General features: G+C 45.7%; 1 protein-coding gene and 1 pseudogene across 1 annotated transcript; both read right to left on the bottom strand.

The window, feature by feature from the left end:
- Positions 1–4,890: 4,890 nt before the first annotated feature.
- Positions 4,891–55,594, bottom strand: LOC144097852 (disintegrin and metalloproteinase domain-containing protein 10-like). Its single transcript, XM_077630465.1, has 14 exons — positions 55,510–55,594; positions 53,153–53,309; positions 48,868–48,986; positions 46,967–47,157; positions 45,793–46,017; positions 34,724–34,876; positions 33,391–33,583; positions 29,501–29,682; positions 28,503–28,680; positions 21,234–21,393; positions 18,195–18,293; positions 16,231–16,421; positions 6,055–6,260; positions 4,891–5,055 (listed from the first exon to the last, which is right to left on the bottom strand). The coding sequence occupies exons 1-14, from the start codon at positions 55,592–55,594 to the stop codon at positions 4,891–4,893; spliced, it is 2,304 nt and encodes a 767-aa protein (XP_077486591.1).
- Positions 55,595–65,018: 9,424 nt separating this feature from the next.
- Positions 65,019–66,453, bottom strand: LOC144097853 (uncharacterized; annotated as a pseudogene).
- Between the last annotated feature and the right edge of the window lie 5,636 nt (positions 66,454–72,089).

Here is a 72,089-nt window from a genome sequence, read left to right on the forward strand (position 1 = left end):
CTACCGTGATGCAGCTATCGCTACAAAAACGACACAGAAACAAACTGCCGAATAACCCATCGGACCACACAAGCCGCACTATCAAAAAATTGAGATTGATAAATGTTAACGCTCTCAGTGCTCTAAAAAGAAAAACAGAAGACTTAGAAAGCCTTCTAGTCGACTACGATACTGATATTGTGGCCATCTCGAAAACATGGCTATCACCCACTAAATTCCACCACGAGATTGTCCCGCCAAACTGCACCAATCATTCGGAAAGACCGGCCCTCCTGAGGTGGAGGCGTGATCTTACTGATGAAAAATTGGCGGTGGTTTAGCTCTTGTTAAACCTGGAGTGACGCGATAGCTACAGCTGGCTGAGTGGACCTTGGCCACGTGACCAACCGCGGGAAAAACCACGTGATCAGCCACGGCGCCATGCCGCCGGGAGCTGCTCCGCATCATGTGACAGCGTGGCGGCGCAGCCGCAGGGTGGCGGGCCGCCATGCTGAAGGCTCGAAATGCTACCGTAACGTAGCGATCGCTACAAAATTCGCGGTGGTTTAGCTTTGGTTAAACCTGGAGTGCCCCGATAGCTACAGCAGGCTGAGTGGAACTTGGTCAGGTGACCAAGCACGTGATGAACCACGTGACCAGCCACGGCGCCACGCAGCCGGCAGCTGCTCCGCACCACGTGACCAACCACGTGACAGCGTGGTGGCACAGCCACAGTGTGGTGGCGGCGCCACGCTGAAGGCTCGAAATGCTACCGTAATGTAGCTATCGCTACATAATTCTGTTCACTTTGTCCTCCTTCCTGAGGTGGAAAACGCTGAAGCAGTTTCCTGCAAACTATTGTGCCACGGGACATCGGTTAAAACCGGTTGCGTTTATCGAAGCCCTTCCTCTGACAGTGCATGTCTTTCAGCAATTCATGAATATGTGAAGCGTCATGTCCATCAATCCAGGATTATTCTTGCGGGAGACATTAACCTTGCCGACATAGACTGGCCCTCAGCGCACCACACATCAGAAGCTTCAGAAGCGCTAATAGGCATAATACTAAATTTTAAACCTCATCAACTTGTCACTAGTCCTACTCACATTCAAGGTTTAAGAAAAAAATATCCTCGACCTCATATTTCTTAGTGGCCATTTCTCTATAACTGAAGCAATAATGAAAATTATTGAAGGGATAGCTGACCACAGTATAAATATGAGCACAGTCCAGCTCGATCATTGCATTACTAGACTATCTACAGTAAAAAGTTTTTTCAACTTTTATAGGGCAGTTGACGCCAGCATACTAGCTCATTGGTCGCATGAATTCAGTTCCTTCTTGGAAAAAACTAAAGAATCTAAGGACGTAAATACTTTATGGATACATTTTAAGAGCATCGTCCTGCATTGTGTAACAAAATTTTCCAATAATAAAGAAAAACAGCAGCTTAAGAATCCATGGAGAACACTTGAACCCATTCATGCTAAACGGCGGGTAAACGGGCTTCGTAAGGTTAGCAAGAAAAACCGAAAATTATCCACAACCTTGAAGTTAAAGTCTGCGATAATGCAGTATAGTCAAAGACTAAAGGATTCGAGACAACACTACTGCACTCTCACTTTACGTAGCTTCCTGAAGAATAGCCCACAAAGATTCTGGAAACATCTGGGCAGTACCCAGCCAAGGAAACCAAACTAACCAAAGAGGAGAAAAATGCAATGGCTAATCAATACAACAATTTCTTCCAGTCAGTCTTCACGAAAGACAACGGTTCACTTCCCCCTCTCCCGCCACCCCGTGCCTCGGTGCTTGATCCCTTAACAATAACTGATGCCCGAATCCACAACCTTGTCCTCAACATTGGCCCTAAAAAATCAAACGAACCTGACGACATTCCAAATTAATTCCCAAAAAGATACGCCGAGTGGTGCAGTAGATATCTAGGACAGATTTTTCGCAAGTCACAATAAACTGCTAATCTGCCACATGACTGGAAAAGGCTAAAATGTTACCGATCCACAAGACAGGAGACAAAAATAATGTTGCTAATTTCAGACCTATATCGCTCACCAACACTTCATGCAAAATATTAGAGCATATCATTTTAAAATGCATACTCTTTTTAGATCGTGAGAATATACTCTCGCCCCACCAGCATGGTTTTCGATCGGGCTTGTCAACCAATACTCAACAGAAGTTGTTCATCAACTTGCTTTCAGTATTAATAATCATTCTCCAATTGAGATGATTTTACTTAAAGTATCTAAAGTTTTTGATTGCGGGAGTCACACCAAGCTCATTTCAAAACTGGAACAAGCTTTTAGGAATTGATAAGTTTCCGCTTGGATAATAGATTTTATAACAGACCGCTCCCAGTTTGTTTTGCTCAAACATACGCCATCTGATATCGCACCCGACATATCTGGTGTACCAAAAGGCTCAACAGCAGCTCAAGAATCCATGGTTCACACGTGAAATCATTCATGCTAAACGGCGCGTAAAATGGCTTGGTAGGGCTAGCAAGAATAATCCAAAATTATCCACAACTTTGAAGTTAAAGTATGCGATAATGCAGTACAGTCAAAGACTAAAGGATTCGATGCAACACTACTACACTGTCACTTTATCTAGCTTCCTGAAGAATCGCGCATAGTTCTAAAAAAAAACGAAAAAACAAAACACTTAGAAAGCCTTTTAACCAATAATATAGGGTGCAAATTTAAACATTTCGCTGATGATTGTGTGATATATAAATAAATTAACAGCCATAACGACCATCATGTTCTTTCTGATTCCCTTAACACGCTAGGCGAGTGGTGCTCCAAGTGTGAAATGTTTATTAACGTAAATGAATCAGTGTCAATGACGATAACAAGAAAAAACAGCCATCTCACTTCACCTATACTTAATAAAATACCTCTTTCGAAGATCGATCAACATAATTACTTAGACATAACGTTTACATCAAACCTCAAATGGAAAACAATCAACTACTGCACTGCGAAAGCTATTTTATCTGAAAAGACGCCTGAAATTCGCTCCAATGAATATTAAGCCTCTGGCATACAAAACATTTGTGAGACCAATTTTAGAATACGCTAACACAGTTTGTTTCCTTGCACAGCAACTAACACAGCTAAGCATGAAGGCCTACAAAGAAAAGCAGTAAGGTTCATACACAGCAAACATCGTCGTACTGACTCACCCTCACGTCTCTTAGCCTGTTCAGGCCTTAATACACTATCGACGAGAGCAAAACAAGGTCGGTTTAAGTTCATTTTTGAAATTCTGCATCGTCAGTATAAAATGGATACCACGCAGAAAACACGGCATCAACACGAGCATACGCTGAGTATTGTTTTTCTAACGACACATTCAGGCACTCAATTTTTCCTCGCGTAATGACAGAATGAAATGAACTTAGCTCATCATTAACAACGCGAAATTCATTATTCAGGTTCGTTTCCCAGTTACAGCTCATCACAAAAGATTATTAAGGTCTTCTAATGTTCACGATTCTCTTTTAAGTAGCACTCTCATTAAGTAGAATTGAAATGTAGTTGCTTGTTTAAAATTTCTTGTTTTGCTTATGTCTATGAAATGCACCACTGCTGTTCATTATATTCTACGTTCTTTTCTATTGTATTTTTGTATTACATTATAGCTTGTATTTTGATGAATTGAGTCGTTTGTCCGTTATTTGTGTCTGCCACACGTATACTTGTGCGCGAACAATAAATCATTGTTCATGCCCATCTGCTAGCCTCTCGGCTGAGAGCGGCAGTAGTGTAAAATAATAAATAAAATAAATAAAATTCAGCATTACCAAGTATCTACCTGAACTTGCTAAGAAATAAAATGGAATTCATGTAACATTGTTGCCTTGTTTTTGAACTAGTAAAACTCCGCGACAACTGAAACCGGCTTACGTGAGCACCGCGGGCACTAGCACAGACTTAGCGCTTGAAACTATATTTGCGAGCTAAATAACATCAGTGAGGAGAAGTGCATCAATCAGCAATCTATTATTTATTCATGCCCCACAGATATACAAAGAGTGCTTTACCGAAAGATATCAGAACATCTCAATGTCACAATGCTTTCACATTCTTACCGTAGCTGAGTATATCTGACCATAATTCTAAAATCAGACAGATTCCTGCCTCACGATTCTCTCCAGCATGCTATTATAGAGGCGTGGTCGATTGCGCGAAGTTTTTCAAGATGCACAAATTCTGTCACTTGCGATGGAAGCATATAAAACAGTCGGCCTATAAAATACCTGAATCTTCGTCCTTTCATCGTTACAAATACGTCCACTTAAATAAGAATGACACGCTGAATAATGTTTTCATGATTATAGCAAAAAATACGTTTATTTCGTGCGCTGCATTTTTCTTGTTAGTTTATTCATATTAGCTATTCTTTTATCACGTCATATGTACGCATCTCAAGAAAACGCTCAATTGCTGGCTGCGAATCGGAAAATTTGGTTGGAAGAAACATCTTTGAGTCCTACTCGCTGCTGATAAATTGTGTTTCTGTGTAAATGACCAGTGCTGATATACAACCCAGATGGGAACAGTGCGTGATGGAAAAAGAAATGAACTACCTGGCTCGCTATAAGAGTTCGTCAAAACATATCGGGTGACGCAAGTCCGTGCCACGAGGCAAGCGACGGGCGTGAAACTTAGCGCCGCTGAGTCCACATGGCGGTCACAAGAGCGTAGGTGTCGGAGCACAAAAGTATGGGAAGGCACTGAAGGCATATTTACTTCAGATACCCTTCCCCTACCATTCGCTAAGCTCCCTGACCCTCTCCTGCGCATGGCCCCACGCAACGGCTCACTAAAAAAACCGAACTGGATTTCCATCTGTGAAAACACGGTTGCGGTGCACATTGAAGGTCAGATGCGGAGCCACCGCTTGGGCGACGGGACGGAGGCGGCGATCCTGCGCGGCGGCCGCATGTGCGGGTTGGTGCTGGGCGTGTGGACGGCGCATAGGCGGATGACGAGCGCCGTCACACCGCTCCACGCTGCCACCGCCGCTAGGGTCACGTACCAGTAGTGCTGCACAGAGCGCATGCGTTGTCAGGCACCGGGGATTGTCCGTCTCATTATCCCTTGTACGCACTCTGGCAAATGCATAACTCTTATTGTCCCTACCACTCTGCAAGAGCGTGCCTATAGGTGCTTTTATATCACTACTTTTCACTGAACCCACACTTAACACTTGTGAACAAGGAGAATTATGCGCGATAAGGTATACACATAAGCTGAGAGAAATAGGAGGCGGGAATGCCGACCTGATGAAAACACTTGGATGGGCTGCTGTAATGAACAGAAAGAAGAAATAAAAAAAAAGAGAAAACTAAAGAGAAATGTACCGCGGGTATACCATATCTGCGAGAGGCCTCTACGACTATTCGCGTCATTCTAGCGTAAAGTCCATGAAGAATAGATTCGATCCGCCTTACCTTTCATTACGCCGCAGGTGTTCTCGCCTTTGTGCATTCCATAAACAGTATTAACGTAATCCTTACTTAAATAAAATCTTTTCACAACGACCAGTTACCTCGCATCTGCCATTGATAATACACGCAAAGTTGATGTGCCATCTTGTCGCACTAACATGAACTATTACTTATTTATAACAAGAACCACGACTGAACGAAACAGTTTCCTGCCTCCACAGACTAAATTTGCGACAGCACTAACTTTAAGATTGCCTCTCAAAGTGCCTTATAGGTTCATTCTTATCTGTGCTGCAAATATTCTAATGATTTCATCATGTTCGCCCTCAAAGCGCCTGTTACTCCGTTTTTTTTTAAATCTGTACTCCAAATAATGTAATAACTTCATCCTTTCTGTTGTGCCTACAGGCCTTGAAAAAGTGTACAAAAATAAATACATAAACTTACTTTAGAAACCCTGATGGCAGTTCGTTTAGATATCATGACAGAGTGTTTTAAACAACTGTTATAACCACTATGCTCGAGCAATGGTGCTGTGCATGGACAGGCTCCCAGTGCCGCCTGAGGACCTGAGGACTATCTAAGCCATGCGTACCACGAGCGCGTTGCGTAGACCTTTTCCGCCGAACACCATCCAGTGCAAGCGCGTCAGTGGTCCCTCGGCATCAATAAGGCGGCAGCGCTGGAAGACATCGCAGTAGCCGCGCAGGTCATCGCATGGGGCCCCGGGTTCCATCTTCTTGTTGCAGAAGTCTTTCATGCGCTCGTAGTGGCAGGCCTCCATGCACTGGCTGTCCGGAGCTGCGCACCAAGGAAGGCGGACGCTATCGCCTAAACGGTATGATGCCATTATCGCACATAAGCACCAGAAACTGCTAGTATTACCTCAGTTGTCTGAATGGCACAGTGGAGGAGCCTTCCGTATTTTCTTCAAGGTGCTCAGGTAGTTTTTTGACGGTTAGGTACGCCCAGTCGAGCGTGCTCTTCACTACATGTTTAGTTCTTCCTTGTACTGATAGGACAACGATAGCTGACCTCAAAATAGTTCAGAGGTTCTGCTACGGCACATATTTATCATATTTGCTGTCTATATTCCAAGAAATGTAAAAGTTCAATACGCCATATTTTTGTCTTTTGCACACTACCCACATGTGCAGCCTGCCCACTCGAAGTGATTTCGCCTCTTTTAAAGAGCAACGTCGACCGTTAGACGTAGGCGACGAACGTAGGAAGGAACATTCTTTTTAGTTTCCACTCTCTTTCTCTTATCTGATGTAACTCACCAACATTAAAGGCATGTCTGCTGCTTACAAAATTGTCGCACTATACTAAGGCCCCTTATATCGTAGGCTGGCAGATTAAAGTTCGTTATATCTGGGGTGGCACCTTAAGGGTTTTTATATCCGTGCTCAACGCACAGAAGCTCATTATAACCAGGACGGCATCTAAGTTTGTTATATTCAAAGTAAGCGCATCAAAATTCGTTATATCCAAGGTATCATACGTAGGTTCGTTATGTCGGGCAGCGTGTGACGGCGGGCGTCATTTTCGCTTGCATTGAGCCTTCTAATGCTACCCAATTCATAATCTGATAATGTTGCTCATGAACAAAAGCAACGTTGCTAGTAGTGCGCAGGCCAACACTGCAGCTTCAGAAAGGCTTAGCGGCATCAAGCGATTCCCAACTAAGAATGCGGCGGTGTAATTAGAACTTTTCCGAGACGTCTATGGGGGCGAGTTGCGTAGTGCACGCAAAAAGATATACGGCATTTTATTTCGTTTCGGTAAGAATATGGTACCCGCCATACAGTAGTGGTGCGGAAGAGGCTCTTTTTCTTTTTGTTTTATGTCTCGCACTTTAATCTGTTAGTATATGGATTGTATTAAATTGCAGTTAAGTGGTACTTGAGGTGGCACGCGGGTGGTCGTCACTGAGGAATCATGCTCTAGAAGCCTTCCGCGCATTAACGCCGTGCTTGCAGGAAACACGAGATCATACACCAATGCCAGCAGCGAGGAAAAAATACTGCGTCAATACGCCGCCAAGAGGTATTGAGTGACCGTTTTCGCACTCAAGGCAGCGCCTGCTGCTAAGCAAAGTGCCTGCCGCACCTTCTGCACCTCCAGGTTCATTGATGGTAGGCTGGAAGAACCCAGGCTTCGATCCGCGGCTTCCGGCGTTCCGGCCAAAAGGCGTTGACGGGTGGTTCGCTCATTTCGAGGGTGCGCTGTAGCTGAACGGCATCAGTATCCAGGCGTTCAAACACGCAGATATCACACTCTTCCGCCAGACCTGCTGCGCCGACTCGCCTGCTCTGCCTCAGGCATCCGGCCATACGATGTGCTGCGCGCGGCTGTTCTGGCGGACGTCGGTGCCTGCTACTGTCCGCTGGCGCTCTACGATGCGGCAGGCCCACTTTCGCCTTCACCAGCGTCCGCCCCGCACCGGGTCCGCTCTTATCCACTCAGGCTCTGTCGGCGCCGAATACAGCCCCATCGTCCCCTGTCCCCTTCCTGCCACTGCAGCTCAGCGCATCCGACCAGGCCGTCCCCTTCAACGACACAACCAGTGGGCTCGCAATGTTCTGCGAGACATCTGCGGAAACACCTCTCCAGCCCACGGCCTTGGCCCCGCCTCTACCGTCGGGAAGTAGCTTGCACCAGCTTCCACTCGACGTCCCGCACGGCTGTTCCGTCACGGCCGTCCCTATTCTAGCCACACCATATTGGCCTCAACTCAGCTCGGGGATAGGTGCTGCTCTACCACATCAACCATGTACTCTGATCTCTGCGCCTCCGGATGTAGCCGAGTCTTCGCCACGTGCCGTCTCACTGGACAGGCATTGCGCCTACCCCTCGGCTGGGCCACACGCCTCCCCAAGACTCCTTCCTCGCGCCATGTGTGCGCTATTCACCTCCAGCGGCCACCTCGCGCGCGGCCAACTATCTCCAGGCTCTTCTTGGCGCCAACACCATAACGACGCCCCCGCCGCCCTTTCCTCCTAGGCAGTTGCGCGACACTCAGTTGGCAAGCTTTCGTTCACCATCGCCAAGGCTACGTTCACGAGACGCACATAACCCACCCCTCATGCCTGGCAGCGCCTCTTCAAAGCAACCCACCCGCCAACGCTTACTGCCCACCCAGGCTTCAGACCAACCTGCTCTGTCGTGGGTCCATGAACGCAGGTGCCGTTTTTTCGTTACGGTCGTTTCAAACGCCCAGCACCGACGCGTTCGCCACGCTTCTGGGCGCATGCGCTCTGCCGCCTCTTTTACGGCCAGCTTCCATGACAATGTGCTCCGCCCAATATTTTCCTGGCGCTCTTGTTCTGATGCATCTACTTTCCGGCCGTGGTCATAGAACATTCATCGAGCACCATCAGGCCGTTCATCGGCACTCGCTGGACTCTGCGTCCTTCACCTGGAGGCACCACTCTGCCACCTGCCACTCCACGTGCCCTCTCCACTTAAAGCTCGCCCGCCACCTCACAGCCACAGCAGTCAACCAGAGGCTAGCCTTTGGCTCCCTGAAGCTTTCCACGGACTTTTCGACACTTTGACCATGGTCTTGCGACGGGGCCCTTCGGCTTCTTTTTCCGTCTCATCTTATCTACTACCGTGTAGGACAAGGGCGGGGGAGAAAACAGGGACCCTGTAGCGACCCGTACAGCCAGCGCCAGCCAAGTGCCAAAGATGAGGAAGTGTCATCAGCACGCGCTGGGCAGAACGTACTGGGGCCTTGGCCTGGGCCGGAGAGAGCAAGAAACAACTTTATTGCCATAGAATGTCGAGAGATAAGGCAGGCAGACTTGGTGTTGCCCACAACTGGGGGCGACTTCCTGAGCCCACGGCGCGAGTGCCAGTTGAGTGGACTCGTCTGGTCTTTACAGGAGTTGCCAGTGCCTCGAATCATTGCAGAGTTAGTTTGTTCGTTCATCAAGGCTGCCGGCACGCCCCTGTATCGCTTTGTTTGCGACGCAAGACGCGATCAGATTTATGTCGATTTATCGCACCCTGGAAGAGCTGATTCTACGTTGTTCCGGAATGTTCGAGAAACCTTGCACACGTTATCTCGAAAGTTCCCTATCAGCTTTAAATTGAGGACAGCCGACAGCGGCAGGCATTCTTGCCCGCCCGACAGCGCCGAGCGCGCTTGTTGCTACGCCGCCGCCGAGTGATAAAATCCCTCTTAGGTGCAAGTCAGCCCAAATAAAGAGTATTGCTAAGACATCATTTTCGCAGCCTTTCTGCTCTCCAGACTGCAGTCACCACTTCGTGACATCTGGCGGAGGTGCGGGGATGCCTTCCATGTACCGGACACCCCCTTCAAGTCGTAACGCCAGCATTCTGCGCTTAGCACCGGAGGTCGAGCCAGCACGTCACCGAGCCAGCCGACGTCTCCAGGGAGAGCAGCCTGAGTTCGGAAACCTGCCGGACCACACTAGACAGCAAAAAGACGCTGCTACGAGCCCGCTACCTCCCCAAATATGTCGACTCCAATCATACTGCAGCAGCCGTGGGTGCCGCCAAATTTCAATGGATCCCTAGGCGAAGACTCCGAAGAATGGTTTGACCAATTTGAGCCTGCGGCATCATTCAACAGTTGGGATGATGCGGCGAAAATTCGGCAAGTTATTTTTTGCACTGGAGGGCTCAGCACGCACGTCTTATGTAAACCACGACTCTTCCCTCGCTACATCCATGGGTGCTATTCAAGAGAGAACTTTTGAAGACGTTCGCCAGTGTCGTGAGGAAAGAGTCGAATGGCTCCTCGAGTCCAGGATCCAGCTTCCGAAAGAGCGCGTACGCGGTTACGTGAAAGAAATGAAGCGCCTCTTTCGCATTCCGATATGACTGAGGAAAATAAACTTCAGTTTTTAATGCGCGGCGTAAAAGAACAACTCTGACAGATTCGTCCGCCAACCGCCAAAAACAGTTGAGGAATTCATGGAAGAATCCATCGAGAAGACCCTCGACGTCCGGGCTCGGCAGCACAACCGACCTTCCTTTTTCTGTGCAATCCGTCCGGACACGACGACCACCACAAGCGACAACTTGCGGGATGTTATCCGAAAAATCGTCCGCGAGGAGCTACGTCGATTACTGTCATCCTCCCCACAGCCTGAAGCAGCGACTCTCATGGATGTGGTACGGGAAGAAGTGCAACAGGCACTTGGCACCTCGACGGCCACAAAACCCCCAAGCCATGACCTACGCCGCTGCAGTACGCACTCCTCAGACCTAACGACACCACCTATGTTCCAGACACCCGCCTCCCTACCCCCGCCCGCCCAGCCTACGAACGACGCTCAAGCCCCAGGAAATGCGACGCCTGGAGGATTTCCGACAACCGACCGTTGTGCTTCCATTTTGGTGAGGCCGGCCACATTCTACGTCACTGCCCGTACCGACATATCGGTAATCGTGGATTTGCTGTTGACGCACCACGACCACGCTTCGGCCAACGTCTGCATGAAATCGACGAGTAACTGCGGCGAGGGGAGTACTCGCCGAACCACCTTTGGCGCTCACCGTCGCCGTCAGCCTCGCACTTTGCGTCGCTACACCGCAGCTACGCTGCCGCGTTACGAGGAAGGTCTCCCGGCCTACGCAGGGGAAACTAAAGACAGCAACCTCTGGAGGTGACGCTGCTCACGAGCGAAACACCGAAGGTCCTCCAATGACCATGCCGCACGAAGACGCCACTGCCGACACGCGGACGCCGCATACAATGACAACCTCGACCACGACGCGAACCACCTTGAAAATGACGCCGCTACAGAGAAAAGCTTCGACGAAACGCTCTAACCACGATTCTCATACCCGACGAAGCCGTGACGCGCCACCCAGGACGACGTACAACGCAAAAGCCAGGATGACCGACTTAGAAGTGGTTATCGACGGCCGGGAAGTTACTGCTCTATTCGACAGAAGATCCGATTGCTCGGTGATGAATGGAACATTCGCTGCCCAGCTGAAGAAAGTCACGTCCGCTTGTGACGGGCACCAAATTTGCACCGCAGGTGCCCAACTCATTACGCCATCAGGATGATGCACAGCGCGAGTGACTGTCAAAGGACATAACTAAATCTTTCGACCTTCGTTATGCTAGGGCAATGTTCCCGCGAAGTAATCTTGGGCATGGATTTCCTTATTGAGCATCAGGCGACCATCGACCTGCGATCCAATCTGATCACACTTTCGACGGACTAGGCCATCCCTTCGATGAGAACTCTGGAAAATCCCGTTGCCTGAATGTCCCGGAGGAAGGAGTGAGCGTCCCACCCCGTTCAGGCGTTACCTTGGCCACAGGCGCCAACAAAGCCCAGGGAAAGATGCAGTTGCTTCTAGACAGAAGAATCAGCATCGCAAGAGCCATCGCACATTTCCGCAGTGGCCAGGCTTAAGCACAGCTGACTAACTTCAGCAAAAAATGTCGGCACGTTAACAGAGGACCCACGACTGATTTCTTCGGCGAAATATCTGACGTGCGAGATTCCTTTGCCCTCTCCGACCCATCAAGAGAAGATTCGCCTCACCAAGAGAACTCTCCCACTTTCGACATCAACTCAGCCTTGCCACGGAACAGACAAGACTAGATCCACAATCTGCTCCTAGGCTACAGCGAGTGTTTTTCGTCATCGCCGAAGGCCCGACGAACGCCAGTAGCTAAGCATCGCATTATAACCGACCAGCACTCCCGACCCGTCCGTCAAAGCCTGATTCTAGGTAGTTCCAGAATGTTCTACTAACTTTGCACGCTTTATTTTGACAGTTCGCTATTAGCTTTAAATTGAGCCCAGCCGACAGCAGCGGGTATTCTGTTCGACGACCGCCGAGCACGCTTGTCGCTATGCTACCACCGAGGGATTCAATCGATTGTGGGCGCAAGTCTGCCCAAATAAAATGTGTTGTTTAGACACCGTTTTCGTGGCCTTTCTGCTCTCCGGACTGCAGTAGCCACTTCGTGACACCTGTAATGTTGGTGGGGGCGTGTTTCCCGTGCAACACCAGATATGCGCCAGAGAGACGATTTCTCCCTCGTTACAATTTTGTCAAGCGGGATCGTATACCCCCGCCGCGGTGGCTCAGTGGTTAGGGCGCTCGACTACTGATCCGGAGTTCCCGGGTTCGAACGCGACCGCGGCGGCTGCGTTTTTATGGAGGAAAACCGCTAAGGCGCCCGTGTGCTGTGCGATGTCAGTGCACGTTAAAGATCCCCAGGTGGTCGAAATTATTCCGGAGCCCTCCACTACGGCACCTATTCTTCCTTTCTTCTTTCACTCCCTCCTTTATCCCTTCCCTTACGGCGCGGTTCAGGTGTCCAACGATATATGACATATACTGCGCCATTTCCTTTCCCCAGAAACCAATTATTATTATTATTATTATTATTATTATTATTATTATTATTATTATTATTATTATTATTATTATTATTATTATTATTATTATTATTATTATTATTATTATTATTATTATTATTATTATTATTATTATTATTATTATTATTATTATTATTATTATTATTATTATTATCGTATTCTCCATCTGTGATAGTCTAGAATTGCTTAGGATCTACTGTGTTTGCAACATGAGGCGGAAATTGGCGTCTCGTCTCTCTGTGGACGATAATGATTTCAGCAAAGGTCTAGACAGCCTCAACAATGGCGTCTGAATCCGTATGGCTGGCCGCTCAGTTGGTTCGGCCTCGGGCTACTCGGTCGTTCCGTTCCTTCTCGGAGTTTCCCGCACGGGCGGGTACCCAGACTAGGTTGATCTTGTGGTCAAGAGTTCAACCACGAAGAATACGTGGAACGGGGTGGCCGATAAACCGGCCGAGTAATTTTGAATCGCTCTTTTGGAGTCCCTTAGGACTGTGCGCATACGCGAGTCAGTGGTGGCCAGCGCGATGGCGGTTTCTTACGTCGGACGCAGCCGCCGCCGAATAAATGTGGCGGTGGTCGCCTCCTAGGCATCCTCCACAACATCATACCACTCCTGATGCAGTGCTGGAGGAATTAGGTGATGCGCCACTCCACTGCGATGGGAGATGCTGCCATCGGCGGCGCTTGTGTGACACAGGTTGCTCTTCCCAAGCGACCAATCATTAATAATGATTATAACTGCCCCCTTGCCACTGGCGCCAGTTAGCTCACAATCCGGTGGGTAGGTTGTGATGACGCCTCAATATCATGTGACTTAGGCGTCACACGTGGTTGGTTTGTTACGTAGGAGATTTTTAACTCACAACGCCGAAGACGACGCCGGATTTTCTGCAGAACGGGAGCCTTAACCCTATCGCTTTAATGGGGCGCATCATAGCAAAGCTCCCTAATAATAAATGATTCAGCCCGGATGGAATATTTACCGTATATTCATCTATACTTCAGGAAAAAACAGCCTAGTACAAGCTACTTTTATTGATGATGTCAGGAAATGAAAACTCACCCCTTCCTGGGTCAGTGCAATTTATTTCAGATTGCTAAGAAAACATGCACTGATTCGACTCCCGTTGTAGCTGACTTCAGGCCGCTCACTCTTCTTTCTACAGACTGTCATATTTTGGCTAAAGCATGAATTGGGATCGCCCTCAGCGGTGCCGTGTGAGAACACCAAAGATGTGGTTTCAGAGGCCGCTCCTATACACCAACTTGCATCTCATGAGAACAGTCTGCTAGGCGGCAGGGTTCGAGCGCCATCTTTTCGCAAACCTTGAGATCGATGTGCAGAAAGTGTTCGATCAAGCAGACTGACGCTTCCGCATTTTTCTTCTCCACAAGTCCAACTTTGGTAATCACATCACGAACTATCTAAAGGTTTGCTACATGATAAAAGTTCTTCAATCATTCTCATCGGAGCACCAAGCACCCCATTTCAAGCAAACAGATCGGTAGGACAAGGGGGTTGGATGTCGGCTGTACAACTTGCCTTGTACCCGACACCCATATTTCTGAGGACACTTGTCCATACAGCAAATCAAGGGTTAGAACAGGGCGGCAAAGAATTGCGTGCCCTCGCATACGCGGGTGACGAAGCATTCACATGGACGACACAGCCATCAGAAAATAAGGTTACGGCTTGCAAGCCGCTTCTGTCACCTTTGCGGAGCTGAGTTAAACTAGAATAGTCTTAAGGCATCTGACTAGAAGGCTGTAACGAAAAGCCCTGTCAACTCTTAGCAATGGACTGGAGCGAGAGTATTCGAAGGTACGTGGGTATTGATTGCTGCTTGGGAGCTGCGATCAGCAACCGATAGTCTACAAAAAAACTAGCTGCCGCTAAACTATAGCTATGAGTCTAATTAGGCTCATTTCATGACTTAAGACTAGATGGCGCCAACTTAATGGTATAGTGGGAAAATAACAACTTGGTTTTCTGTTTTACCATCGCCGCTGGCGATGAGATTCACAATGGCTGAAGAAGTCATGAACCCCACCTAAACGTCCAGCTTAAGAAGCACACAACAAAATGTTTACTTTCATGCTTCCACTTTCTACACAGACAAGGTGACCACTACCCACAGGGAATTCACGGGATTGCTTCACATAGGACGGACGGTTTTTGATAATGCGTTCTATGGCAGAGCGTATGGCCCAGAATAAGCTCTTTTGAAGCGTTGTACGTTGAACTTAAGCTTAATATCAAACGATTCATATGCTTTAGACACCAGGAATATTTGCTTTCGGGCAGCTAATATTAATTTTCGTACGGTGCATCTGGGGCCGATGGCTGACCGCAACTCAGCCAATGTGTGAGCCAAAGAATTTTACAAAGTACTTGCAGAGGCGGCCACGCTGTTGCAACGGTTTTCGCCTTTGAACTAAATTCTTCGAGTTGATCCCAGGCATCCCTACTCAGACCTGTCGGGACAGGCTTTTCAGCCACTAATATATTGATAACTTTTCACAGGGGCAGGCAACACCGAGGTCACGAGGTGGGTCAGAGAGCTTCCTGTGGCAACGGGCCCTAAGGATTTCATTTTGCTCTTGCACAGAGGTGTTGTGCTTTAACTTCGTGAGTACGAAAATTGATGTTGTCTAGTATAGTGCGTAAGGAGGGAAGCAACCTTTCCAGTCTCTCCTTATAGAATACCTCCGAAAGGCGCCCTTTTTAAAAATTCAACCAGAAAAAACCATACGAACAAGCTGGAAAAAGAGGTGTGTCTATGTCAGAGGAAAACGATAGTAATTGTCAAAGAGTCTTAGCCTGCTCATTTCATGACCCGGGACTAGATGGCACCAACGTAATGTCATAGCAGAAAAATAACAAGTTGGTTTTGTGTCTTACCATCGCCACCGGCGATGAGGTTCACTATGGATGAATAAGTTATGAACCGAACCGAAACGTCCTGCTTACGAAGCAAGCTGCGAATTTTTACTTCCATTCTTGATATTAGCGCTACGTAACCGGCCGTTGTGGTCGGGAAGGTACTGACACTTGTCTCTCTTAGTCACATGGCCTTCCTTCAAACGGCTTGCAGTCGTCTCCTTCACATCTGCTTCTCACTCTCCTGTCTATCGGTGATATGCGATACCAATAAACAAAAATACTACATGAGATTCGAGTTCCATTTGGCACGCCAATAAAGCTTTAACATTTTGCTCTCAATATTAGAAAAATGTTGCATATTCCTGCAGAAGATTTTTCTCGTTCTAACTGCACTACACAAGTTCAGCGATTCCTGCGCTTTATTCACAACTTCGTTGTTGACTGCACAGGGGAAAGAGAGAGAAGCCAGAGTAGGGCCGAGAGAGGCTGCTTTCCGTACCGTCTTCCTTGCAGGCGATCAGGCACATCTCGTCTGGCGTGCGGTACGGCCCAGTGAGGTGGCACTCGACCAGATCGTACAAGCGGCATACGGAGCGCACACACTCGCCGGCCTCGCACGCCTGGGTGCCACGGTTGCACAGCAAGCCGTCCCGTTTCACGGACGATGCTGGGCACTCGCCGACTCTGCCGCTGACGCCGGCGATGGAGCCATTAAGTCAAGGGCACCAAATAAATCACACAAAAAATGCCCAATGTTCCTCTTTCGCATGGCAGTGAATGAAATATCGGGCCATGTGCAACGACCACAGCACTTTTAGCCACTCGTGAAACCCGAGCACTCCCTCGGTTCTAAGCCGGAGGTGAGCCGTGGATTCGTCAGTATATCGTGCTAAGTACATACGTTCAAAGTATGTTCGAAATTAGTTTTCCAATAATCTAGAAAGATTCTAAAGGCAAAAAAAAACTGCGCTGCGAAGGGACCAGCGTTTACCTGTCTTCATTATCACAGCACTCTTTTTCCTTCGGAATCGTACCACCTGTTCTTAACTATTGCTTTTTGGTCTGGGGCACTACGTCTTTTACCAACATTAATCGTTTGCACCTTCTTCAAAAAAAAGCTGTTCGTAGCATTGTGAATGCTCCGCGACTAGAGCATAGTGGCCCGATATTTCAGGCACTCGGCATCACCCCCCTTCCCCAGTTGTATGAAACGTTGCTCTTAAGACGGTATGAAACAAGTGTTGTTAAAAACAATTGCTTTATGTTACAGCTGTCTGGACTGAAATACAAAGAGTCTAAATACTCTACTCGAATAGTTTTGAATTGGTTTGTACCTAAGACCCGCACAAATTACGGGTATCAAATGTTGAACTTCACTCTCCCACATTTATTAAATAAGAAATCCTTATAAATATATAGCTAAATAATGCCAAAAACTGTTATATGTCCTGTATGTTTGTACATTTTTTTTGTTGAAAGTGCCCTCGTATTGTTTCTTTCGTTTGTTTTATTAACGTGAACAAGTATATCACTGCCAAGCTTCTGTAGGGTGCGCCGGCCTCGTCAAGCCTTGCCACTGGCTTTTTGCCGGTGCACCCAACATCGCCATGATGTTAAATAAATATATTCTGATTCTGATATGTCCCTTTTGCATCAACATATTCAGACACATGCATTAACTTAGCGTTCTTCCCACACTAATGTTACAGCTCTGTTCAGCATGCAGTTATTCACCGCACTACTTTCGAGATGACATACCACCTAGCCCGAAGCCAATTAAGCTTTCCTAAAAAGCGGAGGTGACCTCCATAACCTTTAGGACGGCCTGCAGTCCAGATGCGAAGGAGCATCTCACCGCATACTTCACGTCTATGCTTGCGTCATAGCAAACTGACTTACCTACGGAAAAGTTATAGCAGTATATTCTATAATAGACTTCTCGGCTGCCGGAATTTGACGGGAAGACAAGTACTGAGCGTTTCGAAAACACTGTTGGCTCTTGATCAGTTGAAATCAAGTAATTAGGTTGCCAAGAGTGCAGTCCCGACCGCTGAAAGGCAGCGCAGTGCTCACACCCCACAGAGCACTTTTTTTTCCAACGTTAAACTATACTTATGCTTCGCAGTTTATACAGTCTTCACCACTAAACGCTTACAGGGGAACAGCTGCCCAAGATCGCAGCTGGAGCCCGTGGCAGGCGAACGAATTATAGAATAAGGTGTGCCGGTAGACATCAGCGGTGACATTACAGGCGAAACGCCCCACCCAGTCGCTCTGTAGAACTTGCAGAAATTGATCTTTCGCTTTCGGTTTCCATCTGGATTTCTTGTGTTCTTGCGTGCTTTTTCTCAACTAAGACAAGGCGGTGTGCTCAGTTACTTGTGCTATTACTCTTATATCGCGCCGTTAGATTCGCAAAACGTGGGCGAAAATCTCATATACATTTCACTGTAGCAAGGATACTCGCAGTAGGCTTCAAACCGGCAGTCGTCGTCCGGCCGGCAGACACGCGAGGTGTTGTGGAACTGACAGGTCTCGCTGCAGCAGGCGCTGTTTGAAGGGCTGCAGAACAACGGAAACAGATCGAGAAGGTAAAACATCAACGGAAATAAGAGAATGCAAGATAATGCAAGAGAATAAGAGAATGCTGGTGCTGTATCTCATAAAACGCCGAAAATATTGTTGTTCTGCTGGTTGGAGCATCATTTTTACCAAAAGCAAACAATCAACGGCGTTTGCATCTCAGCCTTCCAGTGGAGCGATTAAAGCACTGATAAAAACTAAATGGTACCGTCGGATAAGGATAAAGGTTCCATAAGCTAACACCCATTCATAGGGTTAGAAACGCCGTATGTGCTCTGCTGCAAGGCTTAGAAATAAATCCCTGCGGTTTCGTTAGTTTTTGGCAAAGACGGTAACCTTTGCCCAGGTAATAAATGAATGAATCAATCAATCAATCAATCAGTATTTTAATTCACTTTGCGAGTACAAATTGGGTTTGACGAAAAAAGCAGTGAACTATACACTCCTTGACTGGCCTCACCAGTCTTACATGTCAGTAGCAGACACAAAGCTGAGACCCAATGAAGAAATAAGTAAAAATATATTACAACTTAGAAACAACAAAATTGAGGAAACAGAAATATTTAACTCAATCAACTGCACTCATTAACGCCAAAATTAAGGCTATAAGAAAATTGACCCAACATAAGTTTACATTTAGTTAGAATTTAAGGGATGGACTAAGGCTGTCACATTGTAGTGAGGTAGCCATCTTTGCATCATTTCTTTTTATTGAAGAAAAGAATATCCTTCGATATGCAATATATCCAGAATTCTGTACTATAAGGAAAGGTTGCGCCGACTTGAACGCCCGATGTGAATATACATTACATGAATTCGCAACATTCAGGACACCTACTTTAGAGCCAACTCCGTAATCAAGATTTCATAATTTTTCGTGACTTTTGCCGGCTATGTCGCTTAAAATATTTGTTTCATGTTCCTCTTTTGTATGTCATCTTGCCATTGCCTAATCCGAAATCTTGGAAGTGCCCCAAAACCAAATGGTCAAACACTAACCCAATGCTTGCGCATGAGTGTGCCACCTCGTATATTATGTTAGGCACGTATGAAATGGTGAAATAGCAGATATTAAGCATGGACTTTACAAGTACATGCATGAGCTTCACCAGTATCTTGATTACGTGTGAGGCCAAGAAGAAGTATCTGAAACTCGGGCATAAGAAATTGAAAACAACAGTTCTTAAAAGGGAGTAAAAAACCATTAAAATTCCCACCAGTAGACAAGTATACTGAGATAACTAATGTACGAAACGAGAACACAGCGCTGGTAGCCAAGCGAAATTCGGAAAGGTGACACATCAGTAGCGACACTAAAATTGTAATCCGTTCACGGCATCTGATAGCGTGTTCCGCCATTCAGAACTTATAATAAGATAAGGCGCTCTGTTCGCATTAGGACGAAATGTTCAATCAAACATTTCCTGCTCAAGTTTTCGAACTGAGCAAAACAGGTGGTTCTTTCCATGCTCAGTTTCACCCTCGCTGGGTGAATTTGCGGACAATTGCTACAAGGCTGCGGGTAAGCGAGCTTCGCATGGAATGCACTCAGCGTCACTCTTTTCATTGCTCACGATGTCTTCCTTTGTAGCACAGCATGGGTTTCTAGAGCTTTAATGGGTAGGTCAACAAAAGCCTACCCTTCGAAGGAGAAGCAGTCGTGCAAATCTCTGCGAAAGTTCGGACTCTTAACGTGGCACCTGTGATTCGCCAAGAACGGCAAAGTATTTCCCGTCGTGAAGATAAGGGGGGAAGGGGAAAATGTGCGAAAAGAAAAACGGTGCCAAATCCGAAAATAGTGATAAAAAAAACAGGAGATTTTTTTTGTGATGCAGAGTTTCCTTTTAGCGCTGGAGAAAACAATTGTACGCTAAAAGGCTTCCAGAAGTGAAATTTGCCTGACTTGTCCTAGATTAGTTTCCTTCACTGCATCTTCAAAGAGCAACCAACAGACCACGATTAATGTCGTGGCATGAGACAGTATTATAGCGTGATGATTTAGAAGCAATGGCAGTGTGCTCATAGGTACTAAAACATTAAAATGAAGCAAAATCCCTGCATGCTGTTCCACTAATTAAGTATATATGTTATACCGTTGCTTCGTGGCTTCTCGCATTATATGTGGCATCGCTGGTTAAGGCTTCACTCAACCTTTAGCATTAGAAGTCGGTTCTGCAAAACTTCTATTAGTATTCATTGTTTTCCTCTACATGGTATAATATTATGTAGGGTAAGATTTAGTTTCAATACTGATTTCTTGACCACCAGAACACCTCCAACTCTTGCAGACGACGTCCGTCCAGCAGTACACCAGTGCTCAGGTAAGATTTTGTCCCAGGCACCAAAATCGCTTGTGCCACGATCGCCACTGAACTTTGCCACCGGTGTGAATTTTTCCTTCATCCTCCTTTAAGTTATAGACCACACACTTTCTTTCAACTCAAACGATGCATGCGGCGCGCATACTATTGCGTGTGTGTTATGGCTGAATATATTCATTCAGCAATCGCCATAGCAAGTTGTGCCGGAATGGCATGCGAAACAGTGACTACAATTACAGCGTGAATGCATTTTCCTTAACATCGCACAAAGAATGGTGTATTATGTCTAGATGATCTTTTTTGTGCAATAATTTCACCTAGACTGCATTTATAACTTACGCTCTTCCCTAAGCGGCCCTTTACAGTTCACGCTAGTAAAGAGGTTCATGATGTCCACTATATCCAGACGAGTTTATAATGACATTGCATCCTGCCGCAGTGCAAAGCGCTTCAGGCATGAAAGTATTGCATAAAAGGGAGGTCGCAGACGCACACATGGGTCTGCGAGATCTGACATGCAATTCGTCTAATGCATTTATGCGCTCAAATATCATCAGTTCTTGGCCTCGTGCTGGTGCCGTGTTCGCTGCGGACGCACCTGCACTTGGCGTCACGCCGCAGAGTGCACCCTTTGCGGTTGAGCAGGCCGTGTTCACGCGGGTAGCAGCAGAGCTCGCGGCAGTCGCTCCAGTCGTACCCGCAGTCGCACTCTTCGTCCTCCTCCCGGATCGAGTTGCCGCAGAAGGGGCCGCGCGTCTCTGCAGTGTGTGCGCGCAGCTCATTCGTCAACTGACGCCCTATACAACCCTCTAGAGTATAAAAACATCTGTGTTTGGTGCAGAACCTTAGCAGTCGTTCTTTAGCAAGAAGAGCTTTCAGCTGCCATTTTCCGAAAGCTCGATCAGGCGACAGAATCCGCGGCGAATCTGAACAGAAGGCTGAAATGGAGTCCGAACGTGAAGCCTGTCCCATAGAACAACATGACAGCCAACAGGTGCCTGAAACTTTCTCCAACGCTGCGACATTTTCCATCGAGTACCATCCAATAGAAAAATATTTGCATGCTACGGGCAAGATTAAGATCAGAACTAGCGCAAGAGCAGCATTGCAGCGTTAAACCTTAAAGCCCGTTTCACATGCTGCGACTAGAACGAAAATAGTCGGCCTAGTCGATGACGCTGCAGTGCGATTTTCTTCAGTGCTTTCACATTCAACGCGTGTCCAACGAATTCGATCGGTGTGGACAGGCAAGGTTGCTCGATGTTTCCATAGGCAATCCATGATGGAACGCGACAGAAGCGCTACACGAAATGTGTTTATGGTGTTAAAACCAGCACATTTTTACATTCGAGGCAACATTTCGTATGTTTTGAATAGAATAAACAGTTTTTCTTCCACCGCGGCAACAGCGCCCACGTGACCCCACGTCGCGCGCCTTCTCGGCGCTCCCCAAATGTCAGTCGCAGAGCGAGCACACCGACGCTGCGACTGAATACCAGCCGCACGGAACTCGATCGCAAGCCATCTGAGGCTATAGAGCGACGGCCACCTCCAGTAGCAGACCGGCATAATTCGCAGCATCGCAGGCGAAAATCGCATGCATGTGAAATGGGCCTAAGGGCCTAAACCATCGCTCGAGCCTCACGAGGTACGTGTTTTAGACGCAGGCCTTTAAAGCTACTTGTTTGCAATAGTCTCCGTGTTTCATCCATTCTTCGGGTGCTTCAAATTCTCGGCGCAACAAACGCGGCCGCAAGGTCTATGCATTGAATATATAATAGTCAACAAATATACAAGTTCGCGTTTTTCACCAAAGACACCTTAAGTCAGCCGCGCAAAAATGCGCGAAGTCATCCAAATAGCTGGAACGCGTCTGTCAGGTCGATGAAAAGACTCAGTGCAATGTCCTATCAGAGAGGAAAGGCGAAACGTTCACAAGCATGCAAAGCTGAAATGGCCGAAAGCGGAGGCATGCACTTAAAGAACAAAAAAGCACAAATGAAAGCAATGCGCGTTTTCCCCGCTCAGTGAAGTGAATGATCGCGGAGGCTCCTCAAACTGAGAAAGCAGCCTAACAAACTCTGCACACTACCTAGCCCGAGGGTAAGACACGGGCACGTTCCAGAGCCAGTGTCACCTATCTGCGCCTCCAATGAGTTAGCACCATATCTGAACCGCCCTATGATGCGGCGGCAAACCTTCCGTGCAATGCGCTTCAGGGGCACACTTACCACTGCGGAATAAATAGACAATTATTCAAAGAATCACTACGCAAAATACGAATAAAAGAAGGTACGCAACTGCTCACTGGTCTTAAAAAGTACTGAACAGCGGAATGTTTTGAGAAGTGCGCCACGCCAGCTCATGCGCTATTGTGAAACTTTGAATATAAGCCGAATGTTATCTCCTGCTATGTAACGGCGGATTATATATTCGGGCTTCCTAAATGATGCAGGTGTAAGCTCTACGGCTTTGTAATCTTGATACCTTACAAGCGCGAGTTTCTTGGAAAAGCTGTTGGGTCACAGCAATAGTTTACACGATTATCTAGTTATACGAATATTGTAGTGGTACGATTATATTTACAGTGTCAACAAGGACTCCATCTGGTAAAATGAAAATGAAAGTGCCTACAGCGTTGAGACTATGTGCGACAGCTCTACGGGGACCACTTGTGCGAGGGAAGTGAAGTGTGCTGAGATGGCGGCAACAAGCGGTGGTGGCATAATTGCGTTGCTCGTATTTGCAAAAATTTTTCACAACACTATAAAAAGATTATGGGGAATCATTACCTTTAAAGACCTTCAAAGGGCCAATGAGGGCAACTCCATGCTCTATTTATTCTGATGTGGCTCATCTCAAACGTTCGACGTCCATGCCGAAAAGGCATCGTGAACATCGTTTGGAAGCGAATGGCAATAAACCTTGCCTAAGAGTTGTTAGGGCAAAAAAGTGAAGAGTTTTTTCACACACTTCAATCGCACCCAAAGATTCTGGACAAGCGCATTTTTTCAACGCGAAGCTGTTTATGAACGCAGTTTTTTTGCATATCGAAAGATAGCTCCTCAACAACCAATTTATTCACAGATGTCTCCTCGGGACGCTTTCAGTTTTCTACGATTTGTCAAAAATGCAGCCAATATGTTGTCTATGACAGGCTTAGCTATTCGATGCGAATGCAGTACAAGCTTAAAGCGAAAAATTTCGCTGCGCCTCGTAGGACCAAACATTTCAAGTTAATATATAAACAACACTGTCTTGCAATAATCCTGAGGCCTCACAATTATTGTCAGAAATGCACCCCAATGGTTTTTTAAGGCACCCTTTAACTGCTCGGTACGAGTCGAGGGCAAACTTTAAAAGCAAGATTTCCCTACGCATCGAAAGTTTTTCAACATCCCTATATATATGTTCATAAGAGCAGATTACAATATTCCACAGTTGGCTCACGACTACATGTATTGGACAAATAAGCCCAACTTGTTTCTCGCCAATATGGCTGCCGGTGGCGACCCTTACATTTCGTTTCCTCACGTTTTCTAATCAATTTTCTTGCTTGGCCAAATTAGTTAATTTCTAATAAGGTACATACTTTCGCGAAGAAGACACGGCTTTCTTCTCCTTTTCACCCTCTTGACTGCTGCTTTCGGTAGGTTAGTTGTTTTACATTTGCTTTTTTCGAGACTGCATTTGCTATATGCTTTAACGTCATCTACTTTTATTGTCCGCCCTTTGAATCTTCAATCCTTCTTTCTTGTTGTGCTGAGGAGTTTGTATCAGTTTAGACGTGAAGATATCTGCCGGCACACTTGGCGGTGGAATGCTGACATGAACTACGTACATGACTGCATATTTGGATCTTAGTGGTTTCCCTCACCTATATAAATGTAATGTGCGCCCTGTACAAGTCCATTGTGTTTGTTTTTGTGCCCTGTTTTCGCGAAGGCACGCACCTTATTAGACATAAATTTTCTAGATAAACAAAGCTGAATTCCAGGGAAAGTAGAGTCTTTATAATGAGAGCGGGCTAATCCGTTTATGTGGGTAACACTTGATATACCATCATTGTCTCTTTATAGATGCGCTCCTAAAGTGATGGGTCAACAAAAACTAGACTGAAATGTGTTTCTCGGCGATCCGTTTGACTGTCCTGGCGCTATACCCACGGTTGACTCATCTACGATTTGTTGCAACGTGGTAAATACGTCAGGAAACCATTTGGCAAATCTGAGCATGCAGAGTGGAAAGGGAGGGCTGCATATTACAGGTACAGCAAGTATTTCAGACCGAAATATGAGCCGCTCATGCTACTGATATCAATAACATATATGGCTACCGAGAGAAGCCAACGTCACGTATAAGACCGACAGTAAGCTGCTACCTCCTGCTTTTCGTAAGTGCTGCGGCAATCATTTCCACGGTTCAAGGGAAAGAAAGGAAGCTTCGCGCTTTCGCAGCTGGTCGGTTTCAGCGCACGGCTCAGCGAGGAAAACTGTCGTCATTTTGTGCTGAATACGGCAAGCCACCAAAGAGCAAGTTGGCGTGTAGATGCCTGCAACTAGGACGTACGTGGAGGCGTCTAGCATCAACAAAAAGCGGTAGGAGAGGGAGCACTGAAAGTAGCGCCTTACGCCGGCCCTAAAGGGGGTTTTAACCGGTTCACGTCACGCGAAAGAAAAAAAAAATTGCGACCGTCAGCCCATAGCACGCGAACATGTCCGCAGATTTGACCTGCGGATTTCTGAGTCTGCAAATGATGGTATGCAAATTGAGACGTACCGTAGCTGAGGAAGAAAGAAAATTTCGACCTCCTGTGCGCGCCCTTGTAAGAGGCAAAACGTTGTCTTGATAAATCGCGGAAATTCCTGGTACCGGTTTATGTGATCGAAGTGCCTGAGGCAATGCGCGAGCTACCTCCGGCCTATAGCTGTCGACGGGAATGCATATACCCCCGATGCTGACATAACTGCACCAAACTTGTTAAGAGGCTGGTCTTGGAATTCTTCGGTAACACGCTTGTTTTATCAGTGATGTAAAAAAAAAATCCGCCAATTTGGTTAGTTGTAATGCGAACATGTTTCTCCTCGTCTTGATAAAAGGCCAGGACTTCTCTTCAAACACCATTTGCACTGGCAGCAACAGCCACTCGATTAATAGCTATATTTCCAAAATTAGCTACAATTTTGACATTCTTATTTGAAATGAAGAGACCTATTTTGAGGGTGTTCACACTTTTCTTCGACCATTGCACAAAAATTGGCTGGAGGCACTTAGATATCTATCTCCTAACTGCGGGAAGGCGAAAGCCGTTCGCGCTCATTGCACTGATTTGAATTTGCCGCGCTTGAATTCATTTCAGGACAGAGGAGAAGAGCAGCTGACGCGAGCATGACTGGCGAAGCGGTGACGTCACGCTGTGCATGCGCATCGCGTGGGCAGTTGTTGCTTGGCGGCGGATCATACTGCTTCGTCTGATGTGACGTCATCGTCCACGTTTCGTCGTTTTTGAGCAATTTTTACCGAAATTATTGATCTTCCGGTGATCTTCAGGCAACGCGACATTAAGATCACGTGACGTCACAAGGTTACGTGACCTAAGTGGCGATGTAACGGACGGATGTTCACCGTGAGTATGAGCCAAAAAAGGTTATCGTCTTAAAATAAAACGCGCCCATTCTTCATCACAGTATCTGTAGCTGATGTTTTACTGAGGTCCTCCACTATATTCAAATGGTTTTGGGGATGCAGCTGGCATTGCTCTTTTCGGGACTCACGAAGGTCAGAAAGTTGCTGGAAATGGAGTTTCTCTATGCTTTTTAACCCGCCGCGGTGGTTCAGTGATTACGGCGCTCGCCTATTGAGTCGGAGAAACAGGGTTCGTACCCGAGCGGGGCGGCGGCGTTCGGATGGAGGCGAAATGCAGAGATCGCCTGTGGGCTCTGCGATGCCAGCACTTTAAAGGTCCCAAGGTGATTGAAATTGTTCCGAAGCCTTCCACTGCGGCACTTGTTTCTTTCACTCCCACCTTCCAAGCATTCCTGACGGAATAGTAGAGCTGTCCACCGAACAGCGAGACAGTTACTGCGCCATTTCAGTTTGTCAAAATTCATTACTTGTGTTCTTTAAGGAGATACTGAGGACAAAAGTTGGTCTGCGGAGATTGGCTACAGCTTTCGGATCACCAAGAGACCACTCCTTCCCGAAACAGAATTTTTGTTAGAGTGCAAAGAATACAAAACGAAATGCGGGCATGGCATCAGTGGCCAATTGCGGTGACAAAAGCCTGCGTTGACACCGGCTCTTGTGCTTGAATACCAGACGCAACGATGCACTGCCACTCAATTCGAAGCGGTGAACACACGCCCTTCATCCGTAAGGGCGTCCAGTGTTTGAATGGACTGGTGGCAACAAATATAAACCCAATTTTCTCAGCATCAGATGCCTTTTTCCCTGTCGGACGAACATCAGTACTGGATAGGGAACCAAATAAATTTTTAGTACCAACATTCCATAAAGTTTTCTCAAGTGAATTTTTTTCCAACGCGCAAATGTTTACGAACACAATGTTTTTGAATATCGTCTCTATCTTACTGGTCTTTCCTTTAAGGAAGAAACGTTGAGGCTAACGAAAGGGATCGCACTTAAATTGAGGACAACGCAGCGAGGTATTGAAAGGAAGATGACAGGTGCAATGTTAAGGGACAAGAGGAGAGCAGATGGGGTCCGGGAGCAAACGGGAGTTACTGACAACCTACTCGAAACCAATAGGAAGAAATGAACATGACTAAGCTATGTAATGCGAAGGCCAGGTCAGCAATGATCAGTAAGAGTAGCGAACTGAATTCCAAGAGATGGCAATCGTAGCAGCAAGCGGCAGAAAGTAAGACAGGTGGAGGAAATTGAGATGTTCGCGTGGATAGAATGTCAGCAGCTGGTACATCGACATCATCATCATAATCAGCCTTACTGCACCCACTGCAGGGCAAAGGCCTCTCCCGTGTCTCTCCAATTAACCCTGTCCTTTGCCAGCTGCATCCACCCTTTGCCTACAAACTTCTTAATCTCATCCGCCCACCTAACCTTCTGCTGCCCCCTGCTACGCTTACTTTCCCTTGGAATCCACTCCGTTACCATTAAGGACCAGCGGCTATCTTGCCTTCTCATTACATGCCCTGCCCAAGCCCATTTCTTCCCTTTGATTTCGACTAGGATGTCATTAACTCGCGTTTGTTCCCTCGCCCACTGTGCCCACTTCCGGTCTCTTAACGACACGCCTATCAGTTTTCTTTCCAGGACAGGCTAAATTGGTTAGATATGGGAGAGGCCTTTGTACTGTAGTGTCCGTAGTCGGGCTGATGATGAATATTGCATCCCAACACTGAATATGCACGCAAATCAGCCCTCTGCACACTTGTGGTTTTCTTCTATCTATGGCAAAGCCCTGCCCGGTGGTTTCTTATGCAAGTCGTAACTACCCGCTGCGATCGCAGGGCAGACTTTAAAGTAAGATATTGATATGCATCGGAGCACTAGACCATTGTCGTCAAGAACTACATAACAGTTAACTAAAATATCCTGTACCTGCCTCAAGATAGTTTCAGAAACGCACTCCGTTGGTTTTCTATGGCAATATTCTGAAAGTTACACTAGAATGTTAGATCATTCCGATCAATATTCTCGTAAGAATATCTTAGAATATTCAACAGCTGCCTCCCAATTAAAATTGATATCAAAGAAAGTTGTAACAATCGGATGGCGGTTGTCCTTAGTGTAACTTTTAAGATATAAATTCGGCTGCTGTTATGAGCTACTTTATGGAAAACTAAGCTTGTGGCGTCCGCTGGGACCTCGAGAAGGGCGCGCTCACCCTGCAGGCAGTTGGCGCGGCTTCCCTGGTTGCTGAACATCTGCGTCAGAACGCCCGAGATGGATCGAATGCTGCACACGGAGAAGCGCCGGTTGTTGGGCATCGTGCCGTGCGAGGCACTGGCGAACATCAAGAAGTTGCCCACGCCGCCGTCTGGCACGCACTCCGGGGGGTCGTGCTGGGACAGAGGTAGAAGAAATACCTTTAAGACGACAAAAACATGGCACGCATGGTAACAGCGCCAACAGTTAAATAGCTTATATAGCCTGAGGGACACGCAGAAAATGTGCAAGCATTTACTTGCGGCTTATGAAAAATATCTGGCCTGGTTTTAACCGGGAGAGCAAATATACAGTAAAAAAGTTTCCCGATCGGACAAATTTTAGATTCAAAACACAACACTTCTTGTAGCTAATTCGTCGTCACAAATCACCGCAATTGTTTTGTTAAAGAGAAAATTTGTACATCGTCATCCAATTACCATTCTCTTTAGAAATTCATCTTCAGGCTTATTTTGGCTCTGTTGTTGATTTTGAGCATGCAAAGAGCGCCCTCACTGCTTAAAAATGTGGGATTTTTAGATAAATCTTTTTTTTTCGCTCCATTTATTTCCAAGTTACCAGATGAACACAACTGCGACTTCGTGTTCACCGCTTGTAGGTGTAGTTGCGGTGGAGTGTGGACTCTGGTATCCTCATGTAAAATACTTTCTTATATCATCGCAATTCCTTCGCTCGAATTCGGGGTCGTGGAGGCGACAGCAGTTATTGCTCCGATCATCTCTTCTAGGTTACAAGACTGTTTTCGTTGTGAGTAGCCTGTTTGTCATTCGATAGTGCCAATATCTCGATACAGACCAGCAGCAATTCGTCTTTAGCGTCAGTTTAGGGGCTGTTTTCAAGACATAAAGCGCCAAAGCAAACTACAAGAGATACAGGCTAGGATAAGACCACACCAAGCAACAAGAATGACCGCAGGGTGTCGCTGCGGCTGCGCACCTGCGACCCAAAGTTATGTCCAAGCTCGTGGGCGAAGGTGATCTCGGAGACCATCAGGGGCAAGCGGCTGTTCTTGTTAATGAAGGTAACGAGTCCCGTATTGAGACTGACGCTTCCCGTGTAATCGGCCATGTGCAGGCCCACGTCGGCCTGGTACTTCTCGCAGATGCCTCCTGTGTTTCCTGAGAGAGAAAGCGGCGAAATTATGCTCGCTGCTCGAGGGCGCTGTGCCACCTGCAAAACGTTGGCACCAGTGGTAATATTTCCATTGCTGCACCGGTATTGTCGACCGTCCCGTCCTGAAGGGACAGTTTAGTTAAAGGAACATGTGGGTGCTATGGAGGACTGCTCCTGGGGTTCGCGTAAGTAAAACCGCGCTTGTTCTGAAATTCAAAATAACGTCACGGCTGTTCTTCGATGGTGCGAGCCTCTTGTTAGCAACGCTGTCTCCTTTGTCGGTGGTGTCAAAATTATAAACGAAAGAAGAGGGCAATGCTGTCTGGCGTTTGAAAACATCCGGCGCAACCGCAGAGCAGTCTGCGGGGTGAATCGCACTTTGGGGGAAGTTTGGTAATTGCGAAATTTGGGAGTCTTTTGGAGGAAATTTAATATCAGCGATGTCGAACGATCAAGGCTCTTGGCCAACTGGCAAATGAGAAAACCAGATGCATAATTTGTGGCGTTTGGCACTACAGGTAGGCTACAGCGAGAAGTTGTCAACAGAAGAAGCCAGAAACCTTCGTCTGCTACTGTCCATGAGTTTTAAAGGATAAAGCTGCGTTTTGTGCGTTTTTTTTCTGTTCATAAATTTCATTAACCACATACTGCCCTAAATAAAAATATATTTTTCTAAGCACATGTACAGGCGCAAAGTGAGAGCAATAAGGATGTCTTTACTGGCACGCTTTGCTTTGAAGCAATTAACCCGCGTCTTGAGCTCTTTGTTCGTGAGCAGTGCATCAGAGGCACCATTTATGTAAGATCACTATAATCAATTTTTGCTCATTCTATTCGATTCCTAATATCTGCCCGTGTGACTGTGTGACCGACCGACCGACCGACCGACCAACTGACCGACCGACCGACCTACCGACGGACCGACCGACCGACCGACCGACAGACCGACTGACCAACTCAACGACTGACGGACTGACCGACTGACCGACTGACCGACCGACTGACCGACTGACCGACTGACCGACTGACTGACTGACTGACTGACTGACTGACTGACTGACTGACTGACTGACTGACTGACTGACTGACTGACCGACCGACCGACCGACCGACCGACCGACCGACCGACCGACCGACCGACCGACCGACCGACCGACCGACCGACCGACAGACCGACCGACCGACCGACTGACTGACTGACTGACTGACTGACTGACTGACTGACTGACTGACTGACCTGACGGACCTGACCTATTCAAGCGACTGCAAGGGCTTTGGGCAATAAGGAAGTGCAAAAAGAACCAGAGTCAAATGCAAATTAAATGAAGTCGTTGTATTGCTTATGCTCCTCTCCGCCACCCCACAAATAATTCATAACGAAGGACCATATTTTCTTACACACATGCTATAACTACGCATTACAGAGGGTGCTATGCCCAAAAATGTGCGTTTAAATGTGTCCATTTTTAATCTCTGCTCAGCGATGTTAACAGAGCCTGGCCTTTACATAGGTGTTTCGACTCCTGGCAGATCTTCTGCTTGGAAATATAGGATCCGTGTCTAATCACCACTGCGCTGTCATAATCCTTCAAGAGTTCCATTATGGCCTGGAAGCTTCCTGTTATTGTGTATCTTGTGGCACTGAAAAACTTCCGCATAGACACTTAGATGCTCTTCTTATTATCGTACAAACAGCCATGGCACAATGCTCCTACCGCAAAATCCTGACAACTACGCCTATATGTGCCGGCGAACAACTACCAGTACGGAGCAGACGCAGTGGTTCCCTGCGTACAGGTCCTTCTTAGACTAGTGCACGGCGCCGTCGCCGCAGCGTGGCATTGATTTTGGGAAAAGAGCCCATGCTTGTCTAGCGTAGCGCTCTATGGCGTGGACTACAGAAGGGCACAGTAGAAATTCCAGCGGTTCTAAGCTTTCAATTAAAGCGGGTATAGTAAATTTTGAATGCGTAGAAATATGTGAGAGATAAATATAACATTGTTAGCGATTTGGGAAAAAAATATTTTATCTATCGAGAAAAGATAAACGCCAGAGCGGATGCCACGAAGTCACTTATGGGTTTTTGACTACATTAAACGCACTGGGTATATTTATGGTACCGACGAAAGTATTTACTATGGAAAAATATATCAAATAATGAGACGTAGAGCCGTTTGTTCAGAAAGGATTTTTAACTTTTCAATGCTAGAACATTCAACTTTGTTTATTAATGAGCCAGGAAGCCTAGGCACAATTCCAATAAGTAATATGACAGGCCTAAAGGCTGTTGTATAACAGTTTAGTGTGAGCAGGTTCATAAGTCTGCCGCGGGATAAAATTATCCATCATGAGCTCAATTTCTACACCCTTGCAAGTTCATATATCTTTCAATGGCGGTCGATGTTCTCGTGCAGTTAGTGATGCCGTCAGTTGAGTTATTAGTGCGAAAGCACGACTGCGATGGGTACCAACCCCGAGCAGAAATGTCCGTTGTCTGTTACGTGGTTTGTTCGTAGCTAACTTAGCAGAAGCGCTCCGTCCCGAGCCAGTCCCCCGTCATCGTCGTCTGCTTACCAAATCCTTGCTTTCGCAGAGACGAAGGTAGTAAACATTATAGCAACATAACATACATAAGTAAACAGTCTCTGTAGTTTTTATAGGCGCCTTGGCTCTTTAAATCCGCTGCGATTTCGTTTCGAGTGTCACTGCAGATGAGCGGAAGAGTCACATGCCCCCATATTGTAAAAGCTGCATATCTGTTTGTCCAGTAGTCTGCGCGTTCCGGTCAAGACTGGCGTAAGAGCTGCTGCGATGTGAACGGTGATATGGTCATCATCTCGCGCTTTTTGTATGCCTCACATGAACCAGATTCTATCAGTGATATTTTAAACACCTTTTGACTGCTGCAGCCGATCTCTAAACATGAACGCAGAAAAATTGCGATGATATGTTTTCCTTCCCGCAGGCGAATTCAAAGACGCGACCTATGTTTTCTATTGTCTTACATGCGTGCTATGGCTCCACGTCCACCCGGCACGGCTAGGTGAATATATGTAATGCATTCTAGTCCCCACCCGCTTTCTCCATTCAATTTTCCCCGCACCTATACGCAGGTATACAACATACGAGAGACAACATACCAGCGGCATTCAAGCGCCAATCGCTCTTTTAGGCTATTAGTTGTGTTGAGAAGTCTTCTCCCAATGTAGTGACAGGAATGTTGCTATCACTTCGGTCGTACCTATTTCTGACACAGAATGTACTATGAGTATCATTTGGCACTTTCTTATAACCATTTTTGTTCTTATTTTAGCATGATGTAGCATGTACAGCATTATCGATTTCAGGCGAAAAACGTTTTCATTATGGAATCAAAAGTTGCTTTCCACTTGTTTTTTGCTTGAAGAAATATGTAAATAAGATTTTTTTGAGATGAGAACTCCCTGCAAAATAGTGCATCCATTGATATTCGTGGTACAGGTGCTCATTCGTCGCATTCTAATAAGAAGCTCCTTGTCAAGTTCCTTGGCTCGTAGTCTGTGCCTCTGCAGCAAACTTCTGCCGAAGTCATTCTAGTGAGCTCCGCATTTAATGACACACGGATTAAGTATGCGTAAAAGCGACCGTATGCACAGTATTGGAGTACGCAACAGCGGTGGCGTTTCACAGGGGATCGATGCGCGCCGTGCCCTCTCCGGTTTGATGGCACGCACCGTTGAGCTCGGCGACGTACGCGAGGCCCAGCGTACCACCGTGGAAATTCCGCGTCGTCCACAGGTACGAGACGCAGAAGCTGTCGTGGTTGGTTTTGGACAGCTCTACCAGCGTGTGGCTCACGTCAAGCGTGTCGCTGCAGTACGGGTTAGACTGGCGTGCCGCCCCTTCGCAAGCACTCGAGTCGTTGATCTGTAAAGAGGCGACCGCGGATATCTCTATATAGTTTGATGCAACGCTCCGCTTCTGTAATAAAGATCGTCCGCTAGACTTTTATTTTAGCCAGTTACGCCAACTGAGAGGTGAGACTTAAATGTGCACTGATGGCAACTTTAAGTTGGTCTGGAAAATTACACTACCAGTTTGTAATAACGGGGCGGCTACTTTATAAAGCAGGGACCTCACTTAAGACAGAAAAAATAAATGCTGACCTTAAGCGGCCGCTACTAGAAGTGCGCAGCAGTGAGCTCAAGCGAGATTTTTTCGTTAGATAGACCGGAAAACAAAGGTTTACGCTCCCATACATGAAGGTAAACAGGTTCAACACGATAAATAACGCCATGAAATTGATTTGTAGTTAAGGTAGAAATACGCAAATTTAACTTGACGTTTCTAGCAGTAAAATCGTGTTTTTCAGCCGAGAAATGTCGAAAGATGCAATGATGTTAGCAAACAGTTTTAAAGAAACAGAAACGTCTGAAGCAGTTGTCCTCAATGGTGCTTTACAGACATAAAATATGAACAAAAATATTTGTTTTAGTTATTCAATAACCTTAAAGCAATAAAAGATCCGGTGTTTAGCTGTCGCAGATCTCTTCGTTTTTCAATGTTATGCGAGTGCTAGGGTTAACAGAAAAGGAATCCTGCATTTTATGTTTGGTTTTCTCTCGTAGTTCTTACCATCGGCTTCCTCCATCGTCAGCATTGTTGCACTGTAGTCGGTGCTTTTGAATATGCAACAAATCACGGAAATATTTCGTATGGGTCATGAGGACCATACTAAAGGAAGGAGAAATACTCGAAAAAACTGTCACGTTGAAGAAAGGTAAGGGAAGTTTTTAGATCGATGCATGACGGAGCAACTGGTGAGCCACATAGCACTCACAAAACTGCATCGTAAATAAAATTGAGGCCGTGGACATATATGTGATCGTCGCAAAAATCGTGCGAGAAAAATATTAGGAAGTACAAGGGAAAGACGCGGAGTAAATTAGAGGGAATGTTTTCATCACTTTAGCAGAAATCATGTGGCAAAGTTCCCTTCATTGTTTTCTTGTAGGTCCTACGTAAACGCCGTGGTTCGCACGGCCGCGGCAGTATCTCAGCCTGTACCCGCAGCCGCTGCACGACGAATGAGATGTCAGTGATGCCGTTGAAGTTGGTGCGGCTGAAAATCTCCGTGGCAGAGTCGACGTGAGTGGCCACGAGGCTCGTGATGGCTGCCTGCACTTTCGCCTTGTCGCCGCTCATGTCTGCCAACACCATCTGCGGTGAAGTGGAGAGTAGCAAAACAGTGTTCGAAACCTTTCCCATTATCTTCACAGTTCACCGGCACTCCATTGCATTTATTGATCCAAGTTTAACAATAAGGTGAACTTTTTTCCTAGCAGAAGCGAGCTCAATTAAGCGCACATCATTGTGGACCCTTTGTTTCGCTTTTAGCCTATTATTATATGATTAGCCATGCTGAACCAATGTCTTGCCTCCGAAAAGCACTGAACATGAAGCAACTAACATCGAACATCCAAATAATATCTCCAGAAGCTCTATGTTGTCATCCATACAGGGAGGATTGCATTGACGGCGAAAATGATGGGGTCCATTTCAAGAAACACGTTTCATCTGCGCACCAGAAGTACAGTGCATCACCCTTAACTCAAAGCTTCTAGGACGTCGAAGGAAGAACTTTGACTGACGACTGCCGGTGTTCAGTGGCGCATAATAGAATACGTGCGGTGTGAATGTTACCGCATGCAATCTTTTTTTTTCGGTTTTATGGGGGCTTAACGTCAAAAACACACTCAGGCTATGAGAGACCCCGCAGTGCAGGGCTCCGAAAATTTCGACCACCTGGGGTTCATTACCGTGCACTGAAATCACACAGTACACGGGCCACTAGTACTTTGCCTCCATCGAAATTAGACCGACGCGACAAGGATCGACCCCGCGTCTTCCGGCTCAGTAGGCAAGCACCATTACCACTGAGTCATCTGATTTGGCTATGCAGCAACTAAAGAGGTCACACGTCAGCTAGTTTCGTTGAGTCCCTAGCAGGAGAAGCAGTTTCGATGTCATATCAAATGTCCATGAGCATCGAAAGAGCCGGAATTTGTGCGGCACCACAAAATTAATTCATCTGGTGGAACAGCAAGAACAACTTGCCCACTACTGAATCAAGGTGCTGAGAAAATGAACCCAGAATGCTGCACCACCTAATGCCATAAAGAAGACGAATTTCCGCGAGAAATATTATAGATTGAGATTTCAAGCACTGATCCGTTCAGAGTGACACACTACTTCGCCTATTACCTGGGTCCACGATAACTGAGAACACCTTGTATATCTCGCAAGATACATCTTCACAGGTGACACAACAGAAAAAGCTACAAAAGGCAGCCTGGAGGCCCATTGTATCCAAAGCTCCTGTAGTAATCACAGCGCGAAAGTACAAGAACAAGGCATATAAACAAAATCCAACAGAGGAAGCAAATTCAACATCTAATACAAATCGTGAAATCATGGTTTATTACTGTTGAAGAAAATAATGTAGGATTTTCTGTAGGTGTTTTCGAATATATCTTTTCGCATTCTCTCGCACTAAAGTGTATTTTTAATTTTTAGCACATTGACATAATAATTAGTGCATAAAAATTGTAACCTAGGAGAGTAAGCTGTCGGGCTAATTGGTGATGCCTGTTGTAAACTAGGAAGCGCAAAATACCGGACTAGGGATAGAGTAAGGGACAAAAAAACAGGTTCAGCCGCCGCGGTGGCAGAGTGGCTACGGCGCTCGGCTGCTGGCCCGAAAGACGTGGGTTCGATCCCGGCCACGGCGATCGAATTTCGATGGACGCAAAATTCTAGAGGCCCGTGTACTGTGCGATGTCAGTGTACGTTAAAGAACCCCAGGTGGTCGAAATTTCCGGAGACCTTCACTACGGCGTCCCTCATAGCCTGAGTCGCTTAGGGACGTTAAACACCCATAAACTAAACCAAACCAAAAACAGGTTCACGAGCGCTACTACCAACTGTTTATTCATGCTGTGAGACAGGGGATATATAGGAACAGAATTTCGAGCATGCGCGTGGAAAAGGCACGAAAATCGCACATCAGTAATGCGCACAAGTTAATCAAAAAAAGAATCTAAAAAGGCACATTCCGATGAATAAACGTGTACAGACGTGTCACTGACACATCGTTTGGACAGCTTACGGATATGATAAGCCTCTAGAACGAGCCTAGCCTTATCATTGTCGCTATTGCCTAGAATCGTGGTCTTCTCCAACCTTGCCCTACACGTGCACGAAGCAAGGTGACGCACGAGATCAGCACTAGTGTCAGTGTTTTCTATGTTTTTGGCATGCTCCCGTAGCCGATCATTAATACAGCGGCCAGTTTGGCCAACGTGAGAGGGGAATGCAGTACACCACTCCTATTGCACATTTAGTGTAGACGATCCCATGTTTTTTTCTTGCAGCCCCTGCCGGCATAACCCGTGATGCGAGGGCATAACTTAGCTTGTTGGGTGCAGAAAACACCAAGGGCACACGGTGCCTGCCAGCCACTTTCTTTAGGTTGTGGAAGAGTTGGTGTACATAAGGGACCACCACCGGCTTTGAAGAAGGGGGTTCAGATCTTTTTTGGGCGCCATTATGCTTCTGCAGGAGGGTTTCAGCGACAACTGAAATGACCGGGCCAGGGAAACCTGCTGATAAAAGTCGCGCTACCTGATCATTGACACTCTGTTGCATTTTATGAGGGCAAGATTTTTGAAGCGCAGACTCCATGCAAAGCGACGCAATACCTCGTTTTACCATCTTGGAATGAGCCGAGTCGTAGCTGAGCAGCTCTTTGTTGGCTCAGGAAGAGTACATCCAGCAAATATGGTCTCGGCAGAACATAAGCTTGAGGTCTAAAAAACGCAATGCCTGACTTTCATGTAGTTCATGGGTAAAAGCTAAACCTTTCCCAAGTCGATTAAAAGTATTTAAAACAAGTGAAACAATATGGACAAAGGATGTAGAGTTCCCTGGTCTTAAAATAATATAAAAACTTTAAAAACTGGCCCCCCTTGAAAAGTCTGGGCAAGAAGGCGGTCAATTGAAGATAAAAATATGTCACATAAAATCGGAGCTACGCATGAGCCAATACAGATACATTTACGCTGCAGAAAAAACTGGTTGTCATGAGAGATAAAAGTAACCTGCAAGTAGTATTCGAGTAATCTTAAAAAATTATCTACCGAGATTCCAGCTGAGTTCTGGAAGGCCACAGCCCCTGAGCCTTCAATGCTTTCTCTGACCGAAGCTAACAGCTCATCATTTGGAACAATGGAACAGAATAAAACGAGTCTTGTGTATCAATGGAAAAAGCAAAGGCCATCCGATTGTTCTTCTGCACCAAATCGGCAACTTCTTGTGACCTCTTAATCAGAAAGGGTTCATCAACAGGAATATGTTTAACCTTGCTGAGCAAGAAACGGCTGACGTTGTGTTGCCACGAGCCCTTCTCGCTAACAAGACTTCCCTGGATGTTTTCTTTTCGGCAAAAACGCACAAACCGGATATGCCATTTAGGACCATTGTTAGCGAGAAGGATTTGTGGCAACACAACGTCAGCCGTTTCTTGCTCAGCAAGCTTAAACACATTCCTGTTGATGACCCCGTTTCTGATAAGAAGTCACAAGAAGTTGCCAATTTGGTGCAGAAGAACGATCGGATGGCCTTAGCCTTTTCCACTGATATACAAGACTTGTTTTATTCTGTTCCACATGCTGAGCTGTTACCTTCGGTCAGAGAAAGCATTGAAGGCTCAGGGACTGTGGCCTTCCAGAACTAAGCTGGAATCTGGGTAGATAATTTTTAAGATTACTAGAATACTACTTGCAGGTAACTTTTATCTCTTATGACAACCAGTTTTTTCTGCAGCGTAAAGGTATCTGTATTGGCTCATGTGTAGCTCCGATTTTATGTGACATATTTTTATCTTCAATTGACCGCCTTCTTGCACAGACATTTCAAGGGGGGCCAGTTTTTAAAGTTTTTAGATATGTTGATGACTTTTTAATTATTTTAAGACCAGGGAACTCTACATCCTTTGTCCATATTGTTTTACTTGTTTTAAATACTTTTAATCGACTCGGGAAAGGTTTAGCTTTTACCCATGAACTACATGAAAGTCAGGCATTGCGTTTTTTAGACCTCACGCTTATGTTCTGCCGAGACCATATTTGCGGGATGTACTCCCCCTGAGCCAACAAAGAGCTGCTCAGCTACGACTCGGCTCATTCCAAGATGGTAAAACGAGGTATTGCGTCGCTTTGCCTGGAGTCTGCGCTTCAAAAATCTTGCCCTCATAAAATGCAACAGATTGTCAATGATCAGGTAGCGCTACTTTTATCAGCAGGTTTCCTTGGCCCGGTCATTTCAGCTGTCGCTGAAACCTTCCTGCAAAAGCATAAAGGCGCCCAAAAAAGATTTGAACCCCCTTCTTCAAAGCCGGTGGTGGTCCCTTATGTACACAAACTCTCCCTCAACCTAAAAAAAGTGGCTAGCAGGCACCGTGTGCCCTTGGTGTTTTAGCACCCATCACGCTATCTAAGTTATGCCCTCGCATCACGGGTTGTGCCGGCAGGGGCTGCAACAAAAAACATGAGATCGTCTGCACTAAATGTGCAATAGGAGTGGTGTACTGCATTCTTCTCTCACGTTGGCCAAACTGGCCGCTGTATTAATGACCGGCTACGGGAGCATGCCAAAAGCATAGAAAACAATGACACTTGTGCTAATCCCGTGCGTCACCTTGCTTCATGCACGTGTAGGACAAGGTTGGAGAAGACCACGATTCTAGGCAAGAGCGGCAATGATAAGGCTAGGCTCGTTCTAGAGGCTTATTATATCCGAAAGCTGTCCGAACGTTGTGTCGGTGGCACGTATGTACACGTTTATTCATCGCAATGTGCCTTTTTAGATTCTTTTTTTGATTAACTTGTGCGCATGAATGATGAGCTGTTTTTGTGCCTTTTCCACGCGCATGCTCGACATTCTGTTCCTATATATCCCCTGTCCCACAGCATGAATAAACAGTTGGTAGTAGCGCTCGTGAACCTGTTTTTGTGTCCCTTACTCAGTCCCTCGTCCGGTATTTTGCGCTTCCTAGTTTACAAAAAAATTGTAACGACCAAGAATTAAGCCGTCGTGCGTTAAAAGAAGGAATATCGTGATCATGGGAAGCATTTGGAGAAACACAGTCTTATTAAATGATACAGCTTTTTTATTCATGAATATTAGCGGAAAGTATAAAGCAGGGTTGGCTTCATAGCGCTAAAATTGAAAAAAATATCTGTTTGTGAGTACGATGCTATGTTAGCTATTAGAATTTTAGCCAGCTTCTGCGTGAGGACTATATTTGGATATTTTGGTTGGTGGTCGAAATCAGAATAATAAAAGATTATGCAAGCAATTGCAGTAGGAAAGCATTGTGTATAAGACGCATAAATTTAGTTGGTATATTAGGCCTATTACGACATATGATACAAATTACTTTGCTCATTTTGTTATGAACATTGCAAGTCTGCGCATCCCAGTTTAAAGTCTCAGAGAAAATAACACCCCACACACTTAACGGTAGAGGCGACTTCAGTTTTGCTTATCCCATGTAAAAGCTGTTCGTCATGTTCATGTTATTTATCATTGGAGAGGAAGATTATACCTTTTGTTTTAGTTGCGTTAACTTATATATAATTAGTGTTTAAAATACAATTTATTATTTCATTTACATCCTTACCTTTGGTAAGTGTTGTTACGTCATCGGGAAATGCAACGAGATTTATTGAGAGAAGAATAGAAATGTCATTTATGCACAGCAGTAATAGATGGAGACCTAAACTGCAACCCTTTGGGACACCTGATTGATCACCTCGGTAGTTGAGACAACATTTTTATGGAAATCAATCTATTTGCGGTGATTCAGGTAGGAATCTATTAAGCCAAGACTGACACCTCTAAATACATAAATGATTAACTTTGTTAATCAGACATTATTGTTTAGTAATTCAAATGCTTTAGTATAAGCACTAAATGCAAAGAACAATCGACTTTTCTTGAAATGCTTGAATATTTCTTTTTACTTGACCGCGGCCATCGCAGTAGATTTTTTGTTTAAAACCAAAATGCCTCTTTGACAGTAGAGGATGTTTAATCAGGAACTTATTTATCCTTGTGTATATTATTTTCTCAAAACCTTTAGAGACTTTCGACAGCATATAAATTGACCTGTAATTTGAAATATCTCAGAGGACTCCGCCTTTGTGTATTGCTACGCTTTAACAATCTGCATTTGTATGGGAAATATGCCACTACCTAGACAAACGCCGTAGATGTGTGTGAGTATTGGAGCTTTTAGATCAATTATGTAAATGAATGTATTGATTTGTAAATAATCTTTATCTTCTGCGTACTACTTTTGTAATGTAGAGAACACAGATAAGATTTCGCTGTCATCTTCGGGGCACATGAACAAAGATTAAGGTACACTGGATATGGGGTAGGTGTATTGATTGGGCAAGCCTGCAACAGTGCACAGAGATTTATTAATATTTATAAAATAGTTATTTAATACATTGTTAGGCTCTTTTCCTGAAAGTACTTTGCCGTCATGTACTAAGGAAAGCACAAGGAACATGGGACAATTATTCATAATTTCACCAAGTTTTCTCCAGTTGTCATCATGCCAAATACCGAATTTAGTTGGAAAGGAATTGAAAAAGCAATTATGCTTTGAGCTTTTAAGCTCACAATTGAGATGATAGCGATAGGATTTATATGCGTGTAATTTAGACACGTCCCTAAATTTTTGAATTTAGCTTATATTTTGTGTCTAGTATTCATTTTCCTAAGAAAATCTTGAGCTATTCAAGGTTTTTTTCGTTTTCGAGTACATATTTCAGGAAAGCATTTCATGTAAATGAGTTTGAATTTTGCAATTAATGCATTGTATGTGGTATTGGCATCTGTAAATACCAATACATCACTGAAATAAGTCTTCAAAACCAATTTACGAAATCTTTCAAGAGTTCTACAGCCGATGTGCGAGGAGTTTGTACAAGCCTGCTGAGTATTGTTGAAATTTCCATATTGGAAGGAAGCAAATATAGGAAAATAATGACGAATCTCTGGCATGGCTGCGCCAGCATTTACACACTTTTTACGGGCATTATTAATCAGCAGCCTCAAGAGTGGTAGACGTCGAATTGGTTACACCCGTTGGCACCGTGACAAGATTAACATACCCGAACGAGTCTAGAAGCCCGGTGACACCACTTTGCACCGTGGTTTCGGACTGAATGTCAACGTTCACATCACCTGGTACATATAGAATTAGCTGATTCATTGAAACATGATCAAAAAGACTTTCTAGGATACTAAACACAAAAGGCAAAACACATTTTAGCGCTGTCTAATGTCAGCATTTCGTTTTCCGCTGTAGGTGTAGTAAATTCACTAATCTGTTGAAATGGATATGGATGAAGTGCTTGCTTTGATACGCAATCACTTTGCGGGCAGGTCTGTTCACCGCAAAATGACAATAAGAGTGAAGTACAAAATAGCAAGAAACATCATTGTACCAACCTTCGGTAAACATGACTATATTGAATGGTGTGTTGAATTAGTCAAATAACTGCAGTTCATCAGTTTTGTTGTTGGATGAGTGGCAGTTTACACGTGGAATGCTGAAGTTGTCAGAGGAAAGTTGATAGACGCACGAAGCACCTGCGGCTGTTCATGGTTCTTGGACATGTTGACTATACCATCCTTAATTTGATCTTTACAACATCACTTCTCTGAAATTTACGAGCGTAAACCTGACCAACCCGTACCCACACAAATTTGCGCAGGCCTTCTGAAATATGTCAGCTGTGTGAAGTCGTTCTACAAGGGCAGAGTAGCAGCGCCGTCTTGTTCGGCCAAAGCCAGTTCTCATAGGTGGCCGCTGCGGATAAAACTTTCTTCTTTGATGGTATCTGTTCTGTGGATTAGACATTTCAATACTTACTATCAAAGGTTGCATTGAATTATTGTTTCTTTTATAGCGTATTTACTGGAGGTACCCATTCTGATTGCGATCAGGCTATTTTGGTGAAACGGCGAGCATAATTAGGTACAGGCCGAAATCGAGAAGAGCTAAAAGAAAAAGAAAGCAGGCCTGCACTCCCTGACGGCTACCGGTGCAGAAATGCTGTGTGGCAACATTTTGCACGACAGTCTTCGACGTGTTGCAGAACGGCGCGGTGCTCGTTCACATCGGGCGAATATGTGCTACTTCTTAACACAGCGCCTCACGTCTGGAGCCATTGTGCGCTGTTTGTCATGTTAAAAGCTAACCACGCGTGAAGCTGGATTATCTGAACAATGTAATAAAGGGTGGTTGTTTTGGCTCCACTTTACTTTTTTTTTCACTTTGCTACGGTGTCACGCGTTCCTGGCGACTTCTGTTTGGAGGATGCATGAAAAGAGGACGCTACCGTGTGCACACGCATATTTACAGATATACTGTAGCGATAAGCTAGTCACACTAAAAAACTATCATGCTCAAAGAGAGCGATAGGGAGCACAGTCAAGACGTCCGGAACACAGTCAGGAAGCAACACCGTAGCTAATAATCTGCCCCGGCTGTTATTCTGAGATGGAAAGTAAATGTAAGTGATTTTCAACCTACGCTTTGTGTGCCCTAGTGCCGAAATTGGGAAAGCCTCGTTCGCTGTCTGAAGAATCACAGAGATATGGTGACTCGCTTTCATGGCAACAGGTGGATGTTGTTGCCGACGTCAGTTGTAGGATAATGACGCATTGCGCAAACGGCAGCGCAGTTGGTTTCTTTATTTCAGCCGCCGCTAGGAATTACGCCATTTTCGTCTTCGTTCTGTTGTTTCATTTATTTTTGCCCTGTGTGATCGAGCCAACGCCACCTTGCTGAACACGCCACAACTGGTTCGGATTGACCTTGCAAAGATGCCATCATATTGTTTTTTTTTTAGATTGTGTACACTATGCTCGAGTAAACCGACTGGAGCTCACAGTTTGGCCAGCAGTGCCTGTTAAATTTGTAAACGAGGTGAGAGTAGCCTGGCAGGCAAACTCTGATATCGCTTTCGTGCAAAAAAACCTTTCCTTAAGGTGCCTTTCGTTGGCCGTGCGTTAATTTCAGGAAAAGATGAAACGAATACCTCGTAGCCTGCTATAGAAGACGCAATGAAACGATAGCTTGCTTTAAGAGCAGGCACAAAATTACAGCTTCCGGAGAAAATGAAAACAAATTATACTGCGCATCCATTACATACACAAATACATATACGGGCAACGGAGCGCTTAAGTGGCAGTGCCCGGCCGCATGGGACACGGTAGTTTGACTAAGCTACTGACATCAGCTTGTACCATAAACCAAAAATTAGCTATGTGAACTACTGGAAAAGAAAGAAAAGTGAAACGCCAAAAAAATAAAAACAAGCACAAAAAACCACGACAACAGACTTCACACCCTCCGGTATAGGAGAAAAAATTGCATTAGGCATGTGCTTGAGAACACTTGTCACAAAGAAAATCACGCGGGCGTTCACAATACCTTATTCTACTCCGGTTAGCTCAAACGTTTAGCTGCACTCAATATTCGAACAGGAGCATGTAGGAGTTGATATTTTTTATCCCACAGGTACTTGGACAGCAGGCTCTATCTAGGAAACGATAGCTACGAGAGCCCAAAATGTGAGTTGAATTGTCGCTAGTTTGCACACCAGACATAACAGCGCGAAGGCTGAATTTCATAAACGGTCAGCAAGGCGCAACACTCTATAACTTTATGCACGTGCAATAATTGTTATGATATAAATCCGACATAATGTTTTATTATTATATAGATGATGAGATATTTTGAGGCGGCGTCTGCAGACACACACCAAATGACAGTTTAAAGGTATGTTTCAATCAAAAAGAACACCAGAATATTTGCTACTTCAAAGCTATTTAATAGCACAGCAGGCACAATGATTAGTCTACGAAGATATTTCTGAACAAAAACTAATTTAGCCTATTTTGACCATTTGAAATTTCATTATAACCGCAGTAAATCAGCAAATTTAGAATCCATTGTAAAAAAAAAAAAACCTTAGCGCAACAGGTTTGTTGAGGTGACCTGGTGGCATGCTGACGGCGTGCATTGGTAAAAAAATTCAAGCTATTGCAGGCAGCCTTTTAGCTCTATGTAGAGGAAGAATCCGTATGAAAGGAGTGACGGGGAAAAGTACCGATGCAGTCTGATTGCGCGCTTTTGGCTCATCAAGAATGACGCATGCCCTGCCGGAAACTTTACAGGGCGTGCTCCTAATTTTTATACCCGGGTGAACTTTAAGAACATTGCCTATCTCAAAAGCGGAAAACGCTCCAAAAGGTGACTTTGCCGCGCATAGCAGTGGCATGCGTTTATAAAGCAGACGGCAAGAAAGCACGACATAGCCAGCCTGCAGTGTCTACAGAAGCCGCGAATGAGCGATCGACCATATGGCAGATGTATCCCAATCCCCTTTCATATTGCTTCTGTTTAAGATTTTTGCCGCAAATTTTGTTAATTCAAGTAACTTAGTGACAGGTTTGCACTGCACAGTGCATTTCTTGCTTTGTATTTGAGGCAACGATGGTTATTTTTCATCTGCATTTCAGGTTTTCGCCCTGATAATTTCATAGGTTGTGTCAAAAGCATCGTAAGTAACCTTTCTTTATGGAAATAGCTTTACTAACGCTGTTTATTTACCGGTCTGGGTTGCTGCTCGTTTGTTTGTAATTTAGTCAGCATTATGTATTACTGTCTCCGGACAATAATAAATTCGTTATTACTTACTGTCTCCAGGCTCTGGGACCCTCCCCTGTGCAATGACATTTAGGTACCCATCCCTCATGAATTCAGTAAATACCTATTTGATTTGATGTCATCTTCTCCACTTCGTGACTCCAGAATTCCCGTATACAATTAAGCTACAGGCGATTTGTAATCATTGTGGCAGACTTGCCCACGCTAAAAATTCAACGTGCTGCCTAAGGCTCTAATTTATCTCCAACTTTTTATCAAGCGGCTTTGTAGGAACTCAGAAAAATGGCGTAGCAAGGCTTAAGTGGCCCACAGTATTGCTCACCTCGTAGAAAGTGTGATCAATGTTGAGCTCCATATTGCAGACTCGCTGCACGCTCGTCGTGCGCACGCCTGTCCGCGGGTGGCTGCCACCAGCGCCTCCATGTGGCAACTGGCCGGCTGAGGGCGCCGCACTCGGCCGCGCGGTGGCGCTGGTGTTGGCAATGGCGACCTCCAGGGCCTGGGCATTCGCAAGCTTGCGCCACCGGCGCTTGCCCCTCCTGGCCTGCTGCGCGAATATGGGTTAGGCTCTATGAGAGCTAATAAGATCGGGTACTCGAAATGCTTTTTTATCTTGACTACTCCGCGCACTATGACGCTCAGAGACAGATGAACTGCTCATATTACATGAATTACATTTCGCCCAGTGTGCGCATGTTACTGTTCTACGTTCCGGCCTGGTTTGCTCCTGACGAGATGGATACAGTAGAAAGAGAAATTGAGCTGCACAGAGAGTCACGAAGTGAGAGGCTATTCTATTATTCCTAAACGTCAATATGAAATATACCTGTCTGTTTTCTGAACCACTAGAGGATAATTCTGAACGGGGAATCCGCACAGCACCCCCAGAGAGGCGTGGCGTGAACCTGTGTCTGCAGCACAACCATAACACAAACAGCTCCGAGTCTAAAATAGATGCCAACTGCACTCGGATATGTATACTCAGAGAGTTGCGTGCAGTGCGTGATGGAGTTCAATTTCGGAGTAATTTCTCCGAATCTGCACAGTTTATTTGCAACGGGATGTCGACCGTTAACTATACAGTTCCGACGTGAGCACGCGTACCACGAACTCTCGATTGCACGCCCTGCACTCATATTACAACCCCTGAGCTCTGGGCGATGAGTCTGAGACAATGCTGCACGGTGTGTTTGCAGCGGTTGGATACAGCTCGTGCCGTGCTTCCACTCTAGTATTGTCTCAGACCCAGCGGCCGACGCCCAGCGGCGCTAATGCTAGTGGAAACCACGTGCTCGAGCGTTCGTGTTAAGCGTGCTGATGGCTGTACTGCCACTGTTGTACAGATGTCTAAGTACGACCTTTAACAGTGCCTCCTCCTGCCGTTGGGGGAAAGACACTTCGCACACTGTATGAGCGTGCTCGAGTCAACTGCGCACAATATGCGAAGCGACAAGAGTGCTTACCCTGACCGCTGTCCGCGCTCGTTGTAGGCGCACCTTGTCGAGGCCGCATCCGGCGCCGGCGAAGCTCACGTCTTGTGCAGCGTAGATGAACGAGTGGAAGGGCGCGGGCAGATAGCGGCCAGCGAGTTCCACATAAAAATCGTCGTTGCCGTCTGCCGACAGCGAGATGCGACCACTGAACACGCCGTCCAGCATGGCCCCCACCACACGGCTGCCGGGAGCGCCTGCCAAGAAGCCACCGGCATTCAGACTTGCGGCACTAGTTAAGGCTGCACTAGAATAGTAGTACACTTCACAACTGAAACCAGACCACTCTATACCAATCTCGTGATAGGACTAGCATCTAGAACTTGCTGTCGGCGACGCAATCCTAAAACACAACCTATTAGGGCGCTAATACGGCCTACTTTACAGAAACCATGAGAACATTCATGCAATTTTTTATTTGTAAAAATCATTTCTCTGCCTCTATCTGGCTGCGATTATGTTTGTCGGAGAAGAAAATAACCATTTATTTCTTTAAAAATGGGATCTTTAAGCTTTCCCGCCGCATGATTCAAAACCATTACACGAAGACGGATTAAAATTTTGTGACCACCGTTATGAAATGAATGGCTATATAGGCTAACCTAAGACATCCACGGCAATATAGTGCCACCATGCACTGCCGTTTCTTTTTTTGCCTAAATTCTTCAGCGGCGACGATACCTGAGCAATATTTTATAACTTTTTCTAGCCAATAAATTTTCCGTTTTCGTTTAAATGGGCTCCTTTATCACTTAAATAAAGCAATCTATCTATATACAGCTCACTTTAAGTTTGTCCTGGGTGTCTCCTTCAAACCAAATTTCTCTACAACGTGCTCAAGCAGAGCCCTCAGTTTCACTGCTAATGGTGCAGTTGAGTCGGCTGCAAACAGAACGTCTCCTACTTGAATGCATGCGTACCCTCTGAGCTTGTTGTCCTTCTCGAGAGCCGGCTTGCTTCGCCGGTGACATAAATGACACGTCTCGGGTCTGGCGCGTGGCCTTTGTCTTTATCGGCGTTTTCAAGAGTGTGTGATTCTGCGGTATAATTTGGGACAAAATCTCCCCTCCTACCTATTCCTACCCACCCTCGGTTAACGACCACTGTTTACTCAGTTCCTGCGCCTTCCATAAACGTAGATCCATGTAAATACTCGTTTGTTTTCTGCCTCGTGGTGCCAATTCTGATTGAATGAGTTCACTGTTTTTCACTGCTGCGCGTAGTCGGTTCAGCCGATGTGAGTTTTGTTTTTGAAGCGACAGCTTTGGGGGGGAATCGTGATGTCGTAGTAGTACGAGTCGTCCGCGAGTGCTGCATCTGCTCATCCTAAAGCCCTTTCCTCCCACCCTTTAACCTCGCCGCACGACTGCTCACTGCACATAGCTGCACCACATCATCACTGTGGCACCCCAAAACTCCACGTCCCATCCTTACACCCTGCTTCGCTGCTCCTGGCATGGTTCATGTCTGCCTTTCATGGATGGATGAGCGACCATGCGCCACAACGCGTAAAGTACGTTGTCACGCGTAGCACGCGGATGTACTACGACTAACACCTGACCTAAACCCCGTTACTAATCACTTTGGCACTGATATGCGCGTTACACCCCCGCAGCTCCGGCTGAAATTTTCGTTGCCAGACGGACAAACACACTTATGTTTTTTTCTCTGCCCTGCATTGGTTTTTCTACGTCTCCAGCTTAAAATCTGCCATAGTTGTCATTGCTACCTTCTTTCTTTTTATTATTACTGATAACAGTTTGTGGAGGCTGTGTATTCTAGGACAGCTGGTGTGAAGTTCTGTGCTCGGTTAAGAACGCCTGTTCCACTAAACGGCTCCTTAGTCACTGTTAAAGCCAATTAAGAGGGCTGTAATTGCTTCAGACCCCTACGGACCAAGGGCAGACCTTGCACGTGGCCCGAGTAGAGATGGTCGAGGCTGGCACGGACGCGGCCTCGGTTTGTCACGAGGGAGAAATCATCGGTGAAGGCGGATCGGTCCTGCACCAGCTGAAGCCGGAATTCCCTGGGCGCAAAAAGCGGGTACGTAACTTTAGAGGACACTGTGTCCGAGCTCTACAGCGCCGTGTTAAGAAAAAAACCGGAAAACTCTAGACAAAAGATTTTTTTGCAGAAGAGCGCATCACCAGGAACTCTGCGTGCGAGTTAAGCCTGCTTTTCAGTAAACTTCGCCTTACAAAAAATGAAGCCGCTGTAGCAAGAATAACCTGTTTCACATTCAGGGGGTTGCATGGAGAGAAAAAACATGGCCAAAGTAACTTATTGTTGCACTTCTTAATGACCACCAGTGCACCGCCGGTAGGAGAACTTTCTTGCACACCTAAAGGCTTTTTGTCCGAAAAGTTTATTTGAAAGCTGTTTTCCGTGAACGATAACTCCTGAGAGCAAATTTACTTTTGTCCATGTGCACCACGAGCCTGAAAAGTAAGTACTCTGGCTTTCAAGATTGCAACGTGGTTTCCGCAATTTATTTGATTTCTGTATTCACCGTTTGGCTGTGCCTACCGTTAGGATGAAATATGCGTGACGAGGTTCCGGGAATAACCAATCCCGTATTACCAAGGCTACCTAAACAGCGGCTTGAGTTATCTGCGCTAGGCTAGGTCAGCGCCGGGTTTAAATATGCATGGAATAAAACTGCGGACCATTGAAATGGGCAAGAAGGGAGGCAAAAATCATGATGTGCAATGTATGCTTATAAAACGGAGCTTTTTAGGATACCATCAATGGCACTATAGTAATCGTTTTTTCTGTAATAGTATCACAGTGTATTCAATGCTGACAATACATATATTGGCGCTGGCCCGGGTAACAAAGGATTTTCTTGGGTCTCAATTTTTGTATTGCCATATTATGTAAGCACTTGTTGGTAACATGAAACAAGGAACAAAGAAAGACTTCTTAAATTCATCCGGGCATATAACATGCAATACCGTTTACTTGCAGCGTTCATAGTAAAATATTGTGCTGTGTTAAGCGCTATAGGGTCTCTGGAGGCGGTTTTTCCCCTCTTCTTTCCATGTGCCCAAAAAAGGCCACTACTCTCTTTAAAGCGAAAGCTTTATTGTCCTAGCGGCGCCGATTTCGCCGTGAGGTGTAGTGTGACCTTGAATGTCCTTGGTGCGCCGCTGCCACAGCAACGCATCACGTGACTTTGCCCCGCCGCCGAGCCGAGTCTGCCTTCTCTGCGCCGGGGCTCCACAGCCTGCTGCCTGACCGCGTGATCAGACCGCGTGTAACGTTGAGCGCATTCCGCACACTGGATAAGCAGCGAGCCCACCCTGCCACCCTGGCAAGTGGCAGTTAATGGTTGATCGCGAGAGGTTGGCCACCCAACGAACGCTGCGGCCTATTGCTGCAGTGCCGCGTGTGTGCTACAACGTTGTGCGCGCTGATGCATGCATCCCACATCTCTCTCTCTCTCTCACCACCGCTACTTACCTCAAAGCGCAATGGAGGCGTCCGCTGACACAGGGAGCCAGTTATTCGCCCTTTCTTTCCTCAAAATGATCGGCGTCTAGAACGTTGTCAACGCCAAAGCCAGTAAAAACAACAACGCCGAAAGCTAACGCTTTGTACATCCCTAATTAGCTTGGCCAATCCACATGAATTTTCTGCTTATAAAGCTGTGTGTATGAGCCCTTTTTTCAATGTTACGTGGAATTTTTAACCCTAAATGCATATAAGCACCATTTGAGTACCCGTATTTATCCTTTAATTGAACCTCCAATACTCTCTCTTTAATAAACATTTTATGAAGGAATGAGTTTCTGCTAGTGGTGTCGTGTTCGTGGTGTGGAGCGTGCTGTCGTGTTCATTTCTTTACCTCCTCCACGTCCTCTCTCGCCGTTTTAGCCTTCCTCCAAAATGAGCCAACTACCACGCAAGAGCGTCCTACTAGAGGCTATAGGAAAACGCTGGATGCGAGTGGAAGAATATAATGGTATAATAAACACGTATCTGCTTATGAGGCCCTTATGCATGGGAGGATTCAGCTGTTGGTAAATCCTTCTGAATTTAGCTTAGAAGTATCAAACTGACACTTACGTCCTTTTTGGTTCATAGCATAAACTTAGTGGCCGCTGTTCAGATCGGCGACTATTCGGCAAAAAGTTTTTTGCGGAAAATACGAAAAGAAATGAATTTTGTTAGCATTTCACTGCGCACGTGGCTAAAGCATCTAGCATATGCCAAGCTGAATATACAAGCCCTGGCTACTCAATCGCTACCTCTTAGTAATTTTCTTATTTAATTATATTTGTTTTTTGGGGGGGGAAAGGAAAGGGGCAGTATCTGTCTCATATATCGTTGGACACCTGAACCTCGCCGTAAGGGAAGGGATAAAGGAGGGAGTGAAAGCAGAAAGGAAGAAAGAGGTGCCGTATTGGAGGGCTCCGGAATAATTTTCTTTGTTTAATATTTGACGCTAGATTCCGAAATAAGTTGGTCTGCGTGTACTTGAATTGCATAAACATTGAGAGATCAGGAGCCCCTCTAGTCCCATCTATGCATGGGACCGAGTTCTACCAAAATCCAAGAAATAATTGGCGGAAGCGGAGAAATCAATTGAATTTCCATCCGTAAACTGTACTGGGCGAAATCTTAAATGTACGCCAAAGCCTGTCCATCGAGGAACGTAGTACTAGCGGTGTTTATAACCATGTTGCAGGAATATTTGAAAAAAAAAAATCAACCCAGACGACAGGGTGCAAAAGTTGTTATTTAGCATGGTAGAAAAACCACGTTTTCTTTCAATATACAGCAGTACTTAAGGGCGCAAAAAATGTATCTATCTCTTATTCATTACCCGTGCGAAAACAATCGATTGTACCCTATTAAAGGAGATAACATGCCTTTGATATTTAATTAAAAAACTAGTTGTATAGGGAATTCGAGTAAAGAAATGCATTTATCGTCGTGAATTAGAGCGCACACTTTATTTCTCAATGCTACAAGCAGTAAGTAACCGCATAATTTAACTCGTGTCCGATGTTCGTGTTTTCTTTTTTAACATGATTACAGCTGCGAACAGTGTCTTCAAAAGGCCCAATAGTACCAAGTACCTATGTCATTGTAATATGACGGCATTATAAATCCACAATTCACTATTATTCGTCACCACTGCCTTACTTACCGGCCACCGATAGCTAGCTGCTGGCTGCATTTTGTAGCGACAGCTACATTACGGTAGCATTTCGAGCTTTCACGGTGGTGGCGCCGCCACCCTGTGGCTGCACCACCACGCTGTCACGTGGTTGGTCCCGTGGTGCGGAGCAGCTGCCGGCGTTGTGGCCGATCACGTGGTTCGTCACGAGGTTGGTCGCGTGACCAAGTTCCACTCGGCCAGCTGTAGCTATCGCGTCACACCAGGCTTAACCAGAGCTAAACCACCGCCAATTTTTTTACAACTCGAGAAGCAAGGAGAAAATTCTATTCAAAAGACGTTCGCTCACTAATGACGTCATCGTGTTGTCATTACATAGCAGTCAGTCGCCTTTCAACTGCCAGCCACCTGCGATGTCGAGCTAGCAGGCCACCTACGGCGACTACGACATCGCGGCAAGTCGTTGAAAGTAGTGGAAAGTTGGTAAAAGGGCTCCATTCAATGTTAGATGCCGTTTTATTCATGAATACTATTCGATTATAGTCCAATATAGGGAGAAAGCAGGCAGATGGTTTCCCAACTCACTAAGCGAAGAAGGGATGGGAAAGCCTAAGGCATGCTTCATAATGTTTCGACAATGGACGATCATAAGTCCGCTTGTGGAAACGTCGGCAAGCATCCTGAGTCCTTCCCACCTTTTCTCGCCGAAAGAAGTCAAAGCTCTTTCCGTTTACTAGGCAAGGCCGCTTAATTCTGTCAGCAATGTTTTCAATTATGTCTGTTGTTTCGATTGAGTCCTTCCTTTTGACAGTATGTTCACTCACAGGAACAACATAGCGCGCTAGTCGCACGTGCATTAGATGTGCGAAATCAACGGTTATATGAACGCGACGCGGGCAGCCTCTATGCAAGCTAATGAATTGGCATGCATGTCGCATGCACTCCCGAAGAAGACTGGAAAAATGGCGGTAATTGGCCTTCTATGGGAATTCTCCAACTTAATCATTTGATATTTGAGTAATAGCCCTGTTGTAAACAGAGGCATAAAAACTAGAGCGGGGACTCGCCTGCCGTGAGCCCTGAAGGCGACCTGGACGGTGCGTGGCGCGCTGTTGCGGTGGCGTTCCGAGGCGGTCGAGCGCTTCCACCGTCCAGGAATGTGCGCTGCCACGGGTTCGTAAGACAGCGGCTCGTAGTGCCGCACGAACCGGTTCAGCACACGTGCTGCGAGAGGCAGCCGGCAAATAAAGCGTGAATACAACTCAGTGCAATCGAAATCAGTTTTTCTTTACTGTTGGGCCAATTGCAAAGTTCTGGTTTTGGCCCGCAATGAAACACAAGCGGCTGGAAACCTCATCACGAAATTTTAGCTTGGCTATAGCTTTATACCGTACGGACGAAAATATGGTCCAGTTTTTATTTCAGTCAGTACGTAACTGCATATTTTAGCAACTGTAGTCTCGAAAGGTGCCAAGCTGCGCCTGCATGTGTCATTAGTACATCATCAACCATTAAGATTTAGGAGATGCAATGCCACTCGAAGCAATTAAGTGCCTATTTTGAGGGGTAGAATAGTTCTTACCGACAGAATAGTTGCTTGCATGGCACAGATACAAACTTTCAAATAACAAGTGCGGGCTCAAGCACTTGCCTTGTTTTTTTGGAAATCAAGCGCACGTTTCACCTTCATTTGGAAGGTTACCTAGAAGGAAGCCGGTCCTCTCGCAAAAACATAACCGCCTATTTGCGCTTAGTGCAACACTTGCTTAGCGTGCTGTAAGCAATGTCTCGTTGGGACTATGACAACATCCCGGCCCTTTTTTAAGGTGGCCTCCGAAATGTCCACTACTGCGGGTTAGAAGGCTGCGTTCACAAAAATATTCCTCAATATTATCCATAACTTAGCAAAAATTTGTGACAGCCTTAAATGTCTGGATTGTTTTTCAGCAATAACAAACATCTGCTACATTGTCTGACGAAGATCCGCTCTTCACCGACATTTAAAAACAGCATGTGTTTAAAGCGCGAAATGCTTTTATCTTCCTTTTTCGGCACCCCACGGCTGACTTTGGCGCCACGATGGAAGGAGAGCACAGAGGCGAACCTTAGCGAACATAGCAAAAACTTTTGTTTAAGCCTCTGGCGCTAGGTGCTGCGCTGCCGACGGAGCAACGCATGCGTCATCAACCGCGTTTTCATGGTCCCATAATGGGCGGAGCTATCGGGCGGCGCGAAACAGCTTAAGTTCTGCCCTGCGGCCCGACAGGTGACACGCAGTACTGGTGGGACTTGGTACTTGAAGCGAGAGCACAGCTGAGTCGCCGTCATTGCGTAACTTGCGCAAACCCGAGCACACGGGTCTCATCGCGCCATCCTTCGCCACGGACAGTAACCACCTATAATTTGTTGCTTGTTCGACGTGGTGGCCGCAGCATGCGGTGACGTCGGCATACGGCCGCGACGAGTGTCCAACATTCTTTGCAGGACGTGCTGGCATCATCCCCTCTTCGGCATGTGGCAAACACCGTCGCATGGGTCGCCATTTAAAAAAAAAGCGGTAAAGAAATCCTCGCGCGCCGTGATTCGTGAAAGACATCCTAGTCGAAATCAAAAGAAAGAAATGGGCTTTGGTAGGGCATGTAATGCGAAGGCAAAATAACCGCTGATCATTCAGGGTATCATGAAATCGCAGCGCTGGCAGGCAAGGACACAGAGAGAACACACACACAATTGCACAATAAGCGCAGTTGTGTGTGCGTGTTCTCTGTGTTCTTTTCTGCCAGCGCTGCGATTCCATGTTGCTAGACAACTACCAACTCTCCCAGCAACATACCCTGCGTAAGTTCCTTTAGGTTAACGGAGTGGATCCCAAGGGAAGGTAAGCGTAGCAGGGGGCGGCAGAAGGTTAGGTGGGCGGATGAGATTAAGAAGTTCGCAGGCATAAGGTGGGCGCAGCTGGCAAAGGACATGGTTAATTGGAGAGCATGGGAGAGGCCTTTGCCCTGCAGTGGTTGTAGTAAGGCTGATGATGATGTTGAAGGGACACGCCCAAAGACTTGTGAGCGGCTATCAGTATCTCCGAGCCATCGTATAGAATCCGGCACGTCTTTCGTGCATTGCCTTTCACCCTTGCATGTACTGAATATTTGACAACTGCATACTGATTTGTATTCTCAAGAGCCAAAAAAACCTTCTTGCCTAAGCTTTCCGCTGTTCTCCGCGAACAGCGTGCGGTTTTGCAGTATAAAGCTTTATGTTTTGCTGTGTAATGCAGGAATGCGTTGCTCCCTTTTTGGGCGCAAGAAGCAGGCGCGACGCAGCAAACATGCCTCTCCGTTAAAGGCTGCACGAGATGGCGGAGCTCTACCCCAGCTTAATCCGAATTCAAGCACTTCTGCCCCGCTCGGCGATGTCGTGCACTTACCTGCTCGCACTTCTTGGCTGAGGATGCAGAGCACGGCAACAACGGATGCAGCACGGCTCTTTGGTTTCCACTTCGGCGATTTCATTGTGAGGCCCTGAGCTCTGGAACAATTCGCGTCTTCTTCTGCCATCATCCGCTTCTTCTTCTGCCACCCAGTTTGACCGCACGAGCTCATTCAAAAGCAGTGGGATTCTAGTCATAACCTGAAATTTATAGGTATCGCTTAACTAGCACATTTGTCAAAGCGCTTGCATTTGTTTGTTGCTGTGCTTGCGGGAGTCTTTACATTATTCATTCAAACTGCTAATTTTGTTTTAAAGGAGAACTGGCATGGCAACGCATGTGAAAAAATTGGATGAAGACAGTAGCACGTGAGGAGGAGGAGGAGGAGGAGGAGGAGGAATAAACTTTATTAGGCCTTTTTTGATGTCGTTAGGCCACTGTCGTCCCAGGTAGCTTCTATGAAGTGGCTACCTCGAGGATCCAATCTGCTATGTTCGCTTGTACTTCTTTGTTTTCGTTGCGCATAATCTTTTTCTGTGCTGTAAGCTGAGGGATATGGCAGGAGCTTTCTCGGGAAGGATTTCCCTCGCAGCTCCCTAGAATGCGGTCGTCATCTTCGTTAAGATTTTTGTCACAAATTTTCAAGTAGTATCAGCGGTACCTTTTGTAGCCAAGGTCAATCGATATGGGCTCATGAGAGTTCTTGTCTGAGCTCTTCTAAGAGCCGCGGCTTGTGCCCTGGTAAGTTCTGGGTGTGCGCGTGGTAAAAGCTGTTCGTTTTCCCTGTATATATTTATAATCCCGTAGTATGTGGTGTGGAGCTCCAATGCCGGCTCTTTTGTGCAGACGGCCCGGTTGGTCAGCCTTCAGGCATATTCGGTTCCTGAGCAGCCGGAGTGGGCTGGCGAGTAACAACACCAGCAACAATACTTCACAAGAAGCCACATATTTTGCTGCGGTTCATTTTGCTGAGAGCACTAAATGGCTGATTTTTTGCATTAACAACTTTCTGGAAGGTCAGCTTACGAAGAAAATTTAAGTGGCGCTTAACTATATTATGGGCTGAGAATGCGATAACAATGAAGAATGAAAACTCTGCTGTGCCCTCTTCGCCTCCTTCATCATTCAATCTCGGCGAATGCACTTAGCCCGCGCTGCCGCCCATACTGCATCTTCAGCCATACACTTCCATTGTTGCTCTCTGTAATAGCGCGCATTTTGCACTACGTTAGAAACACGCTGTGTTGATTCTGAATCCATCACAACCTGATACTCGGAGCTGAATAGACGCGGCTGCACACAATCAAGAGCACCTGCCAGTTACAGGCGCACAGGTGAACTACGTTATGTCACGTGATGTCATGACCTCACACACTGCGTCGACCGATCAGCGGATTTTATGACAGGTGACGGCCGACCACGCAGTGTTTTTCTTCAATTAGGCTTCTAATGCCATCGCATTAAAATGGTAGGTGCTGCTTGATTGCTTCTTCAAAGTGTTTCTTCACGTCAGTCTCGAATTAGGCCCACGTGCAACGGGGTGACGGCGGAGAGAACGCGTAGCCAGTGACACAAACCGAACCTACACCTCCGAAGCTCTCTGGCTCAGCAGATCGACGCCCTCTGGAGTGAGGTACCCATGACAGGCATTCATGTACAGAAACGGGAAAGAGATTGTTATTGTTGAGTCGGTTTGCTACAAAACGGGGCGCATGCTATACATCGATGAGTAGGGAATTTTATACTTGGACTTCGTTGTAAAGAGCGTTTGGTCGACGCTAATGGGTAGATGACGCACAGACGTTGCTTAGAACAGAAAACTGAAATTGTGAAGACCTTGTCACAATGCCTCCCACTCGGCCCCCGTTTAAAAAGACCGAAGAATCGCAAACAGCTTGCCAGGCCACTCAGCTGATACATCACGGCGTCATACACAGGGCGGAAGAAAACAAGGTTTGCTACAGTCCACCGCCCAAAATCTAATCAAAAGCCAGACCAAAATATACAGCACTCGATTTTATCAGCGCGTGCGTCTGATTTTGGTGCTCGGATATATGGTTTTAACGCGATATCATCAGAGCGGACGTTCGATGAAAAATTGATGCGTTTTGCCACAATAATTTAGGAGGAGTAGCGGAGGTTGCGACGGCGCACGTTGAGCAGCAGAATGAAAATAAAGATGAAAGTAAATCGTAACTATGAGGTCGCAGAATGACTGAATTGTCATTACGACACGTAAGGATGTAAAGCAAACGAAGTACGCTGAAAATAAAAATAATAGGATGAGGTTAGAATCAAGACCATGACCGTTCGGCTTTTTTTCTTTTCAACATAGTATTTATTAGAATTATGCGATGTTTTATGTACTTGGGCTATCTACAAACATCAAAAGACAATCAAAAACCAGCACACCTAAGGAACGAAGCACGAGAAAAGAGTCAGTTCTGAGCCCATAGCTAATACATCCTAATAGGAAATATCTCAAACACAATCCAATTAAAAACAACTTATAAACAAGTAGGAAACGAAGAGAGATATACACCTCATTCATGAGTCCGCGCATACACAGACGAGTAGAAATATTAGAAGACACAATGAGACACAATAACTAGAATAAAGGAAAGGAACAACACAGCATTAAGAGTGAGTGTCACTTCAGTTCAAACTCGGTCTGGACATACAATTCGTGTGGGTCTACAATCACGCTACTGAAACGGTCTTAAGCAGACACAACAGATTCACAATGTTGGTACTCGGTACATCACGCATGTTTTACAGAGGATATGTAATCAAATTAAAAACAACTTATTCAAGGATTCATTGACTAACGCCAGTGCAGTGAGATATCGTACAGAATTCTGCGCCAAATTAAGCCTTTTTTTTCAATCTACGTTTAATGATGCCCCGGAAGAGTATTGCATCTTTACAATTGGTGCAGCACTGCTCAATCATTTCAGTAGCATCACAAAGGCGACAGTTGACCGTAGCCACAAAAATACCATTTTTAGCTTGCCATGTTTAAACTAGTAATTTCTTCGTGTGTAGCCTAAAGAAAAAGCTTTTTACATGGCGACAGGGGCATATCACGTACTCTTTTGAGTAGGTCAGGTCCTGGTAAACCAAAATATACAGAGCAATGTATCGGCGGAGGAAAGAGCTCACAGATTAAGTCCTCGTACAACCACTTCCTCTACACCGAAAACAAGGAACTCAAAGGAAACATGAACAAGTAGGAAACGAGAAGACATATACACCTCATGCCTGAGTCCTCGCAGCCACGGATGATCAGAAACATTAGAAGACTCAATGAGGCTCGTTAAAACATGATTTGCACACATACAGGTGGGCATACAGGCGGACTAGACCAAGGCCGTTATCACGGCTCATTGACGCAAAAAATTGACCAATCCAACAAAAATGCTGCAAAAGCTGTGTGGAAACGCTGGATATAGAGTCTTGTGCAATGAATAATTTGCTGGACATAACAACTTTTAGTGACGGGAAACAGATTGCATGCGGTCGCCATACCAAAAAATGGCTGTGGTTTATCTCTGGTTAACCCTAGTTGAATTGCGAAAGTTTCGTTTCCTCGGCACGTCGTCTACGCAGCGTCTCATTCCGACGCTCTCGAGAACTCAAAGCGGTCTCTTCGGCAGTTTAAGAGTCACTCCGGGACGTGGCATGACTTCTAGCTGCATCTTCGTTACGAGGCTTCTCGAGTCGTGTGGCGGGTTCTTCTGGCGTCTCTTGAGCGCGTTGTCTCTCCCTCGCTTCGTTATTTCGTTGTTGCCTCTCTTTCGCCCTCCCCATAACGACTAGAATCCACTGAGGCGAAGCGCATATACATATACCCCCCGTGAGGCGACACCTCCTCTCCCTCTACTCCCGCGGAGCACATCTGGTGGAAGGAGCGGCGACGGCAGAGGCGTCTACGGCGGGGCCATCTGTTGAAGCACTGCTGCGGTGTTGCTAGGAAACGGCTCAAGGCCATTCGTAGGCCAGCATATGACATGCGGCTGAAGTCCGCGACGAGCCGAAATGGCTCGCTGGCTGGAGTAGTGAAGCTTTCGATTTAAAATAGACCACGGGGCGCAAGACTCTGAGCAGAGCTCTGAAGAGTTGGCACGCGGTCTTTCCAGTAATGCGCAGTGTGCTTACAAACACTTAGAGGGACGACAAGGTACTTTGGCAGCGTACATGTTCATTGCGTGCCAGAATATTTGGCAGGCATCGTTCTCTACATACCATACCAGAGACCGCAACTCTTAGAACGGTTATTCCGAGCTCCTGACTTTCAGCCGAAGTCTTCCGTGAAACGAATAGACTCAATAATGTTTGGCTTATCAGCGCAGAAGGACGCAAGGTAATCTGCATAGGCTAGTATCTTCAGTTTGTGACCCTTAGTACGAAAACCACTGACGGCTGCACTGTTTATAACATTTAGACAAACTGCCTTCTAGTATTATGCGAACAGGAGCGGGGACCGTGGCAAACCTTTTTCACAGAGGACTGAATTCGGACTGGTTGAGACTTAAACTTCTTCCTTAAACATCTCCCAAGGTGCGAATAAATGGACTGTCAAGATGAAGTAAGATTGAAAAGCTTTCCTTAGTCGCAGCTTGAAGTCCTCCTCATTAGCAACGAAGACTTAAGCTTCCACAGTGCCCACTGCGGCTGACACTTGGGACGGGCGCATTCTACAATCCGAGCTATGACCATGGCATGATCATAGAAAGAAACAGGCCTGTGCATCCTATGAAATACGCTTTTTAAGTATAACTGCAGAAACGTAAATCCGATCCAGACGTGAATGCGAGGCTCATGTAATAAATGTGAAGGAGAATGATTTTTGAGTTTTGTGTTTTTTTGGCACATAGGAAACTAAGGGAATCATGCGCCAAGCACAAGGTTTCGAAAAACGTTTTTGCTGAACTTTATAGAAATATGAAAATTATTCGTTGTGTAGAGGGCCTCAAACGTTAGTGCTATCCAGTGAAGAGATAGGGAAGTTTTAGAAATGGCTGCTACTAAAAGCTTTCAATTGGGTTGGGTAACCTCAGCAGCTATCCTTGGCTGGGGAAAGATCTCGAGGCTCCCAACGCAACAAATAAAGACCTGAGCCTTCTTCTCGGGGTTGAGAAAGTGGCTGAGGTGTATTAAAATTGGAACAGACCAGTGGGTAAAATTTTAGTTTTTCGAGAAATCATATTTCTCTTAAAGAGCTAAAAACGCAAAACGTGTCTACGATTCCATCATCTCCTAAAAGCAGTGTAGGATGGAAAGGAATGTGTTCGTTATGAAATTTATTACAGTACTTTTTTTGTTTTTCGTTTTTCACGCAGAGAATAAGGTATGGTTAACCGTAATTTTATCTCCCCATTTTTCGCAAAGAGGTTTCCTTTGTTTTGTTAGCCGGAAGTTGAGTGTAAGGTGTGTGTGCCCTATTCGGAGACGGCAGAGAATCACTTCCTTAAAACGTTTCTGGTGCACACATGACTTCCCTTCGCCTAAAACCGGCTTAATCAAGTGCAATTTGTTATTGACTTCGTTGTTCCAAGATGGCTGCCATTTTTCTCTTAATTTACGCTGTACTGAGTTCATGCAGTCAAAAAAAGCATATCAACTCTTTTTTTTCCTTGCCAAGAGCTTGTTCAGTGCATAAATCTGCTCTTTCGTTGCCTTTTATACCCCTGTCACACGGGCACTTTCGATCCTCATTGAGTCAATGCTCATCGAACTCAATGCAGATCGACGGTTGTCGCACGGCCACTTTCAAGCGCGATCGAGCTCGATCCTGCTTGACTCAAAGCCGATTCCTCGAGAGTGCTTGAGGTTCCAAGCACGATCGAAAGCACTCTCGCTCTCATGAAGCTATAAAAATAAACACTACTTAACAAAACAAAACCACAATTGTTGTTGTTGTAATTGATTAAAATGCAAGACAGAACATTTTCAGGTACTATGCGTGCTTATATGCAAACATGTTTGAAAATAATCTCCACACCACGCTCCAAGCTTCGCCGTCAGTGTAAACAAAGATGGCGTCCTCCTGCTCGCCGGCGCGCAAACTGTGGAGCGAGCGCGAGACAGCCGCTCTCATCGACTGCTGGCAGGACCGCCTGAATGATTTGCGGCGCCAGAAGAGCAACGCCGCAGTGTATGCGGAAATCGCGGAGGCGTTGCGGATCCTAGGGTTCCATCGCACATCAGCAGAGGTGCGCCACAAGATAAGAAACTTGGCGCAGATGTACCGGTAAGTAAGCATTTTTAGACGGCCTCCAACTTCGCAGGCACTGGCTTTCTCACCTGCACCTGTTCTGCTTCGTTGCTTTGAATTCACGCTTCACGAGATGTCATTGCGCTATAGCTGCATTCGATTCAGTGCTGGTTCACGGCACCAATCCTGAAAAAGTGTTGCCAGCGCGGTGCTGAACCAGTTCTGTGGCGCAGATTCGGCGCGTCAGCAGCGACAATTTTTAATCTAGCGCGTGCAGGCAGGTCTTGTCGTCTGCTCACCGTGGAGGTGTTGAGTACTCGCGTGTATTTTTTGTTTGCGCTGTATTTCGTGCCTAACGAGATTTGAGTCGGCCATGGTAGACGGTGACGACATCGCATAGTTTTTTGTTATGGAGTAGTTGTACTCTTCGCACAGTGAATACGAGCAAACCGACTCCCTGCTGTCTTTTGCCGCAACTCACTCTTGGACCGACGGCAGTCGAATTCCGAAGTGTTATAAAAGCATGGTTGTAAGCTGTTTCAATTACGAGTTCGCGATGGTCTTCAGACAATGAGAGAGACGTTCGAAGAACTTTCGGCGCGCTTCAAGGCACCTGCATATTTTCCGACGCCCACAAATTACCGCCGAGAACCCGCCTTGCTCATTTAGCTATTTGTAAGCAGCGATAAAAAAAGTCCTTTGGTAGCACCAGACGGCTCCCCGCTGCTTAGCGCTAGAGTGCAATTTTGATTCATTACGTCTCCATTCATTTCAAGCCTGGCGTCTGAATGTAAAATCTGGTAGGCCTGTTTTTTCTGTTTAATATGCACCTAATGACGGGCTTTTCTTTTCGCTTTTAAATGCACACTGCTCTGCCTTTATGTAAACTTGCGCAACTTTCCATCCTTTTAGGGACTTCAACAAAAATGGAACCACCACAGGATCGGGCGCCATCCAATGGCCCCATTACGCTCGGATCCATTCTTTCTTGGGGTCGTTACCAATGAACGACCCCTAACTCGTTCAAGAAACCCGCTGCTCTGGGGGAGCCACTGTAGAGGAGGTATGTAGATCAAATTTGAGATTGGCAGTGCACTTGCCAAAAAAGTTGTGCTCTATCATTTCCTCACCTTTTCATTTACATCACCGAGAACTTTGAAAAATGGCCTTTATTGGAGTAGCTATGATGCTGTGGTCATGAAATATGTGGCACACTGCAATACTAAATAAACATGTCAAGGTGACATCACATACACAATGCAAACAGCTTGACATTTGTAGTCTGTCTTTCAGCACTGCTGCACGTTGCCTAGCACACAGCATGTGCTAGGTTGCATTTGAACCATAGTGATGTTTATTTCTAGTTCCATCATCTCAACGACATATTTGTTAGTGCTGTCATCCTGTCGTTTAGTGCTACAAACCATCACATAATTCAAAGCATCAACCACCTTATGTTTCAAGTGCGGTCATGATGTCTACAGAATCAGCCATAGGTGGCACCTAAAGGCATTTGCTCAGGCAGTAAGTAAAGAAAACATCACCTTTGAAGAATCATTGCCAATGTATTTTGAAAGTCTGATTAAAGGTCAACTTCTATCCACTAGATGGCAAAAGAATATAAGTGGGCCAGAAACAAAATCCGTCAAATATCACTGCTTCAGTTCACAGCTAGTCACTGGAGACATCCTTGTTTCACACACGCTTGATCCCACACTTCTCGCTTGTCTATGGAGCAAAGACATTGAGAGGCAAACATCATAAATTGTCACGCAGATCATTCTTGGCATGATGGTGGGCGCCGACACCGGGACCGCTGAGGATGGCAGCCCTGCACTGGAAAATTGGCAGGAGCCCGCATTGAACGCGGACGACCGCAGGGCCGGAGGTTTTGCAGTCGAGTCAGCGGCCATTGAAGACGGAGGAGCTGAAGGGCAGGCAGGCATCCGCGAGCAGCAAAATCCTAGAAAAAGGCTGCGGACTGCTTCGTCTGACTTTAGCCAAGCTTTGCTCACGGAGCAGAGGATGCTGCGTGAGAGCCTTGAAGCTTGTCACAGCAGAGAGATGGAGATGAGGCAGCGGCACTTGACGCTGCAAGAGAAAATGGTGAATGCCATAACAAAGTTTTTTGAATCAAGTTAAGAATTTTTCTAATTTTTTCAGAGTTGTATGTTTCTATTTTTTCGGTTTTTACTTTGCCTATCGGTTTTTTTTTTTGCGTTAGTTTTCAGACTCGTCGGATTTCTTAATGTTTTGTCCCTGCTTTCATATCAGCAAGTGCCTGCGCGATGTTGAGCAGCAATTTGTGATATTGATGGCAGTGTTAACCACATGCAATATGGAATCATCTGATGTGACTCCAGATTTTGTTTCTTTTCTTTTTTGTGCGCATTTTTCCCATTTGTTTCAGCACCTGCGCAATGTTGTGCGGTGATTTGTGGTACTGAAGGCTGTGTTAACTATGTGCAATATGACGTTATGTAATGCGACTCCTTTCAGATTTTATCTATTTCTTTTTTTCCTTTCTTGCTGCTGTGCATTTGTTGCACTTGTTTCAGTGCGTGCGTGATATTGCGCAGCAATTTGTGATATTGAAGGCAGTGTTAACCACATGCAATATGACATCATCCGATGTGAGCCCAGATTCTGTCTCTTTGTTTTCGTGCACATTGTTTGCTTTTTTTCCAGTTCCTGCGCAATGTGGCACAGTGATTTGTGGTTTGTGGCTGTGTTAACTATGTGCAATATGACATTTTCTAATGTGACTCCTTATGATTTTATCTATTGTTTAGCATTTGTCGCACTTTCTGCAGTACCAGAGTGATTTGCAATAATCATGGCTATGTTAACCACATGCAGTGCGACATCTGAGGTTACTCCTTTCGATTTTGTCTCTTATTGTTTATCTTTCTTGCTGTTTTATGCTTTTTGCGCCTGTTCCAGTACCTAAGCAATATTTCGCAGCAGTTTGTGATATTTTTCGGGTGATATATACTGTAGCAACCAAGCATTAAGGGCGTGTTGGTAATTAATGGTCAAACTACAGGACCAGCGTACAAAGATGAATGACAAAATAAAGCCAGCCGGTGCCTTTTTTGTCTTGTCCTCGCATCTTTTTGATTTGGTTCCGTTGAATGTGATATGTACATTTTTTTGTAAACTGTTGGCTGCGAAGGCTATAAAAAGGTATAACTTTTCAAATTTTTTGCACGCCTTCTGTGTGTTTCATTATCTTTTCACGCAGTTTCTTGAAGTGAATAAATTGCACCAACTAGCCAGCCAGCAAACACGGTTATTGTAAATGGATAGCACGGTTTACCTCAGTTCTGTGCTCGCTGCTTGTAGTACTCTAGTATTGCAGCTCGTACTGCAGCACCAGTTGCGGTTTGATCATCTGTGACTCTCTGTGGCTGCTGATACAGGGCCTCGGAAACTTGTGCATCAGAGGTCCAGTCTTGCATAACTTGGTCGCCAAATGCTTCACAGATGTTGTTCAGCGTGCAGCAGGCACGGATCACCAGTGGAGCTGTATCTATGCTGCACTCCATCCTCTTCATGCAGAACCTGAATCTTGCCTTCAGTCTGCCAAAGGCGTTCTCAACTACCCTTCTAGCCTTCGACAGGTGGTAGTTTAACCTTTTAATATCGGCATCCAAGTGGGCGCTGTGGCTGAAGGGTTTGATCAAGTGTGATGTGAGGGGAAATGCTTGGTCGCAGAGTATTAATGGAGGCACAGCTGTTCCACCGAAGACTACAGCTGGAGCCTGAAATGTTGGCCCTTCAATAAACTCTGCCAGCTGGGAGCGTTGGTAGATGTAGGCATCGTGGCAGCGCCCTGGTGATCCAACGTTCACGTACCGAAAGCGGTACCGGTGGTCTACCAAGGCGAGCAGCACGATGCTGTGCCTGTGAAAAGAAAAACAGCATTAAAAGAATTCTTCACAAATCATGGACATGCACAATGACTTGTGAACTGAAGACTTTTGCATTAGCAAATTCGTACTGCTGTAATGCTGCCTTTATGGCTGCAACATGTAAGCTCTACATAAGCCAAATACGAGATAACTCACCAGCCTTTTGCAGTTGTAGTAGTCTGGTGCGCTTTCCTTGGGCGGCGACACGGGGAAATGGCAACCGTCGAGTGCCCCTATCGCTTGTGGGAAATCGCAAATGGCACCGAACTCTCTAATGTGGTCGCCCATTGCGTCTGGAGAGAGCATGTTTATCCACTTGTCCTCAAGTAGGCACACTACGGCGTCACAAAACTCCCGATATATGGTGTTCACGGTGGATCGCCCTAGGCCGAAAAGATTGGCCACAGAGCTATCCTCTGCCGAGGAGCACAGCTTATACATCGCCACTGCAACGCGCTTCTCGACAGAGATGGCCAACCGCATATTCGTGTCGACGCGCTGCAGCAGGGGCCGGCAAGCTTCGACTATGTACCGAAACGGCGGAGGAGTCACACGGAAGCTCTGTTTAAAGAACCGCTCACCGAGGTGGGGGAGAGTGTCCTCGAACCAGCGTTCGTTTCGATTGTACATCCACCTTTCCCGCTGGACTGTACCATCGCACGCAACCGCAGCTGCGATACACAACCCGTTCGCAAAAAGGAGCCGCCTTTTCACACTGTCTGTCTGACTTTTAGCCGCCTCAATCTCTACTTCGAGGTCAGACGCCGCCACCATCATAAGAGCAATCTCACGCTTCCTTTCTAGACTCATGATAATCTACACAGCTGTGACAACAAGCTTTTGGTTTTGGCGCCAACCGCTATCCCATCTGGCTACGGATTTGGCTGCCGCTGCCTCCGGCTGCACAGTGTTGCCGGACATCACCATGTTATGGCTGTCGGTGGAACATTTGGCGCCACCTAACACACATGAGGGAAACTTCTCAATGAGCATTGAAAATGCCCGTGTAGCACCGGATGTTTCGAGCGTGCTCGAAAATCTCGATGCAGATCGAGTTCAATGCGGATCGAAAGTGCCCGTGTGACAGGGGTATTATTCTGACATGACTCGGGACCCAGCAGAGTTTTATGTTTTGTCCTCGAACTGTGGCTGTTTCTATGTTGTGTATGATTTCACCAAGTAGCGCAGTGATCGCATTTCTATGACGAAGAGCTGTAAGTACATTTAAGGGGTCTGTGTAACTTATATTGTTTGTGAGGCTTTCGTTTACTATTTTTTCTATGGCTACACAGACTGCGTAACATCCTGCAGTGAAGGTGAATGCGCACAGTGGAAGTCGTACTGTGTCCTCCGAATTCCCACCCACCACTTAGCTTCCCACGTGAACGTCCGTTTTCGAATTATCAGTATAAAAATCTGTGATGTCGCCGTATTTCTCTTCAAGTGCAAGAAATTCTTGTATGATATGTTGTTGTGGAGACTGTTTTCTGTGGAACTGTGCAAGAGTAAAATTGCAAATTCCAGGAAAGTTGTACCAAGGAGGTAGTAGATATCGCCTTTGTGCAACAGCAGATATTATGTCCAGTAAGTCGAGATCCTGGCACATATCTTCAAATCGCAAGAGTAGAGGCCTGGTGGCTTGCGGTTTGTTGTTGAATATTAGTCTGGAAGGTCAGCTGGTTACAAGTGCATAGCAGCTGTGTTTTGGTAGAGACCTTATTTTAAGGATATATGAACAAGTCAGAGTGGTTCTTCTAACTTCAAGAGGAGCTTCATTAGTTTCTACATAAAGGCTAACTATGGGAGATGTTCTGTATGCGTCACACAAGAGGCGTAGGCCTGAGATATGCACTGGATCCAAAGAGTTTGGCACTGGGGGTGTGCAAAGAGCGGTAAATGCGCAGAAGACATGTTCTATCGGATCCCAATGCTTCTTTGAAAACACTTTCAGTATGTTTAAAGATTTGGAAGGCTTTCTTTTCAGTGTGTTTATGTTGGGCAGAAATGTTAGTTTCTTGTCGAATGTTATCTCTAAAAATATTTATTGTTTTATTGGTAGCGTAGTTTCATTTAGATGTAGGGTGGGGTCGTTGGTCAAGCCTCCTTTGAGCGAGAAAAGAACAGAACGGCCGCTGTTTTTTGCGGGGAGAACTTAAACCCGTTTCTGTCTGCCCAAACCACTAGTCTGTTTATTGTGTGTTGTATCTGTCTCTTACAGGTTGATAAGCTGGATGATGTGAATGCAGTCCGAAGATCATCAACATATGCAGGATACATGATGGACTTTGGAATCATTTTCGATATGAAATTCATTTGTTACAATAAGGAGCGTGGTACTCAGAATGCACTCCTGCGGTACCCCGTTTTCTTGAACGAATTTTTCGGAAAGTGTTGAACCCAGGCGAACATGAAATGAATGTTCCGACGGGAAGTATTTCAGGCAGTTCGGCATCTTTCCGCTGATAGCCAGGTCTGCTAGGTCGCGGAGAATGCCAAACCTCCAAGTAGTGTCGATCGTAACCCTTTTCCATGTCAAAAAATACCGCTAGACAGTGTTGCCTGTGTATGAATGCTTCTCGTAGTGTTTTTAAGGAGCACGAGTTGCTCAATTGTCGAGGATCCTTTTTAAACCCGCATTGGTGGATGTCAAGAAGTTCGCGGCTTTCGGGGATAAACATTAACTTGATATTCAACCCACTTTCGAAAGATTTATCGAGGCAACTTGTGTGTGTTATGGGCCTATAGCTATCATAAGAAGTGGGTGGCTTCCCAGCCTTCAGTAATGGCAAAAATAACTGCTTTTTTCCATTCTCTCGTATTTTTCCTAGTTTTCATATTTTGTTACAAAAATTTAGAAGTGCTTCTACTTAGGCTTCGGAAAGGTGTGCCAGCATCTCAAAATGTATTTCGCAGGCCCGGGTGCTCTCCCTTTACCAGCCGACCGTACTTTATGAATTTTCCCGAGTGAAATTAGGTTATTATATGGCTTGTTTGAACAGCCACTTGTTGGGAGCCTTTGTTTTGAAGCTATGTTTCTGTGTTAAAAAATGATTCTGTGGAATGTGCGGAACTATTAATTGTAGAAAAATGATCCGCTAGAAAGTCTACCTGTTCTTTAATACTTGTTTGTGTGCCTGGACCTATAAGAAAAGGGATTGTGAAGGGGGAGCAGCTGCTCCCTATTTATTTTGTGAACTTGTTCCCACATTTTCTTCAATGTTATTGAACTGTTTATAGATGTTCTATAGTTCTACAATCATGTGTTGTTCAGCGCTTCTACGGATATACCTCATTTTGGCACTTGTCTTTAAGTTTTAATGAGTAGGATACCTAGTCCCCCCCCCCCCCCCCCCCCATGCCTTAATTTTTTGCGTTTTGCTTCTTTACATTCTTGTGAGTACCACGTCTTTCACTTTGTCTCACTACGCCCGACGACTGAGGAATATATATGCGTGCAGCAGTAATTATACAGGTTGTGCAAATCTTATTTACTTCGTCAACACTTAGATCAACCGAGAACAGTTTCTCCAAACTAAAATTTTTGCGAAACAGTGCCCAGTCAGCCAAGTGTAACTTCCAACGGCCAGGTTTGCTCGGGATGTTTGACGGAGAGGATGACAGGCTAATAATTATTGGGGAATGATCACTTTCCGGTGGGTTACCAAGAACATCCCATTTAAAATCAGTAAAAAACAGATGGTGAACAAAACGATAAATCTGAACAGCTCATTTTTCCAGTGCTTGGAAACCAATATGTGCGCTTTCCCGCATTTAGCAGACAGACATTATTGCATAGAATAAAATCTTCTAAAACGCGGCCTCTAGTGTTAGTTTCTTCGCTTCCCCAGAAAGAGCAGTGCGCATTAAAATCCCCGAGTAAGAGATTCGACTTCGGTAGCTCTTCTAGAAGCGTTTCTATGTCCTGAAGTGCAACTGTTTGGTGTGACTCGAGATATATGGCGCATATTGTGATAGTTTTAAAATAGATAACAGTGACTGCAACAGCTTCAAATTTAAGTTTTAAACTTGGTTTCAGAGGTTGCAAAACCAGTCTGGATGATAATAGCAACACCTCCAGAGAGCCTACTCGCTTGCTCGCGGTCGCACTGAAAGACTGTTTTTTTTTTTTTAAAAAGCTGTTTGTATGTTTAGAACCTAAGTTAGTTTCCTGTAGACATAAAGCCACAGGGGAAAGAGAGTTTAAAAGATCAGTCACATTACTGTAGCTTTTTTTTAAGTCCTCAGCAGTTCTAGCTAATTAGGAATGTCATGTTGGATAAGTTTTAAGGAGGGAGCTAAAAACTTATTCAGGGTTTAAGGGTCCTGTAATGGGGGCCCTGTTCCACCACTGTAGTGGGGGTGAGTTCTGAGTTGTGTTTATTGCCTTACTAGAGGTCCCGGACGGCCGCGGAGACCCGTGGGTGTGCGGTTTAGAGGCCTCTGCCGGCTGAGGGAAGCCTTGCGGGCGGCCGGCTGAAACGCCGGCGGGCCCTTTTTCACGGTTGGCAGGGCAGCCTTTGCTGAGGACGGGGATGACCCTGCCAGAGGCTTTGCCTGGGCACTGGCCTGAGCGGGCTGTGGTGCTCCGCCTTTTCTTCATTCTTTTATTTCAGCATCATACGAAACACAGAGCCTGATGCAGGGACAGAAGCTAAAGGCTGGTGGTGCCTGGCGAGGCCCCTGACTCTAAACAGTCCACAACGGTACAAATAGAATGCCAATCTTAGAGCAAAAGAATAAAGTGTGCCTCCTGTAATCACAAAAGATAAAAAAACTAAACATTTCACACTTGTGCATAAACTTATCGCATATAGTCTTGCACACAAATGAAACACAAATCACGCTTTATAGGACGCTACGCAAATTACATGAATAAAACAGCACAAACAGCTGTTGTACAAAATCATACAAAAAGATATAATGCAGTTTTTAAATTGTCGGTGAAACTGAAAAATATTGCTCGAAACGACACAAAATCAAGATAAAAACAATTTATAGAGTCATTTTGTGTTATACAGAGTTTTATGTTTCTTTTGTGAGGGGACAGTAAAACATAAAAAACTGTTCAGTTATGACTATACTTAGATTGGCAAGATAACAATAGCTCTCTAAGCTGGCGTTTAAATTCTTTTAATTTGCATTCAAAGTTTAGCTTACCTTCAAATTTGTTTAAGATCAGAAGCATTTCATATGCCATTTTTGCCTTTCATAATTTGTTCGGATTTTTGGTGTTCGATGTTTTCGCTGCCTCAAAAGGTACTCAGCGTTTTCCGAGTCAATAATTCCGAACAGTTTCTTCTGATATACTACTTGCAGTGATTGTAAATAATATAACTGGTCTGTGTTTAGGATACCATGTTTCTTAAACAGAGGAGCGGTTCTTAAGTCTTGTGCATTGCAATGATGAGATTCGAAGCAATGCAGGATTTTCTTCTGCAAAGTAATCAACTTAGCATAATTTTATTGTGTAGTAGTGTCCCAAACCATTAAGCCGTAGGTTAGTCTGGAATAAAAAGTGAGTAATAAATGTTCTTTTTCAGCCAGAGAAGTATGAGCGCAGATATGTTGTAAAGACTAACTGTGTGGGCAAGTTCTACACTTAGGTTTCTCATGTGTACAGACCAGCTCAAGTTTTCCTGAAACTCTCTAGTACTCCTTGTTTTAGCTTCGCGAGTGTTGATACGGCATCATTAATTTTATCAACTAGCCGCCGCGGTGGCTCAGTGGTTATGGCACTCGGCTGCTAACCCGAAAGACGCGGGTTCGATCCCGGCCGCGGAGGTCGAATTTTGATAGAGGCGAAATTCTAGAAGCCCGTGTGCTGTGGGATGTCAGTGCACGTTAAAAAACCCCAGGTGGTCGAAATTTCCGGAGCCCTTCACTACGGCGTCCCTCATAGCCTGAGTAGCTTTGGGATGCTAAGCCCCATGAATGAAATCAAATTTTTCACCAACTGATAACCATCATTCAGATAGCTATTTAGAAGTTCTAGTACAATACCTCGCACACCGTATCTTGATAACTTTTTGTGTAGTAAATCGAACTGTATGGAATCAAAAGCTTTCTGAATGTCTAAAAACAAACCTAGTGTATATTTTCTACATTCTATATCTTCAATTATTCTGTCTTTGATGTGTACGAGAGCGTGTTCTTTCGGCCAATGCTTGCGAAAGCCATTATGACATTGAGTTATCACCTGATGCTTTTCAAAAAATAAAACTAGTGTCTCATGAATGACGCTTTCAAATATTTTAGATATTGCTGGAAGTACTGAAATAGGCCGGTAGTCAAAGTATTTGTATCACCTCCTTTGAATATTGCAGAGACTTTGGCAATTTTTAATTGTTTAGGAAATACGCCTGTAATTAGAGTGAGGTTATTATGTAGCTGCGAACTTCAAATATAAAAGGCGATACTATTTTTATTTCATTTGGACCAAGTTCATC

The sequence above is a fragment of the Amblyomma americanum genome, chromosome 7 (genome assembly GCF_052857255.1).
Source record: "Amblyomma americanum isolate KBUSLIRL-KWMA chromosome 7, ASM5285725v1, whole genome shotgun sequence".
Classification (NCBI taxonomy): Eukaryota; Metazoa; Arthropoda; class Arachnida; order Ixodida; family Ixodidae; genus Amblyomma; species Amblyomma americanum.

Bases quoted from the DNA above. Each gene is read 5' to 3' on its own strand.
- LOC144097852 (XM_077630465.1), bottom strand. From the start codon at position 55,594: ATGAAATCGCCGAAGTGGAAACCAAAGAGCCGTGCTGCATCCGTTGTT. The intron at 21,394-28,502 runs GTGAGCGCGCCC...CACACACTGCAG, and splicing joins CCGCGCCAACTGCCTGCAGG to AGACGCGCGGCCCCTTCTGC. The intron at 5,056-6,054 runs GTACGCATGGCT...CGCTCTGTGCAG, and splicing joins GTCTACGCAACGCGCTCGTG to CACTACTGGTACGTGACCCT.